The following is a 72,089-nucleotide window of genomic DNA, read 5'->3' on the forward strand; positions in this document are numbered from 1 at the left end:
AGAGAGAGAGAGCTCTGTTAGCAGTAGAGAGAGAGAGAGAGAGAGAGAGAGAGAGAGAGAGAGAGAGAGAGAGAGAGAGAGCTCTGCTAGCCACATCTCTGCTAGTAGTACCAGATTAGGATTGCAATATTCCGGAAACTTTCCTAACATTTTGGGAAATCCTGAATGGAGGTTTCTCCAATTTCCTGTTTATTTTCTTCTGATACTGGAAATCTACAAACCAGGATTGTTTTCTTTGTCAGTGGGAGGAGCATATAGTGTGTTATCTATGTCAGTGGGAGGAGCCTATATATTGTTTTCTATGTCAGTGGGAGGAGCATATAGATTGTTTTCTATGTCAGTGGGAGGAGCATATAGTTTGTTTTCTATGTCAGTGGGAGGAGCCTATAGTTTGTTTTCTTTGTCAGTGGAAGGAGCATATAGTTCGTTTTATTTGTCAGTGGGAGGAGCCTATATATTGTTTTCTATGTCAGTGGGAGGAGCATATAAATTGTTTTCTATGTCAGTGGGAGGAGCCTATAGTTTGTTTTCTATGTCAGTGGGAGGAGCATATAGTTTGTTTTCTATGTCATTGGGAGGAGCCTATAGTTTGTTTTCTTTGTCAGTGGAAGGAGCATATAGTTCGTTTTCTTTGTCAGTGGGAGGAGCCTATATATTGTTTTCTATGTCAGTGGGAGGAGCATATAAATTGTTTTCTTTGTCAGTGGAAGGAGCATATAGATCGTTTTCTTTGTCAGTGGGAGGAGCCTATATATTGTTTTCTATGTCAGTGGGAGGAGCATATAAATTGTTTTCTATGTCAGTGGGAGGAGCATATAGTTTGTTTTCTATGTCAGTGGGAGGAGCATATAGTTTGTTTTTTGTCAGTGGGAGGAGCCTATAGTTTGTTTTCTATGTCAGTGGGAGGAGCCTATAGTTTGTTTTCTATGTCAGTGGGAGGAGCATATAGTTAGTTTTTTGTCAGTGGGAGGAGCCTATAGTTTGTTTTCTTTGTCAGTGGAAGGAGCATATAGTTCGTTTTCTTTGTCAGTGGGAGGAGCCTATATATTGTTTTCTATGTCAGTGGGAGGAGCATATAAATTGTTTTCTATGTCAGTGGGAGGAGCATATAGTTTGTTTTCTATGTCAGTGGGAGGAGCATATAGTTCGTTTTTTGTCAGTGGGAGGAGCCTATAGTTTGTTTTCTATGTCAGTGGGAGGAGCCTATAGTTTGTTTTCTATGTCAGTGGGAGGAGCCTATAGTTTGTTTTCTATGTCAGTGGGAGGAGCCTATAGTTTGTTTTCTATGTCAGTGGGAGGAGCCTATAGATTGTTTTCTATGTCAGTGGGAGGAGCCTATAGTTTGTTTTCTATGTCAGTGGGAGGAGCATATCATTTTTTTCTATGTCAGTGGGAGGAGCATATAGATGGTTTTCTTTGTCAGTGAGAGGAGCATATAGTTTGTTTTCTATGTCAGTGGGAGGAGCATATAGTTTGTTTTCTTTGTCAGTGGGAGGAGCATATAGTTTGTTTTCTTTGTCAGTGGGAGGAGCATATAGTTTGTTTTCTTTGTCAGTGGGAGGAGCATATAGATTGTTTTCTATGTCAGTGGGAGGAGCATATAGTTTGTTTTCTTTGTCAGTGGGAGGAGCATATAGATGGTTTCTAGAAATCATATCAGATGATGTAAATCCATTCCACACAACAATGAAGCAGCTACAGACACTCCTCTTAACATCTTTGAAGGCTTTTCCTGAAACTGAACCTCACTATTAGATATGATGGCACTTTAAAAACATTCTGATCCGGTCCAAGGCCGGGGTTCCACATTCGGATCCGGTCCTAGGCCGGGATTCCACATTCTAATCCGGTCCTAGGCCGGGCTTCCACATTCTGATCCGGTCCTAGGCCGGGATTCCACATTCTGATCCGGTCCTAGGCCGGGATTCCACATTCTGATCCGGTCCTATGCCGTGCTTCCACATTCTGATCCGGTCCAAGGCCGGGGTTCCACATTCTGATCCGGTCATATGCCGGGATTCCACATTCTGATCCGGTCCTATGACGGGATTCCACGTTCTGATCCGGTCCTATGACGGGATTCCACATTCTGATCCGGTCCTAGGCCGGGATTCCACATTCTGATCTGGTCCTAGGCCGGGATTCCACATTCTGATCCGGTCCTAGGCCGGGATTCCACATTCTGATCCGGTCCTAGGCAGGGCTTCCACATTCTGAACCGGTCCTAGGCAGGGCTTCCACATACTGATCCGGTCCTGGGCAGGGATTCCACATACTGATCCGGTCCTAGGCCGGGATTCCACATTCTGATCCGGGTCCTAGGCAGGGCTTCCACATTCTGAACCGGTCCTAGGCAGGGATTCCACATACTGATCCGGTCCTAGGCCGGGATTCCACATTCTGCAGACACCGGGATCCTACATTCTGATCCAGTCCTATGCTGGGATTCTAGATTCTGATCCAGTCCTATGCCGGGCTTCCACATTCTGATCCGGTCCTAGGCCGGGATTCCACATTCTGATCCGGTCCTAGGCAGGGCTTCCACATTCTGATCCGGTCCTATGCCGGGATTCCACATTCTGATCCGGTCCTATGCCGGGATTCCACATTCTGATCCGGTCCTAGGCCGGGCTTCCACATTCTGATCCGGTCCTATGCCGGGCTTCCACATTCTGAACCGGTCCTAGGCAGGGATTCCACATACTGATCCGGTTTTAGGCAGGGCTTCCACATTCTGATCTGGTCCAAGGCCGGGATTCCACATTCTGATCCGGTCCTAGGCAGGGCTTCCACATTCAAGATCCGGTCCAAGGCCGGGATTCCACATTCTGATCCGGTCCTAGGCAGGGCTTCCACATTCTGAACCGGTCCTAGACCGGGATTCCACATTCTGATACGTTCCTAGGCAGGGATTCCACATTCTGATACGGTCCTAGGCCGGGATTCCACATACTGATCCGGTCCTAGGCCGGGATTCCACATACTGATCCGGTCCAAGGCCTGGATTCCACATTCTGATCCAGTCCTATGCCGGGCATTCACATTTTGATCCGGTCTTATGCTGGGATTCTAGATACTGATCCGGTCCTATGCCGGGCTTCCACATTCTGATCCGGTCCTAGACCGGGATTCCACATTCTGATACGTTCCTAGGCAGGGATTCCACATTCTGATACGGTCCTAGGCCGGGATTCCACATACTGATCCGGTCCTAGGCCGGGATTCCACATACTGATCCGGTCCAAGGCCTGGATTCCACATTCTGATCCAGTCCTATGCCGGGCATTCACATTTTGATCCGGTCCAAGGCCGGGATTCCACATACTGATCCGGTCCTAGGCCGGGATTCCACATTCTGATCCGGGTCCTAGGCAGGGCTTCCACATTCTGAACCGGTCCTAGGCAGGGATTCCACATACTGATCCAGTCCTAGGCCGGGATTCCACATTCTGCAGACACCGGGATCCTACATTCTGATCCAGTCCTATGCTGGGATTCTAGATTCTGATCCAGTCCTATGCCGGGCTTCCACATTCTGATCCGGTCCTAGACCGGTATTCCACATTCTGATCTGGTCCTAGGCAGGGCTTCCACATTCTGATCCGGTCCTATGCCGGGATTCCACATTCTGATCCGGTCCTATGCCGGGATTCCACATTCTGATCCGGTCCTAGGCCGGGATTCCACATTCTGATCCGGTCCTAGGCAGGGCTTCCACATTCTGAACCGGTTTTAGGCAGGGCTTCCACATTCTGATCTGGTCCAAGGCCGGGATTCCACATTCTGATCCGGTCCTAGGCAGGGCTTCCACATTCAAGATCCGGTCCAAGGCCGGGATTCCACATTCTGATCCGGTCCTAGGCAGGGCTTCCACATTCTGAACCGGTCCTAGACCGGGATTCCACATTCTGATACGTTCCTAGGCAGGGATTCCACATTCTGATACGGTCCTAGGCCGGGATTCCACATACTGATCCGGTCCTAGGCCGGGATTCCACATACTGATCCGGTCCAAGGCCTGGATTCCACATTCTGATCCAGTCCTATGCCGGGCATTCACATTTTGATCCGGTCTTATGCTGGGATTCTAGATACTGATCCGGTCCTATGCCGGGCTTCCACATTCTGATCTGGTCCTAGACCGGGATTCCACATTCTGATACGTTCCTAGGCAGGGATTCCACATTCTGATACGTTCCTAGGCAGGGATTCCACATTCTGATACGGTCCTAGGCCGGGATTCCACATACTGATCCGGTCCTAGGCCGGGATTCCACATACTGATCCGGTCCAAGGCCTGGATTCCACATTCTGATCCAGTCCTATGCTGGGCATTCACATTTTGATCCGGTCCAAGGCCGGGATTCCACATTCTGATCTGGTCCTAGGCCGGGATTCCACATACTGATCCGGTCCAAGGCCTGGATTCCACATTCTGATCCAGTCCTATGCCGGGCATTCACATTTTGATCCGGTCCAAGGCCGGGATTCCACATTCTGATCTGGTCCAAGGCCGGGATTCCACATTCTGATACGGTCCTAGGCCGGGATTCCACATACTGATCCGGTCCAAGGCCTGGATTCCACATTCTGATCCAGTCCTATGCTGGGCATTCACATTTTGATCCGGTCCAAGGCCGGGATTCCACATTCTGATCTGGTCCTAGGCCGGGATTCCACATACTGATCCGGTCCAAGGCCGGGATTCCACATTCTGATCTGGTCCAAGGCCGGGATTCCACATTCTGATCCGGTCCAAGGCCGGGATTCCACATACTCATCCGGTTTTAGGCCGGGATTCCACATATTGATCCGGTCCAAGGCCTGGATTACACATTCTGATCCAGTCCCATGCCGGGCATTCACATTATGTTCCGGTCCTAGGCAGGGATTCCACATTCTGATCCGGTCCTATGAAGGGCTTCCACATTCTGATCCGGTCCTATGAAGGGCTTCCACATTCTGATCCGGTCCTAGGCAGGGATTCCACATACTGATCTGGTCCTAGGCAGGGATTCCACATACTGATCCGGTCCTAGGCCGGGATTCCACATTCTGCAGACACCGGGATTCTACATTCTGATCCAGTCCTATGCCGGGATTCTAGATTCTGATCCGGTCCTATGCCGGGCTTCCACATTCTGATCCGGTCCTAGTCCGGGATTCCACGTTCTGATCCGGGCCTATGCCGGGCTTCCAAATTCTGATCCGGTCCTAGACCGGGATTCCACATTCTGATCCAGTCCTATGCCGTGCTTCCACATTCTGATCTGGTCCTGATCCGGTGCATCGTCAACAGTGCAGTGCGTTTAGCACCAACCCTAGCCTTGTAACTACACACCTCTGTACCCATTGTCTTCTGCTTCCAACTCAATGACTGTAACCCTTTTTTTCCTCCTGAAGTGAAATCTACATGTCTGTTTTGTACATGTACAATAATGCCTTAATATTGTTTCTTACAAAAAAGCGTACATTGATTCAGTGTGTCTATTTGACATCGATAGAAACTAAATAATGACAATGAATAAAAGTAGTGATGCCTTCTGTATTATTTGTGTTGTACTGTTATATATAGACTAGGGGTGTCAAACATACAGCCCGCAGGTCGGGTGGGACTCAATACAATCTAAAACGACTAAAACCAAATCATAACTGTGTAGAAATTATAATGGACCTACATCCAAGGTGTGTCCAGCACGCTAATAGTCACTTAAATTAAAGCTAGACAGTCGGGGAGTATCGTAAATTCCAAAAACGATGGCTAGAGGAAATGTTAAGCAAATTTTTTGACGGCGAGGAAATATAACTAATTTTCAGTGCGGCCCCTTCAGACCTCGTTGAAGATAGAATGCAGACACCGTGGCAAAGTGAGTTTGACACCCCTGATATAGACTATAAATAAAACATGGTAAGCAGTGTTGTGCTTCATGGAGGTCTCTCAGTTGTTACTCTTGGGAGTGGTTAACCGAGCCGTAGCCAGGTCTAGGAGGTCCTGGTACAGAAGGTAGAAGAGACACTCAGAAGGTTGGCGAGATACTCAGAAGGTAGAAGAGATACTCAGAAGTTAGGCGAGATACTCAGAAGGTAGGCGAGATACTCAGAAGGTAGGCGAGATACTCAGAAGGTAGGCGAGACACTCAGAAGGTAGAAGAGACACTCAGAAGGTAGAAGAGACACTCAGAAGGTAGAAGAGACACTCAGAAGTTAGAAGAGACACTCAGAAGGTAGAAGAGACACTCAGAAGGTAGACGAGATACTCAGAAGAGATACTCAGAAGGTAGACGAGATACTCAGAAGGTAGAAGAGATACTCAGAAGGTAGAAGAGATACTCAGAAGGTAGAAGAGATACTCAGAAGGTAGAAGAGATACTCAGAAGGTAGAAGAGATACTCAGAAGTTGGACTAGATACTCAGAAGGTAGACGAGATACTCAGAAGGTAGAAGAGATACGCAGAAGGTAGAAGAGATACTCAGAAGGTAGACAAGATACTCAGAAGGTAGAAAAGATACTCAGAAGGTAGAAGAGATACTCAGAAGGTAGAAGAGATACTCAGTCAGAGGTGTAGATGACTAGACAGAACAGGCCCGATGCTCCAGTATCACAGGCCATTGATCAAAAGGAATGTCAGCACACAGCATATTGTTTTACCTACCAGGTTAAAGCGGGGGCTCAACCCCAAGGAATGGGAATAACTACCATGACAACAGTCCCACTGTAACAGGGTCATTCTTGGGCTGCGGTAATATTTATTTTTTTAAATAAACTTTTGTTACTACAATAAATGCATTTTCTGAACACCCCACAAAATTAAGAACATATTAAACCGTCAATAAAACATATTTTCTCACCTCAGGCTTTAAAAGCCTTTTTTTTTATTGTCCATTTTTGTCTGATATGGACAGCATTTACCTTCAACCCCGTCACAGAATACATGGACGTTGTCTGGATATGATTATAAAAGATACTTGTTATAAAATCAAACATTTACCTAATGTCCAAACAAATTCAATTATTATAAATATAAAATCTCAGAATTTTGCTATATTAAACCCTGAAATAGACACATTGTTTGTGTCTGCGGGCTCATCATTTAAATAAAATAAAAAACAAGCTTTCAATTTAGAATTGTAACATTAATCTAGTATTTTTGGGTTTGTCCGTAACATTTCAGACTGAGCTCAGAAAACATTACAAATATTGTCATGTGACAGGGTTGAATACTGTAACGGAATTGAAGTGAAATATCGGCTTTCATATAAACTAGCTTAGTTTCCTGTCAAAATCCCTCCGAGATTTATCCCAAAACATTGCATTTCATATATGTAGAATAATCTGGGTTTTATTAACCAAACTGCAGTAAATATCAAAACAAATAACACATCAGGCGTTAGGGTAATTAATAACATTCAACAGGGTTTCGTGAGAAAAGTTCAACGTGTCGTCACACTGTAGGATTTCTTTTTCCAAAGAGCATTTAGAATGTTAGAACAGCTGTAACTACAGCACTAGTGTCAGAATGACTATCCTCCTTCTCAGGAACACCATATTCATTCATTCATTCATTCATGGGTTTTCTTCCTGAGAGTCTGGCCCACACGTCTCTCTCAACCTCTACGTGGTCGGGATGTCACACGCTGTGGTCTTTATCAAGGTCTTTATCAAACTGGATACCAGGGTTATGTCGTCTCCAGAAGGTTTGGTCTTACACGATGCATACATTTCACTTGTACACTCATTTCATCCGTGCCGAAAGATTGATGGTCTGGATATAGGTCATCATATTCCACTACACACCACTACCCAAGAACACCTGGATTTCCCAACTGGGTTTTTGTCCACAGATTGTGGATTTCTCTCATTGGCTGGATGTTCTGGAGGAGCCAGGACCTTCCTGCCTGAAACTGAAGTGCTGTGTGTTAAATGCCCGCTGTTTGGTTTTCTTATTCCTCCCCTCTGTTCTCCACTGTTTACGTTTCTGATGCTGGTCTCTGTCACTTAAATCACTGATCTTTTTCTTTTTTCCCCTGCCTCAATATTTATTTTCCATCTCTGACGCTCTCTCTCTCTCTCTCTCTGAAGGGATTGTTCCCATTTTTCTGGGTCTGCATTTTTGACATGCTCAACACTTTGTCTTTCTGCTGCCGGTGGGGGTGCCATCATTCCCTAGATGTTTCAATGGATAACGTTAAATCAAAGATGTTTAGAATATATACAAGTATATACTATAATCCTTGAGTAATTTAGGATCTAGAGTGAGTTAAAGGAACAACTGAAGTTAAGAGCGTTGCCCAACTCTCTAACCACTATATTGTTATGGGTTAAAGTATAATTTTGACGGTTTAAAGTATAATTTTGATGGGTTAAAGTATTATTTTGATAAGTACTAGTTTTCCATCTTTATTTCGTGTAACGGGGTTGAGTTTGTCAGCTCAACGATCCCCACGTGACTTAAAAAACCCCAACAAATTACAGATATAAAAGAATGCGATGACTTGTCTGTTTCTGTACCATGCAGTGTAAAAATGGTTGAATGATGTCACTTCCTGTTAATGATGACACATAAGGGTGGATTGACCATTTTTATTGTCAGAGTTTGGTTGGAGTGATGGGGTTGAGTGTAGGCTGAGGGACAGAGCTAAATTGTGTGATTTTAATCAATAATCATGGATTTACTTGATAAAAAAATACTTTCTCAACAAAAGAACACAAATATATGTTTGCATTAATGGCAAAAGTAATTATGTGCACATTTTGAATATTAATTTCCCAAGTAAAAAAAATGTGTGAAACGCCTGGGGACATGACACAATTCTTAGTGTCATGGGGGGGGGGGGTATAGAAATGTTTAATTTCCACATTTATACAGAAAAACGATCTGAGCCTTGCTGTTGGAAAAACCCCAGTGTTCGTCTTTTGGCTGTTGCAGATGCACCTCCCCTGACTTCACTTCCGACTGTGATCTACAGTCAGATTCGTTAGGCTTACCGCTCGAACACACCCACTGACACTGGTTGGTCTGACTGGCGGCGAGGCGCCGACTGACTGACTGGCGGCGAGGCTCCGACTGACTGGCAGCGAGGTGCTGACTGACTGGTTGTGAGGTGTCGTTGCCATGGGGGGGAGAGGAGATTGTGAATAGTAAAATCTGGGATAAGAAAAAGAACCAAGCGGTCCCTTGCTGTAGTAAACAGCTAACTGAAGGTTGGGACTGGAGAAATTCACATTCATACATTGGACGGACGGACAGAAGGATGGCTAGACAGCCAGCCAGTCAGAGGACATCGCGGTTATATAAACCCCTCTGGATCAGATATCCATTCACAGTCGATGCTTCATCAGCTCCGTACCAGACACCAACGTACAGCAGCTACTGCAACAGAATATAATGTCAACATTATGCTGTCGAGCAAACGAGTCTATTGGTCAAGGAAGCATACAGGAGGTACTCGTTAGGCAGACAGTTGGTCAGTGAATTGAAACCATGGGCAAATATAAATATTATTCAGTTGTCTGAAATCAAAAAAATGTACAAAAATGTTTGGTCCTTGTAAAGACTTGGAATATAACCTGAACTGAGTATCAGAATGGCACCATATTCCTTTATACACTGAGTCAACATTATTAACAACCGCGTTGACTCGAACGCTTCCCACAAATTGGTTGGATCCAGGGATTAAAAAACAACAAAAAGAGTCATTGTACGCTGACCATTCATGTTTTATTTTAAATCTGCAATCTGGATCCTTCCACATCCTCATAGAGGATCTAGGTAATTTTGTTTAACCTCTCTGGGTTATAACTGAATTTTGATATGTGCACCATATTACGTATTGGATCGCAAAAAAAACAAAAAAACTACTTTTACATTATATTATAGTACTGTAGTTTAACAATAAAATGGTCCTACTCTGTATTCATACCCTGAAAGAAAGAAATTCTCACTACAATACATTGTAATTGAAAGTTAGCAAAAACAGATGATCTTGCTACCATGGAATGGACAACACCTGTCTATTTGTGGAAAAGTCACCCTGATTAACTCTTAAGTAAATAGACAAACTGGGATATGACTAATGGCTGCAACTACACCAAATAATTTGTATTTCCAAATTATATGAGCGAAAAATATTCCACAAACCAGACCAGATTAAACGGGCCTATCTACAGGGCATTTAGAAAGTATTCAGACCCCTTGACTTTTTCCACATTTTATTACGTTACAGCCTTATTCTAAAATTGATTCAATTGTTGTTTTTTTCATCATCAATTTTCCTCATAGTCAAGGGGTCAGAATACTTTACGAATGCACTGTATATAATGAATCTGAATTTGGAGGGAAGAAATGATTAAACATTAAAGCATTAGACCTCTCACTAAAGGCTTCAGTAATAAAAAAAACAATACATAAATTCAAACTGGTTCTCTAGTAGATTAGTAAGGACGTCTCACCCCGTGTTGGGATTTTTCCCCCCTTTATTCAGATTACAAACTCAAATATTCGGTTATTTGAATCTTTTTTTTTTTTTTATGCCGTAGAAAATTGGTTTCAATTTCAGTTTAATCCACCAGAAAAAAACAGAACAAATATACCGATTGATAAAAACATTTTTTGGGGGAATAAAAAAATGATACGTTTTTTTTCTTCTTTTTAAAAGAAAATCTTTGTAAATATAAATAGGACTGGTGGAATTGTCACACATGGAAATGTCTGCTCTAAAATTACAACCAACTGATTGCAGCATTTTAGCCCCAAAAAATGGAGAAGACAAGTAGAAGGAGGAGAAGGTAAGGAACTTGCCCGTCGGCCCTACATTAAAAGACCAAGATTGGTTAATCACATTTTTTTTTTTTGGGGGGGGGGATACATAAAAAAGTATACCGGTTACACAACTGTTTAAAAGTTTAGGGTCACTTACAAATGTCTTGTTTTTTAAAGAAAAGCTAATTTTTGTCCATTTAAAATAACATCAAATTGATCAGTAATACAGTGTCGACATTGTTAATGTTATAAATTACTATTACTTCTTTAATCAGTACAACAGTTTTCAGCTGTGATAACATAATAGTAAAAGGGTTTTCTAATGATCAATTAGCCTTTTAAAATGATAAACTTGGATTAGCTAACACAACGTGCCATTGGAACTCAGGAGTGATGTTTGCTGATAATGGGCCTCTGTACGCCTATGTAGATATTCCATTAAAAATCAGCCGTTTCCAGCTACAATAGTCATTTACAACATTAACAATGTCTACACTGTATTTCTGATACATTTGATGTTTATTTTAAATGGACCAAAAATGAGCTTTTCTTTCAAAAACAAGGACATTTCTAAAGTGACTCCAAACTTTTGAACGGTGACGTATATTTACGAATAAAAAGAAGGACAGCTGCCCTACATGGTTTATGAACTGATACACCAAAAATAAAAATGATATTTAAAATTATACAAAATTCTTGCATCCAATACAATGTTATGTATATGAGGAGGGGTACAACCATCCCAGAGACAAAATCATTAGATCCCTTGTTTTGGTACTGCCCATATGTATAATGAACTAAAATATAAACACAACACGTAACAATTTCATAGATTTTTACTGAGTTAAAGTTCATATAAGGAAATCAGTCAATTTAAATAAATTCATTCAGCCCTAATCTATGGATTTCACATGACTGGGAATACAGATATGCATCTGTTGGTCACTGATCATTAAAAGATTAAAAATAAATGTGCTTCAGGATGTCGTCACGGAATTTGTTGTGCAATCAAACTGCCAGAGAGAAAACGTAATTTGTGTTTGTAATCTGTAATTTATGCCTGCCCATACCATAAACCCCACCGTCACCAGGGGGCACTCTGTTCACAACATTTACATTTACGTCATTTAGCAGACGCTCTTATCCAGAGCGATTTACAAATTGGTGCATTCACCTTATGATATCCAGTAGAACAACCACTTTACAATAGTACATCTATATCTTTTTTTTGGGGGGGGGGTTAGAAGGATTACTATATCCTATCCTAGGTATTCCTTAAAGAGGTGGGGTTTCAGGGTTCTCCGGAAGGTGGTGATTGCCTCCGCTGTCCTGGCGTCGTGAGGGAGCTTGTTCCACCATTGGGGTGCCAGGGCAGCGAACAGTTTTGACTGGGCTGAGCGGGAACTGTGCTTCCGCAGAGGTAGGGGGGCGAGCAGGCCAGAGGTGGATGAACGCAGTGCCCTTGTTTGGGTGTAGGGCCTGATCAGAGCCTGAAGGTACGGAGGTGCCGTTCCCCTCACAGCTCCGTAGGCAAGCACCATGGTCTTGTAGCGGATGCGAGCTTCAACTGGAAGCCAGTGGAGTGTGCGGAGGAGCGGGGTAGAGTGTGCGGAGGAGCGGGGTGGAGTGTGCGGAGGAGCGGGGTGGAGTGTGCGGAGGAGCGGGGGACGTGAGACAACTTGGGAAGGTTGAACACTAGACGTTGACATCAGCAAACCGCTCGTCCACACGACGCCATACACGTGGGTCTGCGGTTGTGAGGCCGGTTGGACATAAGACAATTTATGGTAGAAAAAAAATGAACATTAAATTCTCTACACTGTGGATTTAACAAGTGACATCAATAAGGGATCATAGTTTTTCACCTGGACAGTCTCATGGAAAGAGCAGGTGTTCTTAATGTTTTGTTCACTCAGTTTATAGTTCTATTTGTGTTGGGGTGTGTTAAAACATGTTTTATATACTCTTGGGTTTCCAACCTCATCTGCACACCTTTTTACCTTGTTTTTTTAATGGAACTGATTGTCTTTCACTTGTCTTGTTTATGTTAATACACCAAACTAGTGTAAGATTTTCAAGTTGTCCCCATGCCAGTCTTCTGTCCCCTGTCCTCCATGCCAGTCCCCTATTCTCCATGCCTTTCCCCTGTCCTCCATGCCAGTCCCCAGTCCTCATGCCAGTCCCCAGTCCTCATGCCAGTCCTCTGTCCCCATGCCAGTCCCCTGTCCTCTGTCCCCATGACAGTCCCCTGTCCCTATGCCAGTCCCCTGTCCTCTGTCCCCATGCCAGTCCCCTGTCCCCATGCCAGTCTCCTGTCCTCTGTCCCCATGCCAGTCTCCTGTCCCCATGCCAGTCTCCTGTCCCCATGCCAGTCTCCTGTCCCCTGTCCCCATGCCAGTCCCCCGTCCCCATGCCAGTCTCCTGTCCCCATGCCAGTCTCCTGTCCCCTGTCCCCATGCCAGTCCCCCGTCCCCATGCCAGTCTCCTGTCCTCCGTCCCCATGCCAGTCTCCTGTCCTCTGTCCCCATGCCAGTCCCCTGTCCCCATGCCAGTCTCCTGTCCCCTGTCCCCATGCCAGTCTCCTGTCCCCTGTCCCCATGCCAGTCTCCTGTCCTCCGTCCCCATGCCAGTCTCCTGTCCCCTGTCCCCATGCCAGACTCCTGTCCCCATGCCAGTCTCCTGTCCTCTGTCCCCATGCCTGTCCCCATGCCAGTCCTCTGTCCCCATGCCAGTCCCCTGTCCTCTGTCCCCATGCCAGCATCCTGTCCTCTGTCCCCATGCCAGTCTCCAGCTCCCTGTCCCCATGCCAGTCTCCAGCTCCCTGTCCCCATGCCTGTCCTCTGTCCCCATGCCAGGCTCCTGTCCTCTGTCCCCATGCCAGGCCCCTGTCCTCTGTCCCCATGCCAGCCCCTGTCCTCTGTCCCCATGCCAGGCCCCTGTCCTCTGTCCCCATGCCAGGCCCCTGTCCTCTGTCCCCATGCCAGGCCCCTGTCCTCTGTCCCCCATGCCAGGCCCCTGTCCTCTTTCCCCATGCCAGGCCCCTGTCCCCATGCCAGTCCCCTGTCCTCTGTCCCCATGCCAGTCCCCTGTCCTCTGTCCCCCATGCCAGTCCCCTGTCCTCCATGCCAGTCCCCTGTCCTCCATGCCAGTCCCCTGTCCTCCATGCCAGTCCCCTGTCCCCCATGCCAGTCCCCTGTCCCCCATGCCAGTCCCCTGTCCCCATGCCAGTCCTCTGTCCCCATGCCAGTCCTCTGTCCCCATGCCAACCTCCTGTCCTTCTAATCCTTACATACCTCTGAAGTCAGTCAGCTAAACACTACTGGTATAAAATTATAATCTGGACCTCCAATCCAGGTCAACAGCTTTTTATTGAACTTGTTTCTTTCCCTTTAAAATCAGGGACTGAAAAGCAGCAGTAATCCGGACCTCGTAGACATAGGGTAAGATTTAAATCCCCCTGCACTACACTGGGGAAGAAACACACTGCCTTAACTGTGAATGGTAAGACCACCAGGGAGCTAACGTACAGGCCAATCAATCCCCCTGTTGGTCCCGTGTGGCTCAGTTGGTAGAGCATGGTGTTTGCAACGCCAGGGTTGTGGGTTCGATTCACACGGGGGACCAGTACGGGGAAGAAAAAAAAACAATGTATGAAATGTATGTATTCACTACTGTAAGTCGCTCTGGATAAGAGCGTCTGCTAAATGACTAAAATGTAAAATGTAAAAAAATGGTTAGAAGCTCAATATTGACAAAGTGAAGATAGGATCATATATTAGTAATAGCCAAAGACAACTCCTGTATGTTAAAGTATATGTTATTTAATAACGCAACAGCTGTACAGTACAGTTCAGAATGACATCATCACAAGGGGACAGAGACTGGGCAGTAGAAGCTACTGTATGTCTATGTCCCAAAATGGCACCCTATTCTCTATATAGTGTACTACTTTAGACCAGGACCCATTGGGGTTGGTATATAATATACTACTTTAGACCAGGGCCCATAGGGGTTGGTATACAGTATACTACTTTAGACCAGGGCCCATAGGGGTTGGTATATAGTATACTACTTTAGACCAGGACCCTTAGGGGTTGGTATATAGTATACTACTTTAGACCAGGGCCCTTAGGGGTTGGTATATAGTATACTACTTTAGACCAGGGCCCATAGGGGTTGGTATATAGTATACTACTTTAGACCAGGACCCATAGGGGTTGGTATATAGTATACTACTTTAGACCAGGACCCATAGGGGTTGGTATATAGTATACTACTTTAGACCAGGGCCCATAGGGGCTGGTATATAGTATACTACTTTAGACCAGGGCCCATAGGGCTGGTATATAGTATACTACTTTAGACCAGGACCCATAGGGGTTGGTATATAGTATACTACTTTAGACCAGGACCCATAGGGGTTGGTATATAGTATACTACTTTAGACCAGGGCCCATAGGGGTTGGTATATGGTATACTACTTTAGACCAGGACCCATAGGGGTTGGTATATAGTATACTACTTTAGACCAGGACCCATAGGGGTTGGTATATAGCTGAGGTGCACAATTGCACTCGGACCTCGGCACATTTCTCATTAATAATTGTTAAATTAAAATACTGATGAAGCAACCTTTTTTTTTTCTGGCTCAGCGCAGCTGGGAGGGTCCCAGACAGCGGCCCATACTACTGTGTGTTGTCCAATCACGTGCGTTATTTAAAATCACTTCACGAAACTCAGCCAATCAAAGCGAATGTTTACAATGCATGTTAGGAGACTGATGTCAGAGAGAGAGAGAGAGACAGCGAGAGAAGCAAATGCGAGAGGAGAAATTATTGAATGGCGTGCCCCCCCAAAAAATCAGGAAAGTCGATACAGAATATCGAGCTTTCAAAGAGGAGTAGGGCAGACAAATATGCATTTATCCTTCCTGCAGCCAGTGTCAAACCCACTCTACCTGATATGTTCAGAGACCGCGGCTCTGATAAAAAAGTGCCAACGTGAAGCGCCACTAGGAGACAAAGTACAGATCTGTTGAGCGAACATATCCACAGCAGTCAGAGGTGAGGACACGCAAAAATAAACGATCTCAAAGCCCAGTATGATCGATCCACCAGAGTCCTCTCTCCCATGCATTCACTGCCCAACAACATGCAAACAAATGTTCACAAAAAAAAAAAAATAAATCGCTTGGATTTTTGGGTCAACACCAAAAGCCATTTTACTGACGGTGGGAGTGGTGGTGGAGTGCATGAATGCTGTTGCTGAAAACTTTACTTGACTGGTAAACATAAAAGACGAGCTGTGTGAAAAGATGAAGCAAATCCCAACGTCACGTGCAAGAAAGAGTGAAATACGAACGAGAGGACGTATTAACACAGTTTGATGAAGCGATACAGAGTACACCAGGCAGAGCATTATGCTGTTTGATGGATCTACTGATGTGAGTGATAATGACCAGCTTCTGGTGTAATGTTAGATTTTACCACACAGAGAAGAAGGAATTCTGTGAAGACATGTTAGGGGTAACACCACTCGAGACACATACAAGAGGAAAAAGGACATGTACATAAAGCCATAAAGTAGATGAAGAGAGAGAGGGGGACAGACCTAAAACAAGAGGCCTCTACCACCTCAGACTGGGTCCCCTGCCATGACAGGAAGAGAGAGAGGGGGACAGACCTAAAACAAGAGGCCTCTACCACCTCAGACAGGGTCCCCTGCCATGACAGGAAGAGAGAGAGGGGGACAGACCTAAAACAAGAGGCCTCTACCACCTCAGACTGGGTCCCCTGCCATGACAGGAAGAGAGAGAGGGGGACAGACCTAAAACAAGAGGCCTCTACCACCTCAGACAGGGTCCCCTGCCATGACAGGAAGAGAGAGAGGGGGACAGACCTAAAACAAGTGGTCTCTCCCACCTCAGACAGGGTCCCCTGCCATGACAGGAAGAGAGAGAGGGGGACAGACCTAAAACAAGAGGCCTCTACCACCTCAGACAGGGTCCCCTGCCATGACAGGAAGAGAGAGAGGGGGACAGACCTAAAACAAGTGGTCTCTACCACCTCAGACAGGGTCCCCTGCCATGACAGGAAGAGAGAGAGGAGCTTTGGCACAGCTGAAAGAGGACAATCCTGATCTCACAGCTTACCACTGTTGATCATTCATCAGTCTATCCCCCCCCCCATGCGCCAATCTGTCAGAAGAGTATGTTGAAATGATGAATACAATGATGAAACTCATCCACTTCCTCAGGGCATCATCCTCATCAACATCGTCCCGCTGAGAGAATTCCTGGAAAGAAGTTGAAAGGCAAATGACCTACTGCTGCACGACAACGTGAGACGGCTCAGTAAAAGCAGGGTGTTGAAACGCTTTTGGTCCATTCAAAAGGAGTTAATAGCTTTCCTAGTACAGCTCAGAAGGCAACAGAGTTTTCACTTTTTTTTTACAAGACGAGAGCAAAATGGATATTGTTGAATTTTTTTGGTCGACATCACACCTTTAATGAGCTCAACGTGAAACTACAGGGCAAGAACAATTCAGTTTGTGATTTGATGAAAATCTGTCCTCTCCTTCCATAGGAAACTGGAATGTGTTGAAGGAGACGGAGCACACTTCCCCAAAGTACAGGAACAGATTCAGGGTTAGAGAGATGTTTCTCCTCATGTTGACTTCATAGATATGCTGATTGTAAACGTCTGAAAAATCGCTTTGACAGCTTCAGCCTTTGGACAGTAGCTCCTTCTTCTAATTTGAGAATCCATTCCTCATCACAGATGTCAGAGGATTTTCAAAAAGGAGGTGACGACACAGACGTTCAAAGTGGACACATGCTGGATCTCTACAGATGGAACTGACTGATCTGCAAGCAAATGTTGCACTGAGAGAGCACTTTCATCTAACTGATCATGACCCTTCCTGGCAGCAGACTGTGTTCCCTGGTCTAACCAACCATGGCCCTGTCTGGCAGCAGGCTGTGTTCCCTGGTCTAACCAACCATGGCCCTGTCTGGCAGCAGGCTGTGTTCCCTGGTCTAACCAACCATGGCCCTGTCTGGCAGCAGGCTGTGTTCCCTGGTCTAACCAACCATGGCCCTGTCTGGCAGCAGGCTGTGTTCCCTGGTCTAACCAACCATGACCCTGTCTGGCAGCAGGCTGTGTTCCCTGGTCTAACCAACCATGACCCTGTCTGGCAGCAGGCTGTGTCAGAGACTGCGTTCCCTGGTCTAACCAACCATGGCCCTGTCTGGCAGCAGACTGCGTTCCCTGGTCTAACCAACCATGACCCTGTCTGGCAGCAGGCTGCGTTCCCTGGTCTAACCAACCATGACCCTGTCTGGCAGCAGGCTGTGTCAGAGACTGCGTTCCCTGGTCTAACCAACCATGACCCTGTCTGGCAGCAGGCTGTGTTCCCTGGTCTAACCAACCTTGACCCTGTCTGGCAGCAGGCTGTGTTCCCTGGTCTAATGTCTTGTTGTGTGACGATGCAGTCTTGTTGTGTGACGATGCAGTCTTGTTGCGTGACGATGCAGTCTTGTTGCGTGACGATGCAGTCTTGTTGCGTGACGATGCAGTCTTGTTGCGTGACGATGCAGTCTTGTTGCGTGACGATGCAGTCTTGTTTTGCTTGAAATGAGAACATTTGTGATAGACCTACTTTTATTTATGATTAGCCTGCATATTTATGTTTAATGTGTCTGCATTGAAAATGTGCAATAAATATTGTTGAAATGTTATTGAAATGCAGTACTTTGTTTATTAGCTATACATATACAAGAGCTACATATGACCCCAAATCATAGCGCACGTTAGACATTTTAATGGTTTGGACCTTTAGGGGGGAAAAAAACGTTAGCCACTGGACCTCTTTGAATTCTAACTGTGCACCTCTGGTATATAGTATACTACTTTAGACCAGGACCCATAGGGGTTGGTATATAGTATACTACTTTAGACCAGGACCCATAGGGGTTGGTATATAGTATACTACTTTAGACCAGGACCCTTAGGGGTTGGTATATAGTATACTACTTTAGACCAGGGCCCATAGGGGTTGGTATATAGTATACTACTTTAGACCAGGGCCCATAGGGGTTGGTATATAGTATACTACTTTAGACCAGGGCCCATAGGGGTTGGTATATAGTATACTACTTTAGACCAGGGCCCATAGGGGTTGGTATATAGTATACTACTTTAGTGCCACTTAGATCTGAAGACACAATGACTGGTGATCGGGGAAGAAGGTCAGAGAGGAGAAACACCACAATGATCGACGGACGCCATTTCATTTTCCAGACGATTCTACATGTTGAATCGTCACCTTTTTTCAACGCCCAGCAGGTGATCTACTGTGCATGGCTGAATATAAGGTTAATTTGGTCTGTCTGCGCTATGAGAAGAGATTGGGTATGGAATTGTCAAATCAGCCAGTAACTGGCTTTGTCAGATATGTTCTCCATCCAGATATTCTGAATGGGAGTTCAGTTTTACAATACAAAGTCACATTTTATCAACAGTTGTCGTTGACTGAGATAAGACAAAAGTAAACGTTAATAGAAAACGCTAGGCTAAGGCTAACTGCTAGGCTAAGGCTCAGGCTAAATGCTAGGCTAAGTGTAAAACATAAATCCACAACAAAATAATACAAGTAAATAAAACAAAGTCCCGAACACCAGAGAGCACTCTACTTCCTATTTAGTGCACTACTTTTGACGAGTGCCCATAAAGCTCTGGTCAAAAGTAGTGCACTAAATAAGGAATAGGGTGCATTTGGAACATATATATATATATATATATATAAAAAAAAAGGAAAGCAGTAAATATGCAGAGTAGGAGAAAATACTTGGTGGATTAAGTTAACCCGTCCCAGAGTGGATTTCCGCAGCCCGCCGAAATCATATCAGCATAATACAAAAAAAATCCTCATCAACATCCTTCAGTTTAAACTAGAGATTTCTGTTTCCTTACATTGGATGCATCTTAATCCTAAACATCCGTCGACGTCGCACTTCCAAATCCGTTTTGCTCTACGACCCCCCCTACAAGCCTCGTCTGAACACGTACATGTCGGTTGTTTTGCCTCACAAGACTCGTCTGAACGTCCCCTGGTACCAGTTTTATAAAAAATGAATGGAAGTATATATGGAGACAGTTTAGTGCCAAAAATAAGGTGTCAAAAACATGTAATAAAATTGAAATTAAAAAAGGTTCCTGATCTTTCTTATATCTCGCAGATATCAAACAGACTTCCTTTAGATTTTTTTATTTTTATACTATCTGTCGTTCCATGTAGTGAATCTGTTATTCAATGTGTTTGTTTGTGGCTAACAGCAGTAAGGCCAAATTCACTGTTTCATCAAATACTTTTTATATATTTTTCTTTATACTTTCAAGGGATCTTAAAATTCAGAAAATCAAATAAGCTAAATGTCATTTGGTATGACCTTCTTAAAACAATTCCACACGTTAGCTGAGTAGAACCCCACCTGGCCCCCAGTCTTAAACAGGGCTGAGACTGTAGAAGGTTAATGATTAACCTTAAAGAACACATATTAGTTAGAAATACAGGCTAACTACTACAAACATGAACCTAAGTCATTATAAAATATTCAATATTCTGTGTCCAGGCACATCTTCAGGTGCACGTCTCAAATGGCACCCCTTTATTTCCTGTACAGCGCACCCACAGACTCTGATTGGCCGTGTTCCAGAGCATCAAAAGCGTGTTGTATGAAGGGAAAAATTGCGACTGACTTGACCTACATATAACATTGAGGTAATTTTTAAATGACCTAAAAGGTGATTTGTAGATCAGTCGGCCTCGACTCGCCTTTAAAGTCGGCTGCAAATGTCAAACGCACCCATTGTGAAGCGAGACACCAGAGCATTGTGGGTATTCGTTATGGCTGCCCTCAGGGGGGTGACTCAGCTTCATCCTTGTCACTGATGGCAGATACTGCCAATAACGATAAAAACAAAAAAGAGACTTAAAAAGCTGCCATTCACTCAGTTAGTAAAAACCAATACGAATGGGTCAATAACGTTTTCTTTGAACGGCCGAGCGGATTGGTCCACTGGCTCATACTGAAAGCTGATTGGCCACGCTGGCTCACACTGAAAGCTGATTGGCCACAATGCACAGCATGTCATCATCAAGGGGTTGGATCTGGGCTGGCTGGATCGTCCTCTCTGTTGGTTCAGGACGAGTAGGGACTAGGGGGGAATGAGTTAGGGCATAGGGAGAAGGGGTTAGGGTCTAGAGTGTGACCCCTCTTGGTCCATACTGCAGCACAGTCTCGATGGTAGGGAGTAGGGTCTGGGGGGGGGGTAGGGCATCACCCTCTCTCCCAGACTCGAGGCAAGGGGTTAGAGGCTAGGGTGTGACCCCTTCTTGGTCCATACTAACGCCCAGAGCCTCTATATCATTACTGATATCAGAGATCATGCGGTCCCACTCGTCTCCTTCGGAGGGCACCAGCCCCTCCTCAGACCCAGCCCCGTCCCCTCCCGCCGCCCCGTTCCCATTGGTGGTTGAGTCCGAGGCGGAGCTGGCGGTGCGGCGGTAGCGTCCGAAGCTGTCAGTGATGATGCCACGGCCGTCCTTAACACCGATGGTCTCCAGGAAGTTCTCAAAGTGTTGGCTGTCCTTCTCTGGGATGAACGGCCTCAGACCTGGGTGGACATGGGATCGTAAGGGGGGGGGGAAGGACAATGCACAGACAGTCTGAATCACAGAACCAGGGCTTTTTTTTTTTTTTTTACAAGGAGCCAAAGAAATTTAGCAGCACAATGAAAATTATTTTAGGTATTAAAGAGTCCCTCATTTCTCTAGACTCACTGCTGCTCCTAAATTAACAATCCAGGGCACACAGCACATATTTAGGCACATATGGGATTAAAATGGTCCCACTGTTAAACCCTGAGAGCCTTGTGTCAACTGAAAATAGTGCAGACTCATTTCCCAGTCAAGCTGAAACAGCAGGGTCCTGTTCAATAAGGCACAACGTAGCAAAAACAGGGATTGGGAAACACAAAATAAGCATTCTCATTGGTCAAGCTCAGGTAAAAATCTCCCGTTCGTTTCACAACTGTTTCCTGCTGCTCGGCCTCTGAACACAGCCCAGGTTTGACCTTTCACCCTGTGACCCCGATACAGGAAGTGGTTCTCACCCAGTAGGAGGAACTTCCTGCTGTCCCCGTAGAGCTGGCGAAGGTTTATACAGAACTCATGGACGGACGCTCCGTTACGGTACTCATGAAGAAGAGTAGCAAACTGCTGGATCTCCTGAGACGACAACTTGGTACGCAACTTAAAGAGGAAAAGAGGGGGGAGGGAGAGAGAGAGGGGAGGGAGAGAGGAGAGAGAAAAGGGGGGAAGAGAGAGAAAAGGGGGGAAGAGAGAGAAAAGGGGGGGAGAGAGAAAAGGAGGGGAGAGAGAAAAAAGGAGGGGAGAGAGAGAAAAGGAGGGGAGAGAGAGAAAAGGAGGGGAGAGAGAGAAAAGGAGGGGAGAGAGAGAAAAGGAGGGGAGAGAGAGAAAAGGGGGGAAGGAGAGAGAAAAGGGGAGAAGGAGAGAAAAGGGGGGAGGGAGAGAAAAGGGGGAGAGGGGAAGGGAAAAAGGTTAGAGAAAAATAAAATGAGAAAGCAGCTGTACCTATTTTATAGATCATCAAAGCCACAACCTCATACATCAAATGTCACATGCGCCAAACACAACAGGTGTGGACCTTATCGTGAAATGCTTACTTACAAGCCCTTAACCAACAACGCAGTTCAAGAAATAAGAGTTAAGATATTTACTAAATAAACTAAAGTAAAAAATTAAATAACAATAACGGTGGCTAGAGTGGCAAGAAAAAGTATGTGAACCCTTTGGAATTATTTGGATTTCTGCATAAATTGGCCATAAAATTTGATCTGATCTTCATCTAAGTAACAACAATACACAAACGCAGTCTACTTAAACTAATAAAACAAACAATTATATGTTTTAATACCTTTATTAAACACACTGTGTAAACATTTACAGTGCAGGGTGGAAAAAGTATGTGAACCCTTGGATTTAATAACTGGTTGACCCTCCTTTGGAAGCAATAACCTCAACCAAACGTTTTCTGTAGTTGCGGATCTGACCTGCACAACGGTCAGGAGGAATTTTAGACCATTCCTCTTTACAAAACTGTTTCAGTTCAGCAATATTCTTGGGATGTCTGGTGTGAACTGCTCTTCAGGTCATGCAACAGCATCTCAAATCGGGTTGAGGTCAGGACTAGGCGACTCCAGAAGGCGTATTTTCTTCTGTTGAAGCCATTCTGTTGTTGATTTACTTCTGTCTTCTGGGTGATGTCCTGTTGAGCTTCAATTTGTGGACAGATCGCCTTACATTCTCCTGCAAAATGTCTTGATAAACTTGGAAAATCTGTCGATGTTAGCAAGCTGTCCAGGCCCTGAGGCAGCAAAGCAGCCCCAAACCATGATGCTCCCTCCACCATACTTTACAGTTGGGATGAGGTTTTGATGTTGGTGTGCTGAGTCTTTTCTCCACGTAGTGTTGTGTGTTCCTTCCAAACAACTCAACTTTAGTTTCATCTCTCCACAGAATATTTTGCCAGAAGCGCTGTGGAACGTCCAGGTGCTCTTTTGCGAAATTCAGACGTGCAGCAATGTTTTCTTTGGACAGCAGTGGCTTCTTCCGTGGTGTCCTCCCATGAACACTACTCTTGTTTAGTGTTTTAAGTATAGTAGACTCGTCAACAGAGATGTTAGCATGTTCCAGAGATTTCTCTAAGTCTTTAGCTGACACTCTAGGATTCTTCTTAACCTCATTGAGCATTCTGCACTGTGCTCTTGCAGTCATCTTTGCAGGACGGCCACTCCTAGGGAGAGTAGCAACAGTGCTGAACTTTCTCAATTTATAGACAATTTGTCTTACCGTGGACTGATGAACATCAAGGCCTTTAGAGATACTTTTGTAACCCTTCCCAACTTTATGCAAGTCAACAATTCTTAATCTTAGGTCTTCTCAAATCTCTTTTGCACGAGGCATGGTTCACATCAAGCAATGCTTCTGGTGAATAGCAAACTAACATTTTGTGATGGCAGGGCAGGGTTTTTGATAGGGCAGTGCAGCTCTAACCAACATCTCCAATCTTGCCTCATTGATTGGACTCAGGTTAGCTGACTCCTGACTCCAATTAGCTTTTGGAGAAGTCATTAGCCTAGGGGTTCACATACTTTTTCCAACCTACACTGAATGTTTAAAGGATGTATTCAATATAGACAAGAAAAAAAACAATTTGTGTGTTATTAGTTTAAGCACACAGTGTTTGTCTATTGTTGTGACATAGATGAAGTTCAGATCAAATTTGATGAGCAATTTATGCACATATCCGGGTAATTCCAAAGGGTTCACATACTTTTTGGCACTGTATATGCAGGGGGTATATATTGTTCAGCAGTCTTATGGTTTGGGGGTAGAAGCTGTTAAGGAGCCTTTTGGACCTAGACTTGGTGCTCCGGAACTGCTTGCCGTGTGGTAGCAGAGAGAAAAGTCTATGACTTGCGTGACTGGAATCTGACAATTTTTTGGGGCTTTTCTCTGACACCGCCTAGTATATAGTTCCTGGATGGCAGGAAGCTTGGCCCCAGTGATGTACCGGGCCGTACGCACTACCCTCTGTAGCGCCTTACGGTCAGATGCCGAGCAGTTGCCATACCAGGCGGTGAGGCAACCGGTCAGGATGCTCTCGATGGTGCAGCTGTAGAACCTTTTGAGGATCTGGGGACCCATGCCAAATCTTTTCAGTCTCCTGAGGGGGAATAGGCTTTGTTGTGCCCTCTTCAGGACTGTCTTGGTGTGCTTGGACCATGATAGTTTGTTGGTGATGTGGACATCAAGGAACTTGAAACTCATGACCCGCTCCACTACAGCCCCGTCGATGCGAATGGAGGCGTATGCAGCCCTCTTTTTCCTGTAGTCCACGATCAGCTCCTTTGTCTTGCTCATGTTGAGGGGGAGGTTGTTAATCTGAAACCACACAGCCAGGTCTCTGACCTCCTCCCAATAGGCGGTCTCATCGTTGTCGGCGATCAGGCCTATCACTGTTGTGTCTTCAGCAAACTTAATGATGGTGCTGGAGTTGTGGGTGAACAGGGACTACAGGAGGGGCCCTGTGTTGAGGATCAGCGTGGCAGATGTGTTGTTACCTACTTTTACCACCTGGGGGCAGCCCGTCAGAAAGTCCAGGATACAGTTGCAGAGGGAGGTGTTAAGTCCCCGGGTCCTTAGCTTAATGATGAGCTTTGAGGGCACTATGGTGTTGAACGCTGAGCTGTAAATCAATGAATAGCATTCTCACATAGGTGTTCCTTTTGTCCAGGTGGGAAAGGGCAGTGTGGAGTGCGATAGAGATTGCGTCATCTGTGGATCTGTTGGTGCGGGATGCAAATTGAAGTGGGTCTAAGGTTTCCGAGATAATGGTCTTGATGTGAGCCATGACCAGTCTTTCAAAGCACTTTAAGGTTACCGACGTGAGTCATTTAGGCAGGTTACCAACGCTTTCTTGGGCACAGGGACTATGGTGGTCTGCTTGAAACATGTTGGTATTACAGACTCGGTCAGGGAGAGTTTGAAAAAGTCAGTAAGACACTTTCCAGTTGGTCTGCGCATGCTCTGAGTACACGTCCTGGTAATCCGTCTGACCCCGCGGCCTTGTGAATGTTCACCCGTTTAAAGGTCTTACTCACATGGGCTACGGAGAGCGTGATCACACAGTCATCCAGAACAGCTGGTGCTCTTGTGCATGTTTCAGTGTTGCTTGCCTCAAAGCGAGCATAAAAAGGCATTTAGCTCATCTGGTAGGCTTGCGTCACTGGGCAGCTCGCAGCTGGGTTTCCCTTTGTAGTCTGTAATAGTTTGCAAGCCCTGCGACATCCGACAAGCGTCAGAGCCGGTGAAGTAGGATTTAATCTTAGTCCTGTATTGATGCTTTGCCTGTTAGATGGTTCGTCTGAGGGCATAGTGGGATTTCTTATAGGCGTCCGGATTAGTGTCCTGCTCTTTGAAAGCGGCAGCTCTAGCCTTTAGCTCAGTGCGGATGTTGCCTGTAATCCATGGCTTCTGGTTGGGATATGTATGTACGGTCACTGTGGGGACGACATCGTCGATGCACTTATTGATGAAGCCGATGACTGAGGTGGTATTCTCCTCAATGCCATTGGATGAATCCAGGAACATATTCCAGTCTGTGCTAGCAAAACAGTCCTGTAGCAAAGCATCTGCGTCATTTGACCACTTCCGTATTGAGCGAGTCACTGGTACTTCCTGCTTTAGTTTTTGTTTGTAAGCAGGAATCAGGAGGATAGAATTATGGTCCGATTTGCCAAACGGAGGGGGAGGGAGAGCTTTATGCATCTCTGTGTGTGGAGTAAAGGTGGTCCAGAGTTTTATTCCCTCTTGTTGATCATGTGACATGTTGGTAGGAATTAAGTTCGCCTGCATTAAAGTCCCCGGCCACTAGGAGCGCCGCTTCTGGATGAGCATTTTCTTGTTTGCTTATGACCTTATACAGCTGGTTGAGTGCGGTCTTGGTGCCAGCATTGGTCTGTGGTGGTAAATAGATGGCTACAAAAAATACAGATGAAAATTCTCTTGGTAGATAGTGTTATCTACAGCTTATCATGAGGTGCAATACCTCGAGACTTCTTTAACATTAGACATTGTACACCAGCTGTTATTGACAAATAGACACCCCCCCCTCGTCTTACCAGACGTAGCTGTTCTGTCCTGCCGATGCAGGGAAAACCCAGCCAACTGTATAGTATCCGTGTCGTCATTCAGCCACGACTTGGTGAAACATAAGATAATACAGTTTAATATCCCGTTGGCAGGATAGTCTCGAACGGAGATCATCCAGTTTATTCTCCAATGATTGCATGTTGTCCGATAGAACGGATGGTAGAGGCGGGTTACCCACTCGCAGACGAGGCACCCTGATCTCCGCCCCCTGTATTTCAGTATTTTTATTTCTGTATTTTCATCACGCGAATGACGGGTCTCGGAGAAGCAGTACATCCTTCGCATTGGACTCATTACAGAAAAAAAATCTTAATCCAGTTCGTAATCTCTGTTCTAATATCCAGAATCTCTTTTCGGTCATAATAGACGGTAGCAGCAACATTATGTACAAAACAAGTTACAAACAATGTGGGGAAAAAACCCCCCCACAAAACAGCAGTTGGTTATGAGCCCGTAAACAGCAGCCATCCCCCTCAGGCGCCATTATACATCCATACATGCACAGACACACAACACACCCACCCTACCGTGGTCATGTAGTCTTGTAGCAGCTCTGTGGCGGTGGTGCTCAGCTCTCCTTCGCTGGCTGTCTTGGTCTGAGGGGAGGCTGGGGTGGAGGTGGGGGACGGAGAGTCGCCCCCTGCCTCTAGAGACCCCTGGAAAGAACTATAGAACAAACAGAGCCACTTCATTAAAACCCTACAGAACCACATCATTAAAACCCTACAGAACCACATCGTTAAAACCCTACAGAACCACATCGTTAAAACCCTACAGAACCACATCATTAAAACCCTACAGAACTACATCGTTAAAACCCTACAGAACCACATCGTTAAAACCCTACAGAACCACATCATTAAAACCCTACAGAACCACATCATTAAAACCCTACAGAACCACATCATTAAAACCCTACAGAACCACTTCGTTAAAACCCTACAGAACCACATCGTTAAAACCCTACAGAACCACATCGTTAAAACCCTACAGAACCACATCGTTAAAACCCTACAGAACCACATCATTAAAACCCTACAGAACCACATCATTAAAACCCTACAGAACCACATCGTTAAAACCCTACAGAACCACTTCGTTAAAACCCTACAGAACCACATCGTTAAAACCCTACAGAACCACATCGTTAAAACCCAGAACTACATCATTAAAACCCTACAGAACCATAGCAAGCTGTCATGGTCAAAACATATAGACACAAACGGTTGCTAAAATAGGAAGAGGTCTGTCCATGATAGGGCGTTGCCTTCTTGACATCTCATTTGACCAGACTGGTCCTACAGGCCCTAGTTTTGTCGCACCTGGACTACTGTTCAGCTGTGTAGTCACCACCGCCTGAGAAGCACCGCCTGAGAACCTTCCGCCTGAGAACCTTCCGCCTGAGAACCCTGGAACTAACTGCATAACACACAGACATAATTCAAGCTACTTACAAGGTGCTGGCCTCTGCTTCGAATGATTCCTTAAGGTCCACCTTGCTTGAAGAGTCATCTTCACAATTAGAAAACATAAATGGATTCATATTAATAATTTTTTATTGCTGCTCTTAGTAACATTGAACACATTTTGAGCTGGGCAGAGCCTCATCACTATAGAGAGCACATGAGGTTGGTGGCTACTTAATTGGGTAGGATGGGCCCGTGGTAATGCCTGGAGCGGAATTCAGTGGAATGGTATCAAATACATCCGACACATAGTTTCCATGTATTTGATGCCATTCCATTGGCTCCATTCCAGACATTATTATAAGTCGTCCAACCTCTCAGCAGCCTCCACTGGTAGAGAGCGGTGTCAGTGTCCGTGTGGGATTGATTGATTGACATGTTAATTGATTGATGTCCTCACCACTGTAGAGAGAGAGGTGTCTGGTGGGGGTAGTGGCTCCGTCAAAGATGGCTCTGTCCAGGAAGTCTATAGTGGACTCAGTATAAACTATCTGGAACACCTGGCTGAGTAGGAGACACAGCTCCTCTGCTGCTGCCTGCAGACGACAAGAAACAGAGGTAAGTTCAACAAAGGGGAAATAGTTTGGGAACATAGCCAACAGTCTGAGAAAGGTAGTAGTGTGTTTGTCGATAGCCAGCAGGAGGAGGCAATGTATGTGTGTGTGTGTTAGATACCTTGTTGTCTACAGCCAGCACTAGCAGACAGCAGACCTCTACCAGTACAGCCCCGCTCTCAGACAGAGAGCTGAGGGTCTGGGACTTAGACAGGTCAGGACAGGTACTGGGGCATGGGGACACACCTGCCTCCTGGGCTGGTGAACCAGAGAGAGAAAGCACACCAACATTACACTCACAATAATCAGCTTTCGTTTTAAAGATTATTCTGTATGCATCTAGATACATGGGCTCCTCCGATACAGGAACGATACGTATCTAGATACATGGGCTCTGATACAGGAACGATACATATCTAGATACATGGGCTCCGATACAAGAACGATACATATCTAGATACATGGGCTCCTCCGATACAGGAACGATACATATCTAGATACATGGGCTCCTCCGATACAGGAACGATACATATCTAGATACATGGGCTCTGATACAGGAACGATACGCATCTAGATACAGGAACGATACATATCTAGATACATGGGCTCTGATACAGGAACGATACATATCTAGATACATGGACTCCTCCGATACAGGAACGATACATATCTAGATACATGGACTCCTCCGATACAGGAACGATACATATCTAGATACATGGACTCCTCCGATACAGGAACGATACATATCTAGATACATGGACTCTGATACAGGAACGATATATATCTAGATACATGGACTCCTCCGATACAGGAACGATACATATCCAGATACATGGGCTCTGATACAGGAACGATACATATCCAGATACATGGGCTCTAATACAGGAACGATACGCATCTAGATACATGGACTCCTCTGATACAGGAACGATACACATCTAGATATATGGGCTCTGATACAGGAACGATACATATCTAGATACATGGGCTCTGATACAGGAACGATACGCATCTAGATACATGGACGATACATATCTAGATACATGGGCTCCTCTGATACAGGAACGATACATATCTAGATACATGGGCTCCTCCGATACAGGAACGATACATATCTAGATACATGGGATCCTCCGATACAGGAACGATACATATCTAGATACATGGGCTCCTCCGATACAGGAACGATACATATCTAGATACATGGACTCCTCCGATACAGGAACGATACATATCTAGATACATGGACTCCTCCGATACAGGAACGATACATATCTAGATACATGGACTCCTCCGATACAGGAACGATACATATCTAGATACATGGACTCCTCCGATACAGGAACGATACATATCTAGATACATGGGCTCTGATACAGGAACGATATCTAGATACATGGGCTCCTCCGATACAGGAACGATACATATCTAGATACATGGGCTCCTCCGATACAGGAACGATACATATCTAGATACATGGGCTCCTCCAATACAGGAACGATACATATCTAGATACATGGGCTCTGATACAGGAACGATACGCATCTAGATACAGGAACGATACATATCTAGATACATGGGCTCTGATACAGGAACGATACATATCTAGATACATGGGCTCTGATACAGGAATGATACATATCTAGATACATGGACTCCTCCGATACAGGAACGATACATATCTAGATACATGGACTCCTCCGATACAGGAACGATACATATCTAGATACATGGACTCCTCCGATACAGGAACGATACATATCTAGATACATGGACTCTGATAAAGGAACGATATATATCTAGATACATGGACTCCTCCGATACAGGAACGATACATATCCAGATACATGGGCTCTGATACAGGAACGATACATATCCAGATACATGGGCTCTAATACAGGAACGATACGCATCTAGATACATGGACTCCTCTGATACAGGAACGATACACATCTAGATATATGGGCTCTGATACAGGAACGATACATATCTAGATACATGGGCTCTGATACAGGAACGATACGCATCTAGATACATGGACGATACATATCTAGATACATGGGCTCCTCTGATACAGGAACGATACATATCTAGATACATGGGCTCCTCCGATACAGGAACGATACATATCTAGATACATGGGCTCCTCCGATACAGGAACGATACATATCTAGATACATGGGCTCCTCCGATACAGGAACGATACATATCTAGATACATGGGCTCCTCCGATACAGGAACGATACATATCTAGATACATGGGCTCTGATACAGGAACGATACATATCTAGATACATGGACTCCTCCGATACAGGAACGATACATATCTAGATACATGGACTCCTCCGATACAGGAACGATACATATCTAGATACATGGACTCCTCCGATACAGGAACGATACATATCTAGATACATGGGCTCTGATACAGGAACGATATCTAGATACATGGACTCCTCCGATACAGGAACGATACATATCTAGATACATGGACTCCTCTGATACAGGAACGATACACATCTAGATATATGGGCTCTGTTACAGGAACGATACATATCTAGATACATGGGCTCTGATACAGGAACGATACGCATCTAGATACATGGACGATACATATCTAGATACATGGGCTCCTCCGATACAGGAACGATACATATCTAGATACATGGACTCCTCCGATACAGGAACAATACATATCTAGATACATGGACTCCTCCGATACAGGAACAATACATATCTAGATACATGGGCTCCTCCGATACAGGAACAATACATATCTAGATACATGGGCTCCTCCGATACAGGAACAATACATATCTAGATACATGGGCTCCGATGCAGGAACGATACATATCTAGATACATGGGCTCTGATACAGGAACGATACATATCTAGATACATGGGCTGATACAGGAACGATACATATCTAGATACATGGGCTCTGATACAGGAACGAAAAAAGGTAAAGCCCTCTGTGTAAAAGGGGCTTAAGATGGCTGGCTACCCGTCTTGAGCACCCGTCTTTATTTCCCCCAATCCTCTCCCCTAATTGGAGTAAACTACTGTACAACAATATTCAGACTTCTACAGAACATATTACAGGCACTATTTTCCTTTAGCACTATTTTCCTTTAGTCCTTCAGCTACCCTCAACCCCTCCAATCTCTGAAAACCATCTAGTTTTTACTTGCCGTATATTTTTCAAATGTGCTGTAATGTTTCACAAATGTTCTGTACCGTTCTGTTGTCATAGTTTCTATAGATTCTAAATTAACAAAAATGATGTTTACTAAGAGTATTATATTATTGATCGATTGACTATGGGTTTTCAAAATCACCCAGCAGTGCTATTTGCAGAGTTATTTTTCGGTAAATGTTGCGATTTTTCAACCATTCCTAAACCTGCGACCAAAATACGGGCAGTACCAAAACAAGAAATCTAATGATTCTGTTTCTTCGTAGGAAAATCTGCAGAGCTGGGATGGTTGTATCCCCTATATACATAACATTAGATTGGTTTCAATAATTTTGTATAATAATTTAAATTGCTAAACTAAGTTTTGAATCAGGCGTTGTTTTGTGTATCAGTTCATAAACCATGTGCCATGGAATCAGCACATTGAAGATCTCTTCACAACTATCTGTATGAGGCAGCAGTTAAAAAAAAAAAGTATCCCTAAATGTAACTGGTATACTGTTATTTCCCCCCCCCCAAAATGTTAAACTTTGGTCTTTAATGTAGATACATGGACAAGTTCCTTACCTTCACCCCCTTCGACTTGCCTCCTCCATTTTCGCAGTAATGCTGCATTGACTTGGTTGTAATTTTGGATAGAGCAGACATTCCCATATATTTTAGATAGCTCCATGTGTGACATAACTCCACCACTCCTATTTATGCTATCATTAGCAAAAAAATATATTTTTAAAACACTTTTCCCCCCCAAAAACATTTTTTTGGGGGATCAATTAGTATATTTGAGTTTAACCATCTTTGTTTTGTCTTTTCTGGTGGATTAAACTGAAATTGCAACCAACTTTCTATGGCTTGTTTTAAAAATGTAACGATATATTGGAGATGATTTCATTTTCAAATAACCAGAAGTGATAGGTTGTAATTTAGCTAAAGGGAAACATTTTGGAACACAGGGTGAGGTGTTCTTACTAATCTGCTGGAGAACCAGCTCGGATTTAACTTTAAAACTTTTGTATGACTGAAGCCTTTAGTGAGAGGTCCAATGATTTAATATTTAATAATTTCCTCCCTCTGAATTCATATTCATTATATAAATAGGCCCGTTTAATTTTGTCTGGCTTTCCGTTCCAAATAAAGTGGAATATTTTTTGCTCATATAATAAAAAATAAAAAAATAAGTCGTTAGGTGTAGACAGAGCCATATGTAAATACGTAAACTGAGATATGACTAAAGAGTTAATCAGGGTGATTTCTCCACAAATAGGTGTTCTTTCCTTGTTAGCAAGATCTTATCTATTTCTGCTAACTTTCTATTAAAACATAGTACAGTGAGATCATTTATTTATTCAGGGATATGAATACAAAGTATGTCCACTTCACTGTCAGACCATTTTATTGGTAAACTAGATGCTAATGTAAAAGTTTTTGTTTTTAGTGACACAATACATACAAATGTACTTATCATAGTTTGGTTGTAATCAAGAGAGGTTAGAGAAATTATCAAGCATCTCTTTGAGGCTGTGCAGGGAACCAGATTGCGGATTAAAAAGAAAACATGAGTCGTCTGCGTACAATACCTTTGTTTTTAAGCCTTGGATTTCTAGCCCCTTGATATTATTGTTCGATCTGATTTTAATAGCTAACATTTCGATGCCCTTAATAAATATGCCGATAATAGACAACCTTGTTTTACTCCTCTTCATTGTTTAATACTTTGAGTAGTATCCATTATTTACTATTTTACACCTAGGGTTACTTATACATAACCCATTATATAAGAGATTCTCCTAAATTAAAATAGTCAAGGCATTTATATATAAATTGTAGTTGTACTTTATCAAAGGCCTTTTCAAAATCAGCTATAAATACCAAGCCTGGTTTCCCAGATTTTTCGTAGTGTTCCATTGTTTCCAGTTCTTATCTTATATTATCTCCAATGTATCGTCCATTAAAAACCTGTCTGTTTAGCATGAATAATATCCGACAATACCTTTTTCCATTCAATGCGCTATGCATTTTGCTATAATTTTAGCATCACAACACTTAAGTGTAAGAGGCCTCCAGTATTTTTTTAGGTGGATTGGATCTTTATATTTACCACCAATCAGACCTTCTTGCTGAGTATCTGAGAATCTTCCACTTTTCTAGTTGTGGTTAACACATGCTAATAATAGACATCAGATTACATCGAAAAAGGTTTGATATACCTTAACTGGTATGCCATCTGGCCCTGAAGTTCTTCCGGACTTAAAGGCTTTAATTGAATCAATAAATTCCTCCTCTGTAATTCGGCATTCACATGAGTCTTTCTGTACAGATGTTCATTTTACATTATTAATAGAAACAATAATTGCGATTAACTTTGGTTAGTGGAGAATGAAGTGAAAATGTATGGTTAAAATGTTTCTCTTCCAAGATATAATTTGGTGAAACATGGATGACTCGATCATTACTATCTAGTTCCTGTAAATTATTTTCGGTAGCATTTCTATGTTGAAGATAAAAAAAATATATTACACTTCATCTTTCTTGAATAAGTTCCCGGCAGTTCTTTTTGTTTTTCCTCTAACGTATTCTGAGCCTCTATGCTACAGTTTGTATTGCTATCCATCATCTGTACTGTTAGTTCCTCCATTTCCTTTGTTAATGTTAACTCTTTTGACCTAAATTGTTTTTGTTAAAGATGGGTATTGAATTGCAGCATGTCCTCTCTAAAGGCACATTTTAAAAGTGTCCCATACTGGGGGATCTGCTAAACCTATATGTTATGTAGGAAAAAAGTCAATAAATTATTGTCTTGGTTAAAAACAAGTTGTCAACCAGTAGGCTTTGATAACATTTCCAATATCCTCGCCCACGTAGAAATTCTGTAAGAGTAATGTGTATGCTAATTATTTGATGGTCCGACCGCATTCTGTCCCCTATCAACACTAACTTTTAATGCCAGAGAGAATGACATAAGAAAATAGTCAAGACGACTAGCTTGATTGAGCCTCCACCATGTATACCTCACTAGGTATTCTTGATTTTGGGCTCCCGAGTGGCGCAGCGGTCTAAGGCACTGCATCTCAGTGCAAGAGGCGTCACTATAATACCTGGTTCGAATCCAGGTTGTATCACATCCGGCCGTTATTGGGAGTCCCATAGGGCGGCGCATAATTGGCCCAGCGTCGTCCAGGTTTGGCCGGAGTAGGCCGTCATTGTAAATAAGAATTTGTCCTTAACTGACTTGCCTAGTTAAATAAAGGTTAAATACATTTTTTTATTTAAAAAATCATGTGCTTGAGGGTGATAAGTTTGTAGTGTGATTTCCTTCATGGTCCATGGAGGTATTTAAAACTGTAGTTATAATCTCTCACCATAATAATATTGCTTGTAGGGTTGATACATTATTCTACATATTAACGATAAGTTCAGAACATTAATACAATGTTCTGTGTTTACTATCCTTTAGACTATTAGTAGTTCCATCGTTGTAGCCATTAACAAATCAGCCATATTTGCAAACATTTCATTTCAAACTTCACATTTCTCTAGTATAGGGTACTTATCATGATGAACAACAATATTAGCAAAACGCCTGCGATAAGTGATCAATATGGTCAGTTGTCAATCATTTTTGGATTATCGTCCCAGCTCTAGTAGGTAGATAGGTGGTTAGGTACCTGTGTTGAGCACCACCAGGTGTAGTGAGCTAAGGTAGGTAAAGTGGTTAGGCACCTGTCTTGAGCACCACCAGGTGTAGTGAGGTAAGGTAGGTAAAGTGGTTAGGTACCTGTCTTGAGCACCACCAGGTGTAGTGAAGTAAGGTAGGTAAAGTGGTTAGGTACCTGTCTTGAGCACCACCAGGTGTACTGAGGTAAGGTAGGTAAAGTGGTTAGGTACCTGTCTTGAGCACCACCAGGTGTAGTGAGTCGTCTCGTATGTATGACACGGCAGCGATGTCGTGGATGGGAACACGCAGTATGATATCCTCTCCATCCCGCCACACCAGCTTCACATTATAGGCCGACAGACTGACCACTGCATCCTGCTCCGTAGTAAGCTGACCCGCCAACTGGTGGGACTTCTAGGTAACCAGGAAATGACGTGACAGTTTCACTCATGTCGTTCCCGTCGCAACACAATATATCCCCATGACTCTACCATTTATAATCATTTAAGTCTAAAATGTAGTATTTTCTTTGTAACGTTGTGGCAAAGTGAAATATCAGAGGCTTTATTCAAAATGATAAAAGATACAACTTTTTTTTTTTTTACCTCCTGTGAATAAATCTCGACTTTTAAATTCTTTAGTGAACAATACAAGGATCCATTTGGAGATGTAACTTACCCTGGCATTGTCAATGAGCTGTAACACCTCCGTTCGACTGGAGGGGTTCAGGTACCCTGGTACTGACGTCAGCTGGCCCAAGTACTACAGAACACACAGGTAAAATTGGAACAGAGGATAAATACAGACACTTGATTATTAGGGTTTTTCAGAAGCTGTGGAGAAACCCTGGGATGTGCAGCTATCACCGACACTCTTAGTTCCCAGTCAGTCATTCCTCCCGCCCTGGGAGCCTTGACCGCTGACCTCTCACCTTGACTTCCTTCTCTACGTAGTCATTGAGCAGGATGTCAGGGTCGATGCGGTGGTCGGGGAGGGAGAGAGAGAAGGTGTGGAGGGCACGGCGTTCTGTAGTCTTCTCCTGAGCCTTTTTATCTCTACCCTTTTCTCCCTTCAGAAACACGCGCTTGAAGGGAGACACAATACCTGGCTGCAGGGGGAGGTAGAGAGAGAGAGCGAGGGAGGGAGGGAGACAGCGAGAGGGGATGGAAAGAGAGGGGGGAGGGAGGGTAGAGAGATGGTGACAGGGGGAGGGAGGGAAGAGGTATCGTATTAATTCACAGTAACAACAAAGTATCAATAATATAAAGTCACCTAGGCCAGAGTATCTTTATGTTTATCTATAGGCTAAGCCTACCCGCCCGTATCGGGCTAAGCCTACCCGCCCGTATCGGGCTAAGCCTACCCGCCCGTATCGGGCTAAGCCTACCCGCCCGTATCGGGCTAAGCCTACCCGCCCGTATCGGGCTAAGCCTACCCGCCCGTATCGGGCTAAGCCTACCCATCCGTATCGGGCTAAGCCTACACATCCGTATCGGGCTAAGCCTACACATCCATATCGGGCTAAGCCTACACATCCATATCGGGCTAAGCCTACACATCCGTATAGGTAAAAGGTCTCATGGTATTTATTACAGAATCCCAAATCCCTTCCAACTACACAAATGGCCTTTGTCAAAATGGGATATAAATTCAGCAGTTTGTGAAGCCTGCAGAGTTACAAAGTGGACTAGACCTAGACCTACTTCTGCTGTTACCAAGCCTTGTCCGTTCTGCTGCCCCAGTGTTTACTCTGGCCTTGTCCGTTCTGCTGCCCCAGTGTGTACTCTGGCCTTGTCCGTTCTGCAGCCCCAGTGTTTACTCTGGCCTAGTCCGTTCTGCAGCCCCTGTGTGTTTCCTCTGTTGGAAGCAGTGCGAGCTACTAATTGTTAGAGCATTGGGCCAGTAACTGAAATGTTGCTGGTTCGAATACCCGAGCAGACAAAGTGAAAAAATCTGTCAATATACCCCTTGAGCACTTAACCCTAATGTACTCTAGGGGCGCTGTACTACCATGGCTGACCATTGTGAGAAAAAAATTACGTATTTACCTGATTTGTTTGATATTAATAGACAAATTATATACGTAACAAATAGTAAGATATTTCTGTTTTACCAATGCTGTGTTTTTGTAAAAGGATGGTCTCCACTCTAGTAGGCTGGACAAATTAACTATTTAACAATGCTTTCTGATAAAAAAAACTAGTTCATTGCATCCGCCGTGGAGCCCAGTTTCATAATATGACCATATTTCCCAGCTGCTTGCCGTAGTTTTGAAGTAATCACGAAAAAAAAAACAGGCCTTATTTTAGAGCATTTTTTCTCCCTGCCAGCTCCAATTAGTTCTATTGAGCACTGTGGAACCAATTTTTGTCTTCCGAACGTTCTATTCCCAGCCTCTTGTTCTACGTTCACAATGCCTGCTTTGCTATTGATGGTAATGAGACCCGTTCACGTTGTTGGTAGTTAAAATTTAAACAACAACAAAAATGACTCATGGAACTCTGAGGTCGTCCCATTGTTTCCTATAGGGGGAAATATAGGCATGCTGTTCTATTTCGCCAAAGGTCTCGCAACGTGTATATTTAGATTTTTTTCAAGTCGGACACCATTTTAAAAATCAGGAGAATCTCCTCTTTGTAATTATGCAAGTCTGGGCAGAGAGCTCGGTTGTCATCGATCACTAGACCAGAAATATTCAGAAGTTTATTTTTTCCCTACTTTCTCATTTTACGCAGCCATAAACAGTTGACACCATCGAGGTGTGGCTGTTTACTTTCTACACTAGTTTTTCCCAGTTTTGTCCAACGAACAGATTGTAGTGGTAAAATAAAAAGGGCTAATTTTTTTTGTGTCATTTAGGCAAAATGGAATTCTAAGTATCACTTCAGTCAAAACAGACTGCGAAAGTTCGATTCCATTCAGTTGCTATGTTCCAGCTTAGCCAAAGTTAATTTGCCATTTTTCAGCCTTGGGTGAATTTTGACTCGTTCTATTGTCCAGCCTAACTCTAGCTCCCTGCCGCAAATCTGGGCGTATGGTCAAGTATATGGGTTTTATTAGAGATAGTTTAGGAGAAGAACAATCCCTCATTGTTCCTAATCATTCTTGTAATTGGGAAACTAAGCCGGGTCAAAACACAGACCAGGTGCAGATAACGAGATGAACCCGAGGTAGCTTATGATGCCCCCCGATCTGCATGGGAGGGGTGGAACCATCCATGACTAAGCATTCTTAGTGTCAGCTATATAAGAACCAGGATACCTCTGTAAGGGTTAGTGAAGAGTGTTGGGTCAACCAGCCTCATTACTGCAGAGCACTCACTCCATTCACGTGTGTGTGGTGTGACCTGTTCCTTATCAATACGTTTTGAATAAAGCAATACCCTCCTCATTATTGATTTGAGTTTCCATGACACCCTGTAAAACAACATTACTGCACCCATCTGCTGCATGTGACAATACAACATGTGAGAACTGTGAGAGTGTAAGGCTGCTTCCAAACGGCACCCAATTCCCTATATATAGTGCTCTACTTTAGACCAGAGCCCGATGGCACCCTATTCCCTATATAGTGCACTACTTTAGACCAGAGCCCTATGGCACCCTATTCCTTATACAGTGGGGAGAACAAGTATTTGATACACTGCCCGATTTTGCAGGTTTTCCTACTTACAAAGCATGTAGAGGTCTGTCATTTTTATCATAGGTACACTTCAACTGTGAGAGACGGAATCTAAAACAAAAATCCAGAAAAATCACATTGTATGATTTTTAAGTAATTAATTTGAATTTTATTGCATGACATAACTATATGATCACCTACCAACCAGTAAGAATTCCGGCTCTCACAGACCTGTTAGTTTTTCTTTAAGAAGCCCTCCTGTTCTCCACTCATTACCTGTATTAACTGCACCTGTTTGAACTCGTTACCTGTATAAAAGACACCTGTCCACACACTCAATCAAACAGACTCCAACCTCTCCACAATGGTGAAGACCAGAGAGCTGTGTAAGGACATCAGGGATAAAATTGGAGACCTGCACAAGGCTGGGATGGGCTACAGGATAATAGGCAAGCAGCTTGGTGAGAAGGCAACAACTGTTGGCGCAATTATTAGAAAATGGAAGAAGTTCAAGATGACGGTCAATCACCCTCGGTCTGGGGCTCCATGCAAGATCTCACCTCGTGGGGCATCAATGATCATGAGGAAGGTGAGGGATCAGCTCAGAACTACACGGCAGGACATGGTCAATGACCTGAAGAGAGCTGGGACCACAGTCTCAAAGAAAACCATTAGTAACACACTACGCCGTCATGGATTAAAATCCTGCAGCGCACGCAAGGTCCCCCTGCTCAAGCCAGCGCATGTCCAGGCCCGTCTGAAGTTTGCCAATGACCATCTGGATGATCCAGAGGAGGAATGGGAGAAGGTCATGTGGTCTGATGAGACAGAAATAGCTTTTTGGTCTAAACTCCACTCGCCGTGTTTGGAGTAAGATGAAGGATGAGTACAACCCCAAGAACACCATCCCAACCGTGAACCATGGAGGTGGAAACATCATTATTTGGGGATGCTTTTCTGCAAAGGGGACAGGACGACTGCACCGTATTGAGGGGAGGATGGATGGGGCCATGTATCGCGAGATCTTGGCCAACAACCTCCTTCCCTCAGTAAGAGCATTGAAGATGGGTCGTGGCTGGGTCTTCCAGCATGACAACGACCCGAAACACACAGCCACGGCAACTAAGGAGTGGCTCCGTAAGAAGCATCTCAAAGTCCTGGAGTGGCCTAGCCAGTCTCCAGACCTGAACCCAATAGAAAATCTTTGGAGGGAGCTGAAAGTCCGTATTGCCCAGCGACAGCCCACGAAACCTGAAGGATCTGGAGAAGGTCTGTATGGAGGAGTGGGCCAAAATCCCTGCTGAAGTGTGTGCAAACCTGGTCAAGAACTACAGGAAACGTATGATCTCTGTAATTGCAAACAAAGGTTTCTGTACCAAATATTAAGTTCTGCTTTTCTGATGTATCAAATACTTATGTCATGCAATAAAATGCAAATTAATTACTTAAAAATCATACAATGTAATTTTCTGGATTTTTGTTTTACATTCCGTCTCTCACAGTTGTAGTGTACCTATGATAAAAATTACAGACCTCTACATGCTTTGTAAGTAGGAAAACCTGCAAAATCGGCAGTGTATCAAATACTTGTTCTTCCCACTGTATATAGTGCACTACTTTAGACCAGAGCCCTATGGCACCCTATTCCCTATATATAGTGCACTACTTTAGACCAGAGCCCTGTGGCACCCTATTCCCTATATAGTGCACTACTTTAGACCAGAGCCCTATGGAACCCTATTCCCTATATATAGTGCACTACTTTAGACCAGAGCCCTATGGCACCCTATTCCCTATATAGTCCACTACTTTAGACCACTGCCCTATGGCACCCTATATAGTGCACTACTTTAGACCAGAGCCCTGGGGGATAGGATGCCATTTGGGAAGTAACCTTACTATCTCTGGTAGCAGCCCATGTTACACAATATTGCATGTTCCCAGCATATTCACCGCTAAAATAAAAAACACTACTCCAAGCATTACATTAGCTATGTGGTTTTATACGACGCTGCTGTGAACATTACATAAAAACCTGCTGTTGTAAACACACACACACACACACACACACACACTTGGCCGGAACATGGTTCTAAGTTACTAACCACAGACATTGACTAGGTATAAGAAACATCCACATCTTCCTTCCGCTTTCTCCAAATGTAAAAAGTTGACACTAAACTAAAAAAAAAAAAAAGAAAGTACAACACATTAACTCTCCACTTACAATGTAGACCTAAAGTGTATATAGTTCTTGTTCGGGGTTAGCTGTTGAAGAGCACCGCTAAAACACCACCAAATACAGCAGCAAGAGAAGCAGTAAAATGAAGAGCTCCATTAGTGCGTTGACAACGTCACCCATGACGACAGATCAGACAAACGAATTAAAAACAAAAAAGGAAACTAACTTTTCCCAGGTCGGACGCAGACATGTATTCCTACCTCAGTCTCCATTTAGCCTCAATGAAAGAGGAGCTGTTTGTGTCTGCCTGTATGTCGTCTGTGTCTGTTTGATACCGTTACTGGGCGGTGTCTGACGGTTCTGACAGTCTGATCACTGTGGTTTTTTTTTGTTTTCTTTTTAGCCCCGGTGTCCTGGCTAAATTCCCAATCTCAGCCTCATACCATCATGGCCACCTAATCATCCCAAGTTTCCAATTGGCTCATTCATCTCCCACGTAACTATTTCCCCAGGTTGTTGCTGTAAATGAGAATGTGTTCAGTCAACTTACCTGGTAAAATAAAACTATACAAAAACTGGGCGTGTCTGGCTGATATGCCTGGTCCCTGGGCGGTGCCTGGCTGATATGCGCAGGCGGTGTCTGGCTGATAGCCTGGTCCCTGGGTGGTGTCTGACTGGGCGGTGTCTGGCTGATATGCCCGGGGGGTGTCTGGCTGATATGCCCGGGGGGTGTCTGGCTGATATGCCCGGGGGGTGTCTGGCTGATATGCCCGGGCGGTGTCTGACTGATATGCCTGGGCGGTGTCTGGTCCCTGGGCGGTGTCTGGTCCCTGGGCGGTGTCTGGTCCCTGGGCGGTGTCTGGTCCCTGGGCGGTGTCTGGTCCCTGGGCGGTCTCTGACTGATATGCCTGGTCCCTGGGCGGTGTCTGACTGATATGCCTGGTCCCTGGGCGGTGTCTGACTGGGCGGTGTCTGACTGATATGCCCAGGTGGTGTCTGGCTGATATGCGCAGGCGGTGTCTGGCTGATATGCGCAGGCGGTGTCTGGCTGATATGCGCAGGCGGTGTCTGGCTGATAGCCTGGTCCCTGGGTGGTGTCTGACTGGGCGGTGTCTGGCTGATATGCCCGGGCGGTGTCTGGCTGATATGCCCGGGGGGTGTCTGGCTGATATGCCCGGGGGGTGTCTGGCTGATATGCCCAGGCGGTGTCTGGCTGATATGCCCGGGCGGTGTCTGGCTGATAGCCTGGTCCCTGGGTGTAACGCCTGCTGCTTCATTCACTTAGGTGTAACAGTTGGTACGTGAAGACTGACTGACGCACACAGTATGGTGTGTGTGTGTGGCTTTCTCCAGAGGAAAGGGAGTGTTTCTGCTTCTCTATTGCTGAGACACAAGAAGAGGAAGTATATCAACCGCCAACTTCCTGTGATGACACGTGCTGCACAAGTCGACAGTTTGAGTAACATTTAAAAATCGTTGTGAATGCACAAGTCCTGAACTCTTTCACGCGAGTCGTTTTCTGTCAACGACAAGAGCAGTCCTATCTGACACATGATCCTCCAATCCACTAGAAGACGAGCTGGTAGTGCATTATTTAACATGCCTCTCGTCTCACCAGTGAGCCTAGTAGACTAGAGGACAGGTTCATTAACACTGCATGAGACATGAGTGTAATGAAACACCACACTGTCCACAGCTACGACGGGTGACCCTGCCCTGACCAGGGGCCTCATTTATCAAAGGTGTGTGTGTGTGTACAAAAAAAAGACTCAACTTGACAGTATGGGTAGGCTACAGTATTCGGAGTAGAGGTCGACGGACTATGATTTTTCAACGCCAATACCGATTATTGGAGGACCAAAAAAAAGTCGATGGCAATTCAATTGATCGATTTTTATATATATATAATGAACACTTTTATTTTAACTTAATATAATACATAAATAAAATCAATTTAGTCTCAAATAAATAATGAAACATGTTCAATTTGCTTTAAATAATGCAAAAAACACAGTGTTGGAGAAGAAAGTAAAAGTGCAATATGTGCCATGTAAAAAATGTTAATGTTTAAGTTCCTTGCTCAGAACATGAGAACATATGAAAGCTGGTGGTTCCTTTTAACGTGAGTCTTCATTATTCCCAGTTAAGAAGTTTTTAGGTTGTAGTTAATATATGACTATTTCTCTCTATACCATTTGTATTTCATATACCTTTGACTATTGTATGTTCTTAAAGGCAATTTAGCATTGCCAGCCTAATCGGGTGAGTTGATAGGCTTGAAGTCATAAACAGCGCTGTGCATCCCAGCATTGCTAAGAGCTGCTGTTTGAATGAATTCTTACGAGCCTGCTGCTGCCTACCACCGTTAAGTCAGACTGCTCTATAAAATATCAAATCATATACTTAAATATAATAAACACACAGGAAACTTGGTCGCAAATGGGTCTTTCAAATGGATAATGACCCTAAGCATACTTCCAAAGTTGTGGCAAAATGGCTTAAGGACAACAAAGTCAAGGTATTGGAGTGGCCATCACAAAGCCCTGACCTCATCCTATAGAAAATGTGTGGGCAGAACTGAAAAAGCGTGTGCGAGTAAGGAGCCCTACAAACCTGACTCAGTTACACCAGCTCTGTCAGGATTAATGGGCCAAAATTCACCCAACTTGTAGAAGGCTACCCGAAACATTTGACCCAAGTTAAACAATTTAAAGGCAATGCTACCAAATACTGATTGAGTGTATGTAAACTTCTGACCCACTGGGAATGTGATGAAAGAAATAAAAGCTGAAATCATTCTCTCTACTATTATTCTGACATTTCACATTCTTAAAATAAAGTGGTAACTGACCTAAGACAGGGACTTTTTACTAGGATTAAATGTCAGGAATTGTGAAAAACTGATTTTAAATGTATTTGGCTAAGGTGTATGTAAACTTCTGACTTCAACTGTAAATTAACAGGCACTGCATTGATTATATGCAATGCAGAACAAGCTAGTTAACCTAGTAATATCATCAAGAATGTGTAGTTAAACTAGTGATGTGAAAATTGATTGCTTTTTATAAGACATTTAATGCTAGCTAGCAATTTACCTTGGCTTCTTGCAGCCACAAGGTCCTTTTGATGCTGCACTCGCGTAACAGGTGGTCAGCCTGCCACGCAGTCTCCTCGTGGAGTGCATGGTAATCGGTGTCCAAAAAGGCAGATTACCGATTGTTATGAAAACTTTGGGGAAAAAAATAACATTTAAAATTTAAAAAAATCGTCCCTAATTAAAATCAGCCATGCCGATTAAATCGGTCGACCCTCTAATTAGGAGCATGACATCATAGCCTATTTAATCTTAAAGTCTAAACCAAATGCAGGAGACAGAGCACAGAAACAATCCTGCATTGATAAACAAAACATTGAACAAGAATTTGTATTTTGCATAGAAGTGTGGGCTGTAGCATTAACTGTTATATTGTTTGAAAGGACAATCAATCTGGCAGAACGTGCAGCCAGTGTTTGGCACGCGGCAGGATGTATGCATTTCTTGTTTGGTCAAGAGCAAACATTCTGCCCACACATCTACAGAAATGTGGTGATCATACAGCAAATGAGGCCGTTTTTGTTACCATAGAAGGTGAACGGAAGGTGTTTTTGTTACCATAGAAAGGTGTTTTTGTTACCATAGAAGAAAGGTGTTTTTGTTACCATAGAAGGTGAACGGAAGGTGTTTTTGTTACCATAGAAAGGTGTTTTTGTTACCATAGAAAGGTGTTTTTGTTACCATAGAAGGTGAACGGAAGGTGTTTTTGTTACCATAGAAAGGTGTTTTTGTTACCATAGAAAGGTGTTTTTGTTACCATAGAAGAAAGGTGTTTTTGTTACCATAGAAGGTGAACGGAAGGTGTTTTTGTTACCATAGAAGAAAGGTGTTTTTGTTACCATAGAAGAAAGGTGTTTTTGTTACCATAGAAGAAAGGTGTTTTTGTTACCATAGAAGGAAGGTGTTTTTGTTACCAGAAAGGTGTTTTTGTTACCATAGAAAGGTGTTTTTGTTACCATAGAAAGGTGTTTTTGTTACCATAGAGGGCGAACGGAAGGTGTTTTTGTTACCATAGAAAGGTGTTTTTCTTACCATAGAAAGGTGTTTTTGTTACCATAGAAGGTGAACAGAAAGGTGTTTTTGTTACCATAGAAAGGTGTTTTTGTTACCATAGTAGGTGAACAGAAAGGTGTTTTTGTTACCATAGAAAGGTGTTTTTGTTACCATAGAAGGCGAACAGAAAGGTGTTTTTGTTACCATAGAAGGCGAACAGAAAGTTGTTTTTGTTACCATAGAAGGCGAACAGAAAGGTGTTTTTGTTACCATAGAAGGAAGGTGTTTTTGTTACCATGGAAGGAAGGTGTTTTTGTTACCATAGAAGGAAGTTGTTTTTGTTACCATAGAAGGAAGTTGTTTTTGTTACCATAGAAGGAAGTTGTTTTTGTTACCATAGAAGGAAGTTGTTTTTGTTACCATAGAAGGAAGTTGTTTTTGTTACCATAGAAGGAAGTTGTTTTTGTTACCATAGAAGGCGAACAGAAAGGTGTTTTGTTACCATAGAAGGCGAACGGAAGGTGTTTTTGTTACCATGGAAGGAAGGTGTTTTTGTTACCATGGAAGGAAGGTGTTTTTGTTACCATGGAAGGAAGGTGTTTTTGTTACCATGGAAGGAAGGTGTTTTTGTTACCATGGAAGGAAGGTGTTTTTGTTACCATGGAAGGAAGGTGTTTTTGTTACCATGGAAGGAAGGTGTTTTTGTTACCATAGAAGGAAGGTGTTTTTGTTACCATAGAAGGCGAAAGGAAGGTGTTTTTGTTACCATAGAAGGCGAACGGAAGGTGTTTTGTTACCATAGAAGGCGAACAGAAAGGTGTTTTTGTTACCATAGAAAGGTGTTTTTGTTACCATAGAAGGCGAACAGAAAGGTGTTTTTGTTACCATAGAAGGAAGGTGTTTTTGTTACCATAGAAGGGCGAACAGAAAGGTGCTTTTGTTACCATAGAAAGGTGTTTTTGTTACCATAGAAGGCGAACAGAAAGATGTTTTTGTTACCATTGAAAGGTGTTTTTGTTACCATAGAAAGGTGTTTTTGTTACTATAGAAGGTGAACAGAAAGTTGTTTTTGTTACCATAGAAGGCGAACAGAAAGGTGTTTTTGTTACCATAGAAGGCGAACAGAAAGGTGTTTTTGTTACCATAGAAGGCGAACAGAAAGTTGTTTTTGTTACCATAGAAGGCGAACGGAAGGTGTTTTTGTTACCATAGAAGGCGAACGGAAGGTGTTTTTGTTACCATAGAAGGAAGGTGTTTTTGTTAACAAAGAAGGTGAACAGAAAGGTGTTTTTGTTACCATAGAAGGCGAACAGAAAGGTGTTTTTGTTACCATAGAAGGCGAACACAGAAAGGCGCTTTTGTTACCATAGAAAGGTGTTTTTGTTACCATAGAAGGCGAACAGAAAGGTGTTTTTGTTACCATAGAAGGCCTGGCCCGTACCAACACCCTGCCACTGGCCTGGCCCGTACCAACACCCTGCCACTGGCCTGGCCCGTACCAACACCCTGCCACTGGCCTGGCCCGTACCAACACCCTGCCACTGGCCTGGCCCGTACCAACACCCTGCCACCGGCCCGTACCAACACCCTGCCACCGGCCCGTACCAACACCCTGCCACCGGCCCGTACCAACACCCTGCCACCGGCCCGTACCAACACCCTGCCACCGGCCCGTACCAACACCCTGCCACCGGCCCGTATCAACACCCTGCCACCGGCCCAAATGGCTTGCGTCCCAAATGGCACCCTATTCCCAATATAATCCACCACTTCCCAGAGCCCTATGGGAAGCCCTATGGGTCCTGGTCAAAAGTAGTGCCCATACATAGGGAATAAACACTAACTGGCATTAACATGCAGCTAACAGTTTACCAGACCGGTAGTCAATCTGTACAATACAACACCATCTAGTGGACAGCATCAGACACAGCTATAGTTTTTCTAACGAGGAAACAACACTGGGATAAAAAGATGGTAGTTCCCGGTTGGAGTTCCAGTCCCCAGGGTTGGAGTATAGTGTAGGCAGACTAGAGAAAGCAGTGTAACTTCCTGTCTGGTTTATGTAAGCCCTCCTTCCCTTCACCCACTCTTCAGCAGCCTGAACCACAGAGGGGAAAACATCCGTGTGTGAACCAGAGGGGGAAAACATGTGCACCACTCTTTCAAGTGAAATGAACATCCAACTGATTAAAATATAAATAATAAGACTCCTTGCCTCTCCTCTCAGTGGCTTCCTTTGTCCAACGTGTTTTCCAGCTTAACAGTTAGAGTCTGTCACACACTGAGAGAGAGAAAGATTCTGAGGAAGAAACTGTGAATATATATTTATATATGTCAAAGGTAATTTGTAAAGAATAAATATTGATACATTACTAGCTCAAAACACTTCATCTGCCAAAATTACAAGTTTATTAGTGGGTGATGAGATTACAGAACCAAAGTGTGGGGGGGACAAAAGACGTAGGCTACATTGCCCCCCCCTTAATTTGATAGTGGGGTGGTAGATCCCTAGTCTCCCTTATGGCTCAGATCAGGTGCCTACATAGGATCCACCATAGACACACACAGAAGTCCACTCAGAGAGGGCCCCAGCTCAGAGAGGGCCCAGCTCAGAGAGGGCCCCAGCTCAGAGAGGGCCCCAGCTCAGAGAGGGCCCCAGCTCAGAGAGGGCCCCAGCTCAGAGAGGGCCCCAGCTCACGAGCTCCATCAGTAGCAGATTTGAATGTAGAATGGAAAATTAAATGTGATTATGCAAACAAAACGTTAATGCATCGAATCATATTGATTCGTTCTCTAATCAAACCCGAATCAATTCTAGCTAAAACGTATCGTTCCAGTTTTGTATTGGAGCCCATGTAGATACGTATCGAATCATCTTGAAAGGGAAAGATGCACCCCCCTACTGCCAATCCTTCTCTACGATAACTGACACTATAAACACCCCCCTACTGCCAATCCTTCTCTACGATAACTGACACTATAAACACCCCCCTACTGCCAATCCTTCTCTACGATAACTGACACTATAAACACCCCCCTACTGCCAATCCTTCTCTACGATAACTGACACTATAAACACCCCCCTACTGCCAATCCTTCTCTACGATAACTGACACTATAAACACCCCCCTACTGCCAATCCTTCTCTACGATAACTGACACTATAAACAAATCCCTACTGCCAATCCTTCTCTACCACAGCTGACACTATGAACACACCCCTACTGCCAATCCTTCTCTATGACAGCTGACACTATAAACAAATCCCTACTGCCAATCCTTCTCTATGACAGCTGACACAGATGAGAGAGAGAGAAAGAGAAGAAAATCTGTGAGTGACCTACCAGAGTCAAAGGCTTTTATTATAGTAGGCTTGGGCAATATCCAGATTGTCATACCTTCATAACAACCATGTGCCATTCCAGGATATTCGGTAATATTAATGTGTTTATTATATATATTTTATTTAACTAGGCAACTCAGTTAAGAACAAATTCTTATTTACAATGAGACGGCCTACACCGGCCAAACCTGGATGACGCTGGGCGGATTGTGAGCTGCCATATGAGACTTCCAATCACGTGATACAGCCTGGATTCGAACCAGGGTGTCTGTAGTGACGCCTCAAGCGCTGAGATGCATTGCCTTAGACCGCTGCGCCATTCGGGAACTATCCTGTAGTACTGAAGTGGTCCTGTGTGGTTCAGTTGGTAGAGCATGGTGTTTGCAACGCCAGGGTTGTGGGTTCAATTCCCACGGGGGACCAGTACGGAAAAAAATGTATGAAATGTATGCACTCAGTACTGTAAGTCGCTCTGGATAAGAGCATCTGCTAAATGACTAAAATGTAAATGTAAAATGAAGTTGAGGCCACAACCAACTGTAATTCGTAACATAAATGAAATTAATAAACAAATTAATAAATACCATACGAAATGTAACAAATCATACTAAATGGAGGAAGACAAATTGTATTTTTAGTATTTTACGTCTACCCCTGAGTCCAGGTTGGTTGAACATGAATGATGTTTTCAAATGTAAGTTACCAATATTCTTGAAAATGTTTCCTAACTTTGTGGCCAGTGTGAGATCTTAGCTAGTTAGCTGAAAGACATGAATATTACCGTCCTGGTGGTATATAAACTGCTCAAATGTCGTTTATTTAGTCTTTTACAGAAATGACTCAAGTCGCAAAAAATAGAAATATTCGCCAAGATGTGTAGCAACATAACGTTATTATATATATATATATTTTGGTCAGTTACGAAAGTATAATGACAGTCACGAAACGACAAAAAACGACGCCCTGACAACCAAGATAGTTACGTGTGGTAGGAAACAGGCTAACTAGCTTGCTAGCTAGCTAGTTAATAAAATTAAAAATCACTTACCTTTTTCACTTTTTTCACATCCTCTTCCATCTCTATGTGTAGATCCTCTTCATGCTCACTTCAACAGATGATTTATTCAACAACTCTATAAAGGCATCTAGAGCCAACTGACAATCTTTGACATTTCCACCCAAAGTAAAAGTTAGCATAGCTAGCCAATTCGTCTAGTGGGCCTTCTGTGCTCATAAAATGTGTGGAATAACAACAGTTTGTAACTTCGATAACATTAAATTCTTGCGTTGTCAAAAAAAAAACACAACAAAAAAAACACGTATTTCCTTATGTCAGTGACTTGGTATTATTAAAAACAACTACATGGAAAAGATAAAGGGGGGATATAAAAACAGACAAAACAGCATCAACTTTTCTATCGTGTCGCCATTTTGAGTGTTGTTCTTTGGTGTCATGGTGTTTGTGCATGCTGCCACCTACTGTGCGGTAGTGTGTGCTCAATCACCTAACAAAAATTAAAACCAAGGGGTTTAAAAATAGAAAAATACTACTGATCCTACGGCCTGGGAAGACGGGATTCATTAATTTGATCATATTTATCCAATGCCAAATCACTGTGTCTTGTTTGCAACGAAACCGTCCCTGTTTGCAAATAATTAAATCTAAGATATTTTAAGGAATCTGAGCATAGTACTTTAAAAAGTTAGACCTACCATTCCACCCCAGACAGACAGAGTAGACCTACCTTTCCACCCCAGACAGAGTAGGGCCTACCTTTCCACCCCAGACAGAGTAGGCCTACCTTTCCACTACCAGACAGAGTAGGCCTACCATTCCAGCCCAGACAGACAGAGTAGACCTACCTTTCCACCCCAGACAGAATAGGCCTACCTTTCCACCCCATACAGAATAGGCCTACCTTTCCACCCAGACAGAGTAGGCCTACCTTACCACTACCAGACAGAGTAGGCCTACCTTTCCACTACCAGACAAAGTAGACCTACCTTTCCATCCCAGACAGAGTAGGCCTACCTTTCCACCCCAGACAGAGTAGACCTACCTTTCCACCCCGGACAGAGTAGGCATACCTTTCCACCCCAGACAGAGTAGACCTAAATGTATACCCCAGACAGACAGAGTAGACCTAACTTTCCACCCCAGACAGAGTAGACCTACCTTTCCACCCAGACAGACAGAGTAGGCCTACCTTTCCACACCCGGACAGAGTAGGCATACCTTTCCACCCCAGACAGAGTAGACCTAAATGTATACCCCAGACAGACAGAGTAGACCTAACTTTCCACCCCAGACAGAGTAGACCTACCTTTCCACCCAGACAGACAGAGTAGACCTAGCTTTCCACCCCAGACAGAGTAGACCTACCTTTCCACCCCATACAGAATAGGCCTACCTTTCCACCCAGACAGAGTAGGCCTACCTTACCACTACCAGACAGAGTAGGCCTACCTTTCCACTACCAGACAAAGTAGACCTACCTTTCCATCCCAGACAGAGTAGGCCTACCTTTCATCCCCAGACAGAGTAGACCTACCTTTCCACCCCGGACAGAGTAGGCATACCTTTCCACCCCAGACAGAGTAGACCTAAATGTATACCCCAGACAGACAGAGTAGACCTAACTTTCCACCCCAGACAGAGTAGACCTACCTTTACACCCAGACAGACAGAGTAGGCCTACCTTTCCACACCCGGACAGAGTAGGCATACCTTTCCACCCCAGACAGAGTAGACCTAAATGTATACCCCAGACAGACAGAGTAGACCTAACTTTCCACCCCAGACAGAGTAGACCTACCTTTCCACCCAGACAGACAGAGTAGACCTAGCTTTCCACCCCAGACAGAGTAGACCTAACTTTCCATTGCCAGACAGAGTAGACCTACCTTTCCATCCCAGAGTAGGCCATCCTTTCCACCCCAGACAGAGTAGACCTACCTTTCCACCCCAGACAGAATAGGCCTACCTTTCCACCCCAGACAGAGTAGGGCCTACCTTTCCACCCAGACAGAGTAGGACCTACCTTTCCACTACCAGACAGAGTAGACCTACCTTTCCACCCCAGACAGAGTAGGCCTACCTTTCCACCCCAGAAAGAGTAGACCTACCTTTCCACCGCAGACAGACAGAGTAGACCTACCTTTCCACCCTAGACAGAGTAGACCTACCTTTCCACCCTAGACAGAGTAGACCTACCTTTCCACCCCAGACAGAGTAGACCTACCTTTCCACCCCAGACAGAGTAGGTCTACCTTTCCACCCCAGACAGAGTAGACCTACCTTTCCACCCCAGACAGAGTAGGTCTACCTTTCAACCCCAGACAGAGTAGACCTACCTTTCCACCCTAGACAGAGTAAACCTACCTTTCCACCCCAGACAGAGTAGGGCCTACCTTTCCACTCCAGACAGAGTAGGACCTACCTTTCCATCCCAGTGTAAGCCATCCTTTCCACCCCAGACAGAGTAGGGCCTACCTTTCCACCCCAGACAGAGTAGTCCTACCTTTCCATTCAAGACAGAGAAGGCCTACCATTCCACCCCAGACAGACAGAGTAGTCCTTCCTTTCCGTCCCAGACAGAGTAGACCTACCTTTCCACCTCAGACAGAGTAGGCCTACGTTTCCATCCCAGACAGAGTAGGACCTACCTTTCCACCCCAGACGGAGTAGATCTACTTTTCCACCCCAGACAGAGTAGGCCTACCTTTCCACCCCAGACAGAGTAGGCCTACCTTTCCACGCCAGACAGAGTAGGCCTACCTTTCCATTCCAGACAGAGTAGACCTACCTTTCCAAACAGACAGACAGAGTAGACCTACCATTCCACCCCAGACAGACAGAGTAGACCTACCTTTCCACCCCAGACAGACAGAGTAGACCTACCTTTCCACCCCAGACAGAGTAGGCCTACCTTTCCACCCCAGACAGAGTAGATCTACCTTTCCACCCCAGACAGAGTAGACCTACCTCTCCACCCCAGACAGAATAGGCCTACCTTTCCACTCCAGACAGAGTAGACCTACCTTTCCCCCCAGACAGAGTAGACCTACCTTTCCGCCCCAGACAGACAGAGTAGACCTACCTATCCACCCCAGACAGAGTAGACCTACCGTTCCACCCCAGACAGAGTAGACCTACCTCTCCACCCCAGACAGAATAGGCCTACCTTTCCACCCCAGACAGAGTAGACCTACCTTTCCACCCAGACAGACAGAGTAGGCCTACCTTTCCACACCCGGACAGAGTAGGCATACCTTTCCACCCCAGACAGAGTAGACCTAAATGTATACCCCAGACAGACAGAGTAGACCTAACTTTCCACCCCAGACAGAGTAGACCTACCTTTCCACCCAGACAGACAGAGTAGACCTAGCTTTCCACCCCAGACAGAGTAGACCTAACTTTCCATTGCCAGACAGAGTAGACCTACCTTTCCATCCCAGAGTAGGCCATCCTTTCCACCCCAGACAGAGTAGACCTACCTTTCCACCCCAGACAGAATAGGCCTACCTTTCCACCCCAGACAGAGTAGGGCCTACCTTTCCACCCAGACAGAGTAGGACCTACCTTTCCACTACCAGACAGAGTAGACCTACCTTTCCACCCCAGACAGAGTAGGCCTACCTTTCCACCCCAGAAAGAGTAGACCTACCTTTCCACCGCAGACAGACAGAGTAGACCTACCTTTCCACCCTAGACAGAGTAGACCTACCTTTCCACCCTAGACAGAGTAGACCTACCTTTCCACCCCAGACAGAGTAGGTCTACCTTTCCACCCCAGACAGAGTAGACCTACCTTTCCACCCCAGACAGAGTAGGTCTACCTTTCAACCCCAGACAGAGTAGACCTACCTTTCCACCCTAGACAGAGTAAACCTACCTTTCCACCCCAGACAGAGTAGGGCCTACCTTTCCACTCCAGACAGAGTAGGACCTACCTTTCCATCCCAGAGTAAGCCATCCTTTCCACCCCAGACAGAGTAGGGCCTACCTTTCCACCCCAGACAGAGTAGTCCTACCTTTCCATTCAAGACAGAGAAGGCCTACCATTCCACCCCAGACAGACAGAGTAGTCCTTCCTTTCCGTCCCAGACAGAGTAGACCTACCTTTCCACCTCAGACAGAGTAGGCCTACGTTTCCATCCCAGACAGAGTAGGACCTACCTTTCCACCCCAGACGGAGTAGATCTACTTTTCCACCCCAGACAGAGTAGGCCTACCTTTCCACCCCAGACAGAGTAGGCCTACCTTTCCACGCCAGACAGAGTAGGCCTACCTTTCCATTCCAGACAGAGTAGCCCTACCTTTCCAAACAGACAGACAGAGTAGACCTACCATTCCACCCCAGACAGACAGAGTAGACCTACCTTTCCACCCCAGACAGACAGAGTAGACCTACCTTTCCACCCCAGACAGAGTAGGCCTACCTTTCCACCCCAGACAGAGTAGATCTACCTTTCCACCCCAGACAGAGTAGACCTACCTCTCCACCCCAGACAGAATAGGCCTACCTTTCCACTCCAGACAGAGTAGACCTACCTTTCCCCCCCCAGACAGAGTAGACCTACCTTTCCGCCCCAGACAGACAGAGTAGACCTACCTATCCACCCCAGACAGAGTAGACCTACCTTTCCACCCCAGACAGAGTAGACCTACCTCTCCACCCCAGACAGAATAGGCCTACCTTTCCACCCCAGACAGAGTAGACCTACCTTTCCACCCAGACAGACAGAGTAGGCCTACCTTTCCACACCCGGACAGAGTAGGCATACCTTTCCACCCCAGACAGAGTAGACCTTAATGTATACCCCAGACAGACAGAGTAGACCTAACTTTCCACCCCAGACAGAGTAGACCTACCTTTCCACCCAGACAGACAGAGTAGACCTAGTTTTCCACCCCAGACAGAGTAGACCTAACTTTCCATTGCCAGACAGAGTAGACCTACCTTTCCATCCCAGAGTAGGCCATCCTTTCCACCCCAGACAGAGTAGGCCTACCTTTCCACCCCAGACAGAGTAGGGCCTACCTTTCCACCCAGACAGAGTAGGACGTACCTTTCCACTACCAGACAGAGTAGACCTACCTTTCCACCCCAGACAGAGTAGACCTACCTTTCCACCCCAGACAGAGTAGACCTACATTTATACCCCACACAGACAGAGTGGACCTACCTTTCCACCCCAGACAGAGTAGACCTACCTTTCCACCCCAGACAGAGTAGGCCTACCTTTCCACCCCAGAAAGAGTAGACCTACCTTTCCACCGCAGACAGACAGAGTAGACCTACCTTTCCACCCTAGACAGAGTAGACCTACCTTTCCACCCTAGACAGAGTAGACCTACCTTTCCACCCCAGACAGAGTAGACCTACCTTTCCACCCCAGACAGAGTAGGTCTACCTTTCCACCCCAGACAGAGTAGACCTACCTTTCCACCCCAGACAGAGTAGGTCTACCTTTCAACCCCAGACAGAGTAGACCTACCTTTCCACCCTAGACAGAGTAAACCTACCTTTCCACCTCAGACAGAGTAGGGTCTACCTTCCCACTCCAGACAGAGTAGGACCTACCTTTCCATCCCAGAGTAAGCCATCCTTTCCACCCCAGACAGAGTAGGGCCTACCTTTCCACCCCAGACAGAGTAGTCCTACCTTTCCATTCAAGACAGAGAAGGCCTACCATTCCACCCCAGACCGACAGAGTAGTCATTCCTTTCCGTCCCAGACAGAGTAGACCTACCTTTCCACCTCAGACAGAGTAGGCCTACCTTTCCATCCCAGACAGAGTAGGACCTACCTTTCCACCCCAGACGGAGTAGATCTACTTTTCCACCCCAGACAGAGTAGGCCTACCTTTCCACCCCAGACAGAGTAGGCCTACCTTTCCACGCCAGACAGAGTAGGCCTACCTTTCCATTCCAGACAGAGTAGCCCTACCTTTCCACACAGACAGACAGAGTAGACCTACCATTCCACCCCAGACAGACAGAGTAGACCTACCTTTCCACCCCAGACAGACAGAGTAGACCTACCTTTCCACCCCAGACAGAGTAGACCTACCTCTCCACCCCAGACAGAATAGGCCTACCTTTCCACTCCAGACAGAGTAGACCTACCTCTCCACCCCAGACAGAGTAGGCCTACCTTTCCACTCCAGACAGAGTAGACCTACCTTTCCCCCCATACAGAGTAGACCTACCTTTCCGCCCCAGACAGACAGAGTAGACCTACCTATCCACCCCAGACAGAGTAGACCTACCTTTCCACCCCAGACAGAGTAGACCTACCTCTCCACCCCAGACAGAATAGGCCTACCTTTCCACCCCAGACAGAGTAGACCTACCTTTCCACCCAGACAGACAGAGTAGGCCTACCTTTCCACACCCGGACAGAGTAGGCATACCTTTCCACCCCAGACAGAATAGACCTAAATGTATACCCCAGACAGACAGAGTAGACCTACCTTTCCACCCCAGACAGAGTAGACCTACCTTTCCACCCAGACAGACAGAGTAGACCTAGTTTTCCACCCCAGACAGAGTAGACCTAACTTTCCATTGCCAGACAGAGTAGACCTACCTTTCCACCCCAGACAGAGTAGGTCTACCTTTCCACCCCAGACAGAGTAGACCTACCTTTCCACCCCAGACAGAGTAGGTCTACCTTTCAACCCCAGACAGAGTAGACCTACCTTTCCACCCTAGACAGAGTAAACCTACCTTTCCACCCCAGACAGAGTAGGGCCTACCTTTCCACTCCAGACAGAGTAGGACCTACCTTTCCATCCCAGTGTAAGCCATCCTTTCCACCCCAGACAGAGTAGGGCCTACCTTTCCACCCCAGACAGAGTAGTCCTACCTTTCCATTCAAGACAGAGAAGGCCTACCATTCCACCCCAGACAGACAGAGTAGTCCTTCCTTTCCGTCCCAGACAGAGTAGACCTACCTTTCCACCTCAGACAGAGTAGGCCTACGTTTCCATCCCAGACAGAGTAGGACCTACCTTTCCACCCCAGACGGAGTAGATCTACTTTTCCACCCCAGACAGAGTAGGCCTACCTTTCCACCCCAGACAGAGTAGGCCTACCTTTCCACGCCAGACAGAGTAGGCCTACCTTTCCATTCCAGACAGAGTAGACCTACCTTTCCAAACAGACAGACAGAGTAGACCTACCATTCCACCCCAGACAGGCAGAGTAGACCTACCTTTCCACCCCAGACAGACAGAGTAGACCTACCTTTCCACCCCAGACAGAGTAGGCCTACCTTTCCACCCCAGACAGAGTAGATCTACCTTTCCACCCCAGACAGAGTAGACCTACCTCTCCACCCCAGACAGAATAGGCCTACCTTTCCACTCCAGACAGAGTAGACCTACCTTTCCCCCCCAGACAGAGTAGACCTACCTTTCCGCCCCAGACAGACAGAGTAGACCTACCTATCCACCCCAGACAGAGTAGACCTACCGTTCCACCCCAGACAGAGTAGACCTACCTCTCCACCCCAGACAGAATAGGCCTACCTTTCCACGCCAGACAGAGTAGGCCTACCTTTCCATTCCAGACAGAGTAGCCCTACCTTTCCACACAGACAGACAGAGTAGACCTACCATTCCACCCCAGACAGACAGAGTAGACCTACCTTTCCACCCCAGACAGACAGAGTAGACCTACCTTTCCACCCCAGACAGAGTAGGCCTACCTTTCCACCCCAGACAGAGTAGATCTACCTTTCCACCCCAGACAGAGTAGACCTACCTCTCCACCCCAGACAGAATAGGCCTACCTTTCCACTCCAGACAGAGTAGACCTACCTTTCCCCCCCAGACAGAGTAGACCTACCTTTCCGCCCCAGACAGACAGAGTAGACCTACCTATCCACCCCAGACAGAGTAGACCTACCTTTCCACCCCAGACAGAGTAGACCTACCTCTCCACCCCAGACAGAATAGGCCTACCTTTCCACCCCAGACAGAGTAGACCTACCTTTCCACCCAGACAGACAGAGTAGGCCTACCTTTCCACACCCGGACAGAGTAGGCATACCTTTCCACCCCAGACAGAGTAGACCTAAATGTATACCCCAGACAGACAGAGTAGACCTAACTTTCCACCCCAGACAGAGTAGACCTACCTTTCCACCCAGACAGACAGAGTAGACCTAGTTTTCCACCCCAGACAGAGTAGACCTAACTTTCCATTGCCAGACAGAGTAGACCTACCTTTCCACCCCAGACAGAGTAGGTCTACCTTTCCACCCCAGACAGAGTAGACATACCTTTCCACCCCAGACAGAGTAGGTCTACCTTTCAACCCCAGACAGAGTAGACCTACCTTTCCACCCTAGACAGAGTAAACCTACCTTTCCACCCCAGACAGAGTAGGGCCTACCTCTCCACCCCAGACAGAATAGGACCTACCTTTCCATCCCAGTGTAAGCCATCCTTTCCACCCCAGACAGAGTAGGGCCTACCTTTCCACCCCAGACAGAGTAGTCCTACCTTTCCATTCAAGACAGAGAAGGCCTACCATTCCACCCCAGACAGACAGAGTAGTCCTTCCTTTCCGTCCCAGACAGAGTAGACCTACCTTTCCACCTCAGACAGAGTAGGCCTACGTTTCCATCCCAGACAGAGTAGGACCTACCTTTCCACCCCAGACGGAGTAGATCTACTTTTCCACCCCAGACAGAGTAGGCCTACCTTTCCACCCCAGACAGAGTAGGCCTACCTTTCCACGCCAGACAGAGTAGGCCTACCTTTCCATTCCAGACAGAGTAGACCTACCTTTCCAAACAGACAGACAGAGTAGACCTACCATTCCACCCCAGACAGGCAGAGTAGACCTACCTTTCCACCCCAGACAGACAGAGTAGACCTACCTTTCCACCCCAGACAGAGTAGACCTACCTTTCCACCCCAGACAGAGTAGACCTACCTTTCCACCCCAGACAGAGTAGACCTACCTCTCCACCCCAGACAGAATAGGCCTACCTTTCCACTCCAGACAGAGTAGACCTACCTTTCCCCCCCCCAGACAGAGTAGACCTACCTTTCCGCCCCAGACAGACAGAGTAGACCTACCTATCCACCCCAGACAGAGTAGACCTACCTTTCCACCCCAGACAGAGTAGACCTACCTCTCCACCCCAGACAGAATAGGCCTACCTTTCCACCCCAGACAGAGTAGACCTACCTTTCCACCCAGACAGACAGAGTAGGCCTACCTTTCCACACCCGGACAGAGTAGGCATACCTTTCCACCCCAGACAGAGTAGACCTTAATGTATACCCCAGACAGACAGAGTAGACCTAACTTTCCACCCCAGACAGAGTAGACCTACCTTTCCACCCAGACAGACAGAGTAGACCTAGTTTTCCACCCCAGACAGAGTAGACCTAACTTTCCATTGCCAGACAGAGTAGACCTACCTTTCCATCCCAGAGTAGGCCATCCTTTCCACCCCAGACAGAGTAGGCCTACCTTTCCACCCCAGACAGAGTAGGGCCTACCTTTCCACCCAGACAGAGTAGGACGTACCTTTCCACTACCAGACAGAGTAGACCTACCTTTCCACCCCAGACAGAGTAGACCTACATTTATACCCCACACAGACAGAGTGGACCTACCTTTCCACCCCAGACAGAGTAGACCTACCTTTCCACCCCAGACAGAGTAGGCCTACCTTTCCACCCCAGAAAGAGTAGACCTACCTTTCCACCGCAGACAGACAGAGTAGACCTACCTTTCCACCCTAGACAGAGTAGACCTACCTTTCCACCCTAGACAGAGTAGACCTACCTTTCCACCCCAGACAGAGTAGACCTACCTTTCCACCCCAGACAGAGTAGGTCTACCTTTCCACCCCAGACAGAGTAGACCTACCTTTCCACCCCAGACAGAGTAGGTCTACCTTTCAACCCCAGACAGAGTAGACCTACCTTTCCACCCTAGACAGAGTAAACCTACCTTTCCACCCCAGACAGAGTAGGGCCTACCTTTCCACTCCAGACAGAGTAGGACCTACCTTTCCATCCCAGAGTAAGCCATCCTTTCCACCCCAGACAGAGTAGGGCCTACCTTTCCACCCCAGACAGAGTAGTCCTACCTTTCCATTCAAGACAGAGAAGGCCTACCATTCCACCCCAGACAGACAGAGTAGTCCTTCCTTTCCGTCCCAGACAGAGTAGACCTACCTTTCCACCTCAGACAGAGTAGGCCTACCTTTCCATCCCAGACAGAGTAGGACCTACCTTTCCACCCCAGACGGAGTAGATCTACTTTTCCACCCCAGACAGAGTAGGCCTACCTTTCCACCCCAGACGTAGTAGGCCTACCTTTCCACGCCAGACAGAGTAGGCCTACCTTTCCATTCCAGACAGAGTAGCCCTACCTTTCCACACAGACAGACAGAGTAGACCTACCATTCCACCCCAGACAGACAGAGTAGACCTACCTTTCCACCCCAGACAGACAGAGTAGACCTACCTTTCCACCCCAGACAGAGTAGGCCTACCTTTCCACCCCAGACAGAGTAGATCTACCTTTCCACCCCAGACAGAGTAGATCTACCTTTCCACCCCAGACAGAGTAGACCTACCTCTCCACCCCAGACAGAATAGGCCTACCTTTCCACTCCAGACAGAGTAGACCTACCTTTCCGCCCCAGACAGACAGAGTAGACCTACCTATCCACCCCAGACAGAGTAGACCTACCTTTCCACCCCAGACAGAGTAGACCTACCTCTCCACCCCAGACAGAATAGGCCTACCTTTCCACCCCAGACAGAGTAGACCTACCTTTCCACCCAGACAGACAGAGTAGGCCTACCTTTCCACACCCGGACAGAGTAGGCATACCTTTCCACCCCAGACAGAGTAGACCTAAATGTATACCCCAGACAGACAGAGTAGACCTAACTTTCCACCCCAGACAGAGTAGACCTACCTTTCCACCCAGACAGACAGAGTAGACCTAGTTTTCCACCCCAGACAGAGTACACCTAACTTTCCATTGCCAGACAGAGTAGACCTACCTTTCCATCCCAGAGTAGGCCATCCTTTCCACCCCAGACAGAGTAGGCCTACCTTTCCACCCCAGACAGAGTAGGGCCTAGCTTTCCACCCAGACAGAGTAGGACGTACCTTTCCACTACCAGACAGAGTAGACCTACCTTTCCACCCCAGACAGAGTAGACCTACCTTTCCACCCCAGACAGAGTAGACCTACATTTATACCCCACACAGACAGAGTGGACCTACCTTTCCACCCCAGACAGAGTAGACCTACCTTTCCACCCCAGACAGAGTAGGCCTACCTTTCCACCCCAGAAAGAGTAGACCTACCTTTCCACCACAGACAGACAGAGTAGACCTACCTTTCCACCCTAGACAGAGTAGACCTACCTTTCCACCCTAGACAGAGTACACCTACCTTTCCACCCCAGACAGAGTAGACCTACCTTTCCACCCCAGACAGAGTAGGTCTACATTTTCCACCCCAGACAGAGTAGACCTACCTTTCCACCCCAGACAGAGTAGGTCTACCTTTCAACCCCAGACAGAGTAGACCTACCTTTCCACCCTAGACAGAGTAAACCTACCTTTCCACCCCAGACAGAGTAGGGCCTACCTTTCCACTCCAGACAGAGTAGGACCTACCTTTCCATCCCAGAGTAAGCCATCCTTTCCACCCCAGACAGAGTAGGGCCTACCTTTCCACCCCAGACAGAGTAGTCCTACCTTTCCATTCAAGACAGAGAAGGCCTACCATTCCACCCCAGACAGACAGAGTAGTCCTTCCTTTCCGTCCCAGACAGAGTAGGACCTACCTTTCCACCCCAGACGGAGTAGATCTACTTTTCCACCCCAGACAGAGTAGACCTACCTTTCCACCCCAGACAGAGTAGGCCTACCTTTCCACGCCAGACAGAGTAGGCCTACCTTTCCATTCCAGACAGAGTAGACCTACCTTTCCACACAGACAGACAGAGTAGACCTACCATTCCACCCCAGACAGACAGAGTAGACCTACCTTTCCACCCCAGACAGACAGAGTAGACCTACCTTTCCACCCCAGACAGAGTAGGCCTACCTTTCCACCCCAGACAGAGTAGATATACCTTTCCACCCCAGACAGAGTAGACCTACCTCTCCACCCCAGACAGAATAGGCCTACCTTTCCACTCCAGACAGAGTAGACCTACCTTTCCCCCCCAGACAGAGTAGACCTACCTTTCCGCCCCAGACAGACAGAGAAGACCTACCTATCCACCCCAGACAGAGTAGACCTACCTTTCCACCGCAGACAGAGTAGACCTACCTCTCCACCCCAGACAGAATAGGCCTACTTTTCCACCCCAGACAGAGTAGACCTACCTTTCCACCCAGACAGACAGAGTAGGCCTACCTTTCCACACCCGGACAGAGTAGGCATACCTTTCCACCCCAGACAGAGTAGACCTAAATGTATACCCCAGACAGACAGAGTAGACCTAACTTTCCACCCCAGACAGAGTAGACCTACCTTTCCACCCAGACAGACAGAGTAGACCTAGCTTTCCACCCCAGACAGAGTAGACCTTACTTTCCATTGCCAGACAGATTAGACCTACCTTTCCATCCCAGAGTAGGCCATCCTTTCCACCCCAGACAGAGTAGACCTACCTTTCCACCCCAGACAGAATAGGCCTACCTTTCCACCCCAGACAGAGTAGGGCCTACCTTTCCACCCAGACAGAGTAGGACCTACCTTTCCACTACCAGACAGAGTAGACCTACCTTTCCACCCCAGACAGAGTAGACCTACCTTTCCACCCCAGACAGAGTAGACCTAAATTTATACCCCACACAGACAGAGTGGACCTACCTTTCCACCCCAGACAGAGTAGACCTACCTTTCCACCCCAGACAGAGTAGGCCTACCTTTCCACCCCAGAAAGAGTAGACCTACCTTTCCACCGCAGACAGACAGAGTAGACCTACCTTTCCACCCTAGACAGAGTAGACCTACCTTTCCACCCTAGACAGAGTAGACCTACCTTTCCACCCCAGACAGAGTAGACCTACCTTTCCACCCCAGACAGAGTAGGTCTACCTTTCCACCCCAGACAGAGTAGACCTACCTTTCCACCCCAGACAGAGTAGGTCTACCTTTCAACCCCAGACAGAGTAGACCTACCTTTCCACCCTAGACAGAGTAAACCTACCTTTCCACCCCAGACAGAGTAGGGCCTACCTTTCCACTCCAGACAGAGTAGGACCTACCTTTCCATCCCAGAGTAAGCCATCCTTTCCACCCCAGACAGAGAAGGGCCTACCTTTCCACCCCAGACAGAGTAGTCCGAACTTTCCATCCAAGACAGAGAAGGCCTACCATTCCACCACAGACAGACAGAGTAGTCCTTCCTTTCGGTCCCAGACAGAGTAGACCTACCTTTCCACCTCAGACAGAGTAGACCTACCTTTCCACCTCAGACAGAGTAGGCCTACCTTTCCATCCCAGACGGAGTAGATCTACTTTTCCACCCCAGACAGAGTAGTCCTACCTTTCCACCCCAGACAGAGTAGGCCTACCTTTCCACCCCAGACAGAGTAGGCCTACCTTTCCATCCCAGACAGAGTAGACCTACCTTTCCACACAGACAGACAGAGTAGGCCTACCATTCCACCCCAGACAGACAGAGTAGACCTACCTTTCCACCCCAGACAGACAGAGTAGACCTACCTTTCCACCCCAGACAGAGTAGGCCTACCTTTCCACCCCAGACAGAGTAGATCTACCTTTCCACCCCAGACAGAGTAGACCTACCTCTCCACACCAGACAGAATAGGCCTACCTTTCCACTCCAGACAGAGTAGACCTACCTTTCCCCCCCAGACAGAGTAGGCCTACCTTTCCGCCCCAGACAGACATAGTAGACCAACCTACCACCCCAGACAGAGTATACCTACCTTTCCACCCCAGACAGAGTAGACCTACCTCTCCACCCCAGACAGAATAGGCAAACCTTTCCACTCCAGACAGAGTAGACCTTTCTTTCCACCACAGACAAAGTAGGCCTACCTTTCCACCCCAGACAGAGTAGACTTTCCTTTCAACACCAGACAGACAGAGTAGACCTACCTTTCCACCCCAGACAGAGTAGACCTACCTTTATACCCCAGACAGACAGAGTAGACCTACCTTTCCACCCCAGACAGAATAGACCTACCTTTCCACCCCAGACAGAGTAGACCTACCTTTCCACCCCAGACAGAGTAGACCTACCTTTCCACCCCAGACAGAGTAGGCCTACCTTTCCACCCCAGACAGAGTAGGCCTACCTTCCATCCCAGACAGAGTAGGCCTACCTTTCCACCCCAGACAGAGTAGGCCTACCTTTCCACCCCAGACAGAGTAGACCTACCTCTCCACCCCAGACAGAGTCGACCTACCTCTCCAACCCAGACAGAATAGGCCTACCTTTCCACTCCAGACAGAGTTGACCTACCTTTCCACCCCAGACAGAGTAGGGCCTACCTTTCCACCCAGACAGAGTAGGCCTACCTTTCCACTACCAGACAGAGTAGACCTACCTTACCACCCCAGACAGAGTAGGCCTACCTTTCCACCCCAGACAGAGTAGACCTAAATTTATACCCCAGACAGACAGAGTAGACCTACCTTTCCACCCCAGACAGAGTAGGGCCTACCTTTCCACTACCAGAAAGAGTAGACCTACCATTCCACCCCAGACAGAGTAGACCTACAATTCCACCCCAGACAGAGTAGACCTACCTTTCCACCCTAGACAGAGTTGGTCTACCTTTCCACCCCAGACAGACAGAGTCGTATTACCTTTCCATCCCAGACAGAGTAGACCTACCTTTCCATCTCAGACAGAGTAGGCCTACCTTTCCACCCCAGACAGAGTAGGACCTACCTTTCCACCCCAGACAGAGAAAGGACCTACCTTTCCACCCCAGACAGAGTAGATCTACCTTTCCACCCCAGACAGAGTAGGTCTACCTTTCCACCCCAGACAGAGTAGGCCTACCTTCCATCCCAGACAGAGTAGACCTACCTTTCCACCCCAGACAGAGTAGGCCTACCTTTCCACCCCAGACAGAGTAGACCTACCTCTCCACCCCAGACAGAGTAGACCTACCTCTCCACCCCAGATAGAATAGGCCTACCTTTCCACCCCAGACAGAGTAGGCCTACCTTTCCACCCCAGACAGAGTAGATCTACCTTTCCACCCCAGACAGAGTAGACCTACCTCTCCACCCCAGACAGAATAGGCCTACCTTTCCACTCCAGACAGAGTAGACCTACCTTTCCCCCCCAGACAGAGTAGGCCTACCTTTCCGCCCCAGACAGACATAGTAGACCTACCTATCCACCCCAGACAGAGTAGACCTACCTTTCCACCCCAGACAGAGTAGACCTACCTCTCCACCCCAGACAGAATAGGCCTACCTTTCCACTCCAGACAGAGTAGACCTACCTTTCCACCCCAGACAAAGTAGGCCTACCTTTCCACCCCAGACAGAGTAGACTTACCTTTCAACCCCAGACTGACAGAGTAGACCTACCTTTCCACCCCAGACAGAGTAGACCTACCTTTATACCCCAGACAGACAGAGTAGACCTACCTTTCCACCCCAGACAGAATAGACCTACCTTTCCACCCCAGACAGAGTAGACCTACCTTTCCACCCCAGACAGAGTAGACCTACCTTTCCACCCCAGACAGAGTAGACCTACCTTTCCACCCCAGACAGAGTAGGCCTACCTTTCCACCCCAGACAGAGTAGACCTACCTTTCCACCCCAGACAGAGTAGGCCTACCTTTCCACCCCAGACAGAGTAGGCCTACCTTCCATCCCAGACAGAGTAGACCTACCTTTCCACCCCAGACAGAGTAGGCCTACCTTTCCACCCCAGACAGAGTAGGCCTACCTTCCATCCCAGACAGAGTAGACCTACCTTTCCACCCCAGACAGAGTAGGGCCTACCTTTCCACCCAGACAGAGTAGGCCTACCTTTCCACTACCAGACAGAGTAGACCTACCTTACCACCCCAGACAGAGTAGGCCTACCTTTCCACCCCAGACAGAGTAGACCTAAATTTATACCCCAGACAGACAGAGTAGACCTACCTTTCCACCCCAGACAGAGTAGGGCCTACCTTTCCACTACCAGAAAGAGTAGACCTACCATTCCACCCCAGACAGAGTAGACCTACAATTCCACCCCAGACAGAGTAGACCTACCTTTCCACCCTAGACAGAGTTGGTCTACCTTTCCACCCCAGACAGACAGAGTAGTCCTACCTTTCCGTCCCAGACAGAGTAGACCTACCTTTCCATCTCAGACAGAGTAGGCCTACCTTTCCACCCCAGACAGAGTAGGACCTACCTTTCCACCCCAGACAGAGAAAGGACCTACCTTTCCACCCCAGACAGAGTAGATCTACCTTTCCACCCCAGACAGAGTAGGTCTACCTTTCCACCCCAGACAGAGTAGGCCTACCTTCCATCCCAGACAGAGTAGACCTACCTTTCCACCCCAGACAGAGTAGGCCTACCTTTCCACCCCAGACAGAGTAGACCTACCTCTCCACCCCAGACAGAGTAGACCTACCTCTCCACCCCAGACAGAATAGGCCTACCTTTCCACCCCAGACAGAGTAGGCCTACCTTTCCACCCCAGACAGAGTAGACCTACCTTTCCACCCCAGACAGAGTAGACCTACCTCTCCACCCCAGACAGAATAGGCCTACCTTTCCACCCCAGACAGAGTAGACCTACCTTTCCACCCCAGACAGAGTAGGCCTACCTTTCCACCCCAGACAGACAAGTAGACCTACCTTTCCACCCCAGACAGAGTAGACCTACCTTTCCACCCCAGACAGAGTAGACCTACCTCTCCACCCCAGACAGAGTAGGCCTACCTTTCCACCCCAGACAGAGTAGACCTACATTTCCACCCCAGACACAGAGTAGACCTACCTTTCCACCCCAGACAGAGTAGACTTACCTTTCCACCCCAGACACAGAGTAGACCTACCTTTCCACCCCAGACAGAGTAGACCTACCTTTCCACCCCAGACAGACAGAGTAGACCTACCTTTCCACCCCAGACAGAGTAGGCCTACCTTTCCACCCCAGACAGAGTAGACCTACCTTTCCACCCCAGACAGAGTAGACCTACCTTTCCACCCCAGACAGAGTAGGACCTACCTTTCCACCCCAGACAGAGTAGGCCTACCTTTCCACCCCAGACAGAGTAGACCTACCTTTCCACCCCAGACAGAGTAGGCCTACCTTTCCACCCCAGACAGAGTAGGCCTACCTTTCCACCCCAGACAGAGTAGACCTACCTTTCCACCCCAGACAGAGTAGGGCCTACCTTTCCACCCCAGACAGAGTAGGCCTACCTTTCCACCACCAGACAGAGTAGACCTACCTTTCCACCCCAGACAGAGTAGGCCTACCTTTCCACCCCAGACAGAGTAGACCTAAATTTCCACCCCAGACAGAGTAGACCTACCTTTCCACCCCAGACAGAGTAGGGCCTACCTTTCCACCACCAGAAAGAGTAGACCTACCTTTCCACCCCAGACAGAGTAGACCTACCTTTCCACCCCAGACAGAGTAGACCTACCTTTCCACCCCAGACAGAGTAGGCCTACCTTTCCACCCCAGACAGAGTAGGCCTACCTTTCCACCCCAGACAGAGTAGGCCTACCTTTCCACCCCAGACAGAGTAGACCTACCTTTCCACCCCAGACAGAGTAGGCCTACCTTTCCACCCCAGACAGAGTAGACCTACCTTTCCACCCCAGACAGAGTAGACCTACCTTTCCACCCCAGACAGAGTAGGCCTACCTTTCCACCCCAGACAGAGTAGACCTACCTTTCCACCCCAGACAGAGTAGAGCCTACCTTTCCACCCCAGACAGAGTAGGCCTACCTTTCCACTACCAGACAGAGTAGACCTACCTTTCCACCCCAGACAGAGTAGGCCTACCTTTCCACCCCAGACAGAGTAGACCTACCTTTATACCCCAGACAGACAGAGTAGACCTACCTTTCCACCCCAGACAGAGTAGGGCCTACCTTTCCACCCCAGACAGAGTAGGCCTACCTTTCCACCACCAGACAGAGTAGACCTACCTTACCACCCCAGACAGAGTAGGCCTACCTTTCCACCCCAGACAGAGTAGACCTACATTTACACCCCAGACAGACAGAGTAGACCTACCTTTCCACCCCAGACAGAGTAGGGCCTACCTTTCCACCCCAGACAGAGTAGGCCTACCTTTCCACCACCAGACAGAGTAGTCCTACCTTTCCACCCCAGACAGAGTAGACCTACCATTCCACCCCAGACAGACAGAGTAGACCTACCTTTCCACCCCAGACAGAGTAGGCCTACCTTTCCACCCCAGACAGAGTAGGCCTACCTTTCCACCCCAGACAGAGTAGACCTACCTTTCCACCCCAGACAGAGTAGGCCTACCTTTCCACTCCAGACAGAGTAGACCTACCTTTCCACCCCAGACAGACAGAGTAGACCTACCTTTCCACCACAGACAGAGTAGACCTACCTTTCCACCCCAGACAGAGTAGGCCTACCTTTCCACCCCAGACAGAGTAGACCTACCTTTCCACCCCAGACAGAGTAGGCCTACCTTTCCACCCCAGACAGAGTAGGCCTACCTTTCCACCCCAGACAGAGTAGGCCTACCTTTCCATCCCAGACAGACGTAGACCTACCTTTCCACCCCAGACAGAGTAGGCCTACCTTTCCACCCCAGACAGAGTAGGCCTACCTTTCCACCCCAGACAGAGTAGACCTACCTTTCCACCCCAGACAGAGTAGGCCTACCTTTCCACCCCAGACAGAGTAGACCTACCTTTCCACCCCAGACAGAGTAGGCCTACCTTTCCACCCCAGACAGAGTAGGCCTACCTTTCCACCCCAGACAGAGTAGACCTACCTTTCCACCCCAGACAGAGTAGACCTACCTTTCCACCCCAGACAGAGTAGACCTACCTTTACACCCCAGACAGAGTAGACCTACCTTTCCACCCCAGACAGAGTAGGGCCTACCTTTCCACCCCAGACAGAGTAGGCCTACCTTTCCACTACCAGACAGAGTAGACCTACCTTACCACCCCAGACAGAGTAGGCCTACCTTTCCACCCCAGACAGAGTAGACCTAAATTTATACCCCAGACAGACAGAGTAGACCTACCTTTCCACCCCAGACAGAGTAGGGCCTACCTTTCCACCCCAGACAGAGTAGGCCTACCTTTCCACTACCAGACAGATTAGTCCTACCATTCCACCCCAGACAGAGTAGAACTACCATTCCACCCCAGACAGACAGAGTAGAACTACCTTTCCACCCCAGACAGAATAGGCCTACCTTTCCACCCCAGACAGAATAGGCCTACCTTTCCACCCCAGACAGAGTAGGGCCTACCTTTCCACCCAGACCGAGTAGGCCTACCTTTCCACTACCAGACAGAGTAGACCTACCTTTCCACCCCAGACAGACAGAGTAGACCTACCTTTCCTCCACAGACAGAGTAGACCTACCATTCCACCCCAGACAGAGCAGGTCTACCTTTCCACCCCAGACAGAGTAGGCCTACCTTTCCACCCCAGACAGAGTAGACCTACCTTTACACCCCAGACAGACAGAGTAGTCCTTCCTTTCCGCCCCAGACAGAGTAGACCTACCTTTCCACCCCAGACAGAGTAGGCCTACCTTTTCACCCCAGACAGAGTAGGCCTACCTTTCCACCCCAGACAGACAGAGTAGACCTAACTTTCCACCCCAGACAGACAGAGTAGAACCTACCTTTCCACCCCAGACAGAGTAGGGCCTACCTTTCCACTACCAGAAAGAGTAGACCTACCTTTCCACCCCAGACAGAGTAGACCTACCATTCCACCCCAGACAGACAGAGTAGACCTACCTTTCCACCCCAGACAGAGTAGGCCTACCTTTCCACCCCAGACAGAGTAGACCTTCCTTTCCACCCCAGACAGAGTAGGCCTACCTTTCCACCCCAGACAGAGTAGGACCTACCTTTCCACCCCAGACAGAGAAAGGACCTACCTTTCCACCCCAGACAGAGTAGACCTACCTTTCCACCCCAGACAGAGTAGGCCTACCTTTCCACCCCAGACAGAGTAGGCCTACCTTCCATCCCAGACAGAGTAGACCTACCTTTCCACCCCAGACAGAGTAGGCCTACCTTTCCACCCCAGACAGAGTAGACCTACCTCTCCACCCCAGACAGAGTAGACCTACCTCTCCACCCCAGACAGAAGTAGGCCTACCTTTCCACCCCAGACAGAGTAGACCTACCTTTCCACCCCAGACAGAGTAGACCTACCTTTCCACCCCAGACAGAGTAGACCTACCTTTCCACCCCAGACAGAGTAGACCTACCTCTCCACCCCAGACAGAGTAGGCCTACCTTTCCACCCCAGACAGAGTAGACCTACCTTTCCACCCCAGACAGAGTAGACCTACCTTTCCACCCCAGACAGAGTAGGCCTACCTTTCCACCCCAGACAGAGTAGACCTACCTTCCACCCCAGACAGAGTAGACCTACCTTTCCACCCCAGACAGAGTAGGCCTACCTTTCCACCCCAGACAGAGTAGACCTACCTTTCCACCCCAGACAGAGTAGACCTACCTTTCCACCCCAGACAGAGTAGGCCTACCTTTCCACCCCAGACAGAGTAGGCCTACCTTTCCACCCCAGACAGAGTAGGGCCTACCTTTCCACCCCAGACAGAGTAGGCCTACCTTTCCACCCCAGACAGAGTAGACCTACCTTTCCACCCCAGACAGAGTAGGCCTACCTTTCCACCCCAGACAGAAGAGTAGACCTACCTTTCCACCCCAGACAGAGTAGAGCCTACCTTTCCACCCCAGACAGAGTAGGCCTACCTTTCCACTACCAGACAGAGTAGACCTACCTTACCACCCCAGACAGAGTAGGCCTACCTTTCCACCCCAGACAGAGTAGACCTAAATTTATACCCCAGACAGACAGAGTAGACCTACCTTTCCACCCCAGACAGAGTAGGCCTACCTTTCCACCCCAGACAGAGTAGGCCTACCTTTCCACCCCAGACAGAGTAGACCTACCTTTCCACCCCAGACAGAGTAGACCTACCTTTCCACCCCAGACAGAGTAGGCCTACCTTTCCACCCCAGACAGAGTAGACCTACCTTTCCACCCCAGACAGAGTAGGCCTACCTTTCCACCCCAGACAGAGTAGACCTACCTTTCCACCCCAGACAAAGTAGGCCTACCTTTCCACCCCAGACAGAGTAGGCCTACCTTTCCACCCCAGACAGAGTAGGCCTACCTTTCCACCCCAGACAGAGTAGACCTACCTTTCCACCCCAGACAGAGTAGGCCTACCTTTCCACCCCAGACAGAGTAGACCTACCTTTCCATCCCAGACAGAGTAGACCTACCTTTCCACCCCAGACAGAGTAGGCCTACCTTTCCACCCCAGACAGAGTAGACCTACCTTTCCACCCCAGACAGAGTAGGGCCTACCTTTCCACCCCAGACAGAGTAGGCCTACCTTTCCACTACCAGACAGAGTAGACCTACCTTACCACCCCAGACAGAGTAGGCCTACCTTTCCACCCCAGACAGAGTAGACCTACCTTTCTACCCCAGACAGACAGAGTAGACCTACCTTTCCACCCCAGACAGAGTAGGGCCTACCTTTCCACCCAGACAGAGTAGGCCTACCTTTCCACTACCAGACAGAGTAGACCTACCTTACCACCCCAGACAGAGTAGGCCTACCTTTCCACCCCAGACAGAGTAGACCTAAATTTACACCCCAGACAGACAGAGTAGACCTACCTTTCCACCCCAGACAGAGTAGGGCCTACCTTTCCACCCCAGACAGAGTAGTCCTACCTTTCCACTACCAGACAGATTAGTCCTACCATTCCACCCCAGACAGAGTAGAACTACCATTCCACCCCAGACAGACAGAGTAGACCTACCTTTCCACCCCAGACAGAGTAGGCCTACCTTTCCACCCCAGACAGAATAGGCCTACCTTTCCACCCCAGACAGAGTAGGGCCTACCTTTCCACCCCAGACCGAGTAGGCCTACCTTTCCACTCCAGACAGAGTAGACCTACCTTTCCACCCCAGACAGACAGAGTAGACCTACCTTTCCACCACAGACAGAGTAGGCCTACCTTTCCACCCCAGACAGAGTAGGCCTACCTTTCCACCCCAGACAGAGTAGACCTACCTTTCCACCCCAGACAAAGTAGACCTACCTTTCCACCCCAGACAGAGTAGGCCTACCTTTCCACCCCAGACAGAGTAGGCCTACCTTTCCACCCCAG

The 72,089-nt window shown here is 46.6% G+C and overlaps 1 protein-coding gene across 3 annotated transcripts; it reads right to left on the minus strand.

Annotated features, from left to right (window-relative positions):
* Positions 1-18,498: 18,498 nt before the first annotated feature.
* Positions 18,499-50,123, minus strand: ccm2 (CCM2 scaffold protein). 3 transcript variants are annotated; one of them, XM_045695511.1, is made up of 10 exons: positions 49,714-50,123; positions 36,364-36,540; positions 36,111-36,194; positions 35,663-35,846; positions 28,700-28,836; positions 28,425-28,560; positions 28,013-28,070; positions 27,086-27,224; positions 21,935-22,073; positions 18,499-21,436 (listed from the first exon to the last, which is right to left on the minus strand). In XM_045695511.1, exons 1-10 carry the CDS (start codon positions 49,741-49,743, stop codon positions 21,138-21,140), a joined length of 1,383 nt encoding a protein of 460 aa, XP_045551467.1. In that variant the 5' UTR covers positions 49,744-50,123; the 3' UTR covers positions 18,499-21,137. The 3 variants fall into 3 exon arrangements, with proteins under 3 accessions (XP_045551467.1, XP_045551469.1, XP_045551468.1); XM_045695513.1 differs by lacking the exon at positions 49,714-50,123 and adding an exon at positions 41,496-41,645; XM_045695512.1 differs by lacking the exon at positions 49,714-50,123 and adding an exon at positions 41,462-41,500.
* Positions 50,124-72,089: the final 21,966 nt, after the last annotated feature.

Source organism: Salmo salar, chromosome ssa15 (assembly GCF_905237065.1).
Source record: "Salmo salar chromosome ssa15, Ssal_v3.1, whole genome shotgun sequence".
NCBI lineage: Eukaryota > Metazoa > Chordata > Actinopteri > Salmoniformes > Salmonidae > Salmo > Salmo salar.

What these genes read in the sequence shown, in the direction of transcription:
- ccm2 (XM_045695511.1), bottom strand. Translation starts at nt 49,743, where the DNA reads ATGGAAGAGGATGTGAAAAAAGTGAAAAAG. An exon ending in ACGTAGAGAAGGAAGTCAAG is followed by an intron (nt 36,195 to 36,363) that starts GTGAGAGGTCAG and finishes TGTGTTCTGTAG; the next exon opens with TACTTGGGCCAGCTGACGTC. An exon ending in CAGGAAGTTCCTCCTACTGG is followed by an intron (nt 21,437 to 21,934) that starts GTGAGAACCACT and finishes ATGTCCACCCAG; the next exon opens with GTCTGAGGCCGTTCATCCCA.